This window comes from Pongo abelii, chromosome 7 (assembly GCF_028885655.2).
Source record: "Pongo abelii isolate AG06213 chromosome 7, NHGRI_mPonAbe1-v2.0_pri, whole genome shotgun sequence".
Taxonomy (NCBI): Eukaryota; Metazoa; Chordata; class Mammalia; order Primates; family Hominidae; genus Pongo; species Pongo abelii.
In genome coordinates, this window is record NC_071992.2 from 13156198 (window position 1) to 13228286 (window position 72089).

The 72089-nt window shown below is 43.1% G+C and overlaps 2 long non-coding RNA genes and 1 pseudogene across 2 annotated transcripts; all 3 read left to right on the forward strand.

Annotated features, from left to right (window-relative positions):
- The first annotated feature begins 6316 nt into the window (after positions 1-6316).
- LOC129060777 (uncharacterized) lies at positions 6317-42369 on the forward strand. Its single transcript, XR_008527680.2, has 4 exons — positions 6317-6444; positions 38354-38482; positions 41136-41166; positions 41986-42369. It is a non-coding gene; the product is annotated as an uncharacterized LOC129060777 (long non-coding RNA).
- Positions 42370-46937: 4568 nt separating this feature from the next.
- LOC134761839 (uncharacterized) lies at positions 46938-50705 on the forward strand. Its single transcript, XR_010140994.1, has 4 exons — positions 46938-47324; positions 47851-47903; positions 49150-49401; positions 50116-50705. It is a non-coding gene; the product is annotated as an uncharacterized LOC134761839 (long non-coding RNA).
- A 355-nt stretch (positions 50706-51060) lies between these two features.
- On the forward strand, positions 51061-51161 carry LOC112134752 (U6 spliceosomal RNA; annotated as a pseudogene).
- The last annotated feature ends 20928 nt before the right edge of the window (positions 51162-72089 follow it).

Here is a 72089-nt window from a genome sequence, read left to right on the forward strand (position 1 = left end):
GTTTGAAATGTCTTTATTCCACTCTCACTTGTTCCTTGGCTGTCCTCGAGCTTGTAATGGGTACAGTTTGTCAAACTGTAGGCTCCTTTGTAAGGTATCAAGGAGCACATGGGTTTTATTTTTGTTTTTCCATTGGTAGACTCTCAGTTTTCATTGTGCAGAGATCATTCCTCTGGAGCCGATTAGTTTCTCCAAAGAAGAATCTTTCATTCTCTTCCCTGGGGTGGCAGGGATGTGTCCGTGACTGCTGCCTTCCAGGAGCAGGGCCGAGGTGGAGGGCTGGGGGCCTCACAGTTCAGCAGCAGGCAGGCCTTGTAACACCCTGAATTGTGGCATGAGGCCTCCTCTGTCTCAGCTGAGCCCCTAATCTTCAGTTCAATTTCTCCAGAAAAGAAAACAAATATTTCCCATTGCTTATGGGAGAGTGAGCAGAGGGGTGGTTACCTGACTCTTCAGAGTGGGCTGGATCCTGCTGGTTCAGCAGCTCAGCATGGAGCCTTCCAAAGGACTCACCTGTTTATCATCACCCACCCCCAGGTGATCTCCTTTACAATCTACCTTTCCAGTCAGAGCTAAATCAATCCCTCACCTGCTTTCTGTAGCCTCATCCCACCCCTTTATATAAATATCTTAGCTTCTGTTTTTTTCACTTTTCCAGTGTCATTCTCTTTGCTCGCGGGTAAATACCTTTCAAAAAATTGGTTTACCCTTTATTTATTTTGAAATAGGATCTCCTTCTGTCACCCAGGCTGGAGTGCAATGGTATGATCACAACTCACTGCAGCCTTGACCTTTGGGGCTTAGGCGATCCTCCCACCTCAGCCTCCTGAGTAGCTGGGATTACAGGCGTGTGCAACCATGCCTAGCTGATGTTTTAAAAAATATTTTTGTCAAAACAGGGTCTTGCAGTGTCGCCAAGGCTGGTCTCAAACCACTGGGCTGAAGTGATCCTCCTGCCTCAGCTTCCCAAAGTGCTAGGATTACAGACGTGAGCCACTGCGCCTGACTGCTGTGTTTTAAATTGGCATTTTGGAACAAAAGAAAAGAAAAAAAGAAAATGTGTGATCATTTCTTTATGCATCACTGTAAGTACAGGTAATGATTTTCAATTTGTGAAACAACATAACACAAAAACTCAAACCAAAGAAAGCTGACCTATAACCACTCCAGATAGGGAGCAAAAACCTACTAATGTTGCCCAAGTGAGCCTGGCTCTTACAGCCTCTGTATTCTCCAAGACGGATCTTTATACCTTCCCTGAACAGGAAAGTTCCATCCCTTTTCCAGCACACAGCCTGCTCTCAAGCATCTGTAGCCAGTGCTGCGGATACAGACCTCCCAGCCAAGGAAAGCAGATGGCTTTCAGGCACTGATTAATTACCATTCTTCCTCCGCTTAGGTTTCCAGCTGTGGTTTACTTTCTGCTTCCTGGCGTGGAGGCATGTCTTCTGGTTTCTTTGCTTCCCAGCAAAATGTCAGGAGCACTTCTGTCTTTTACTAAGTCTCTTCTGGTCACCAGCTCCACATTGCTGGTGACCAGCATTGCTTTTTGGCTTATCTCAAAGCTACTATGTGGCAATAACTTTCATCTGTAATGGAATAAAACAAATCTGTCCTCGTCTGGTTCCTTGAGCTCTGATTGCATGATGGAGCAAACAGGAAGCAGAAAGTCAAATGAAAGGAAACCTCCGTGGGTCAAATAAATCTTTCTGTCTTCTGGAGCTGGACCCATGACAGAAATCACCTCTGGGGTTTAGCTCCCTGTTTAGCCTGATTTTAAAGTTACAGGGCACATCCCAAACCAAAATGGGGTTATGACTAATGAAGCATTGAATCTGGCATATGGCTGGCCACGTTTGTTAGCATGGAAGTACTCCATCTTGCCACATGATTTTGGGGATTTAGCAAGCTCTCGCAATCACCTGTTTTCTCTAAGCAGGGGTTCTGCAACAGAAATGCGTTGTACATAAGGATCACCCTGGAATCTTTGACATATGTCCAGACTCTACCCCGGGAGGTTATTCAAGGCAAGGCATTTGTGTTTTGAAAACAGCTCCTGGCCGGGCACGGTGGCTCATGCCTGTAATCCCAGCAATATTGGGAGGCCGAGGTGGGCGGATCATGAGGTCAGGAGATCGAGACCATCCTAGCTAACACGTTGAAACCCCGTCTCTACTAAAAATACAAAAAAAAAAAAAAAAATTAGCCGGGCGTGGTGGCAGGGGCCTTTAGTCCCAGCTACTTGGGAGGCTGAGGCAGGAGAATGGTGTGAACCCGGGAGGCGGAGCTTGCAGTGAGCCGAGATCGCACCACCACACTCCAGCCTAGGCAACAGAGTGAGACTCTGTCTCAAAAGAAAAGAAAAATGAAAAGAGCTCTCTTGGTGATTTTGGTTAAGAAGCATTGTTCTAAAGAAATACCTAGTGTGAAAGAGGCAACACAGTATAATGATTATCAAAAAATAAAAACTCTGGATGAATAGGTGTGGGCCCTGGGCCTGGCTAAGTTGTTTTCTGTCATTAGTCGGGAGACCATATAATATATCATCCACATTAGGACATATTTGAAAGGAAAAGAGGGAGCTATTAATAATTGTGTCAGGACAAGATGCATACATTGAGGCTGTGCGGACACACCAGTCACCCTACTCATTAGTCAAATGCAAGATTGAAGTAGAGAACTCTGAGGTCCCTTTCAGACTGATGATTCTGCAATTTATGACAACTGGGACAAGTGCATGCAGGACAGAGTCTCATTCTAAGTGCAAGCAGGACAGAGCTGTTGACGAGTCATCTACACTCAGGAGGGCTGAGATGGGCCGCATCCACACCTCAGAGGCTGAGACCCAATGGTGCGTGAGGCTGAGGGGCCAGGCAGATCAAGCTAACAGGAGGAAGAGACCTTTCTAGGGCAAAGGCCCCAAAAAACATGGGTCAGGAGGGGCAGATTCACAATCAGGGTTGATCAGAGGCAGCTGCTATTGCCATCAGAAACCCCGAGGTGTTATTTGAGGTCTATTGACTTTTACACGTGCTTCTGGGTCATATTCAGTGTGATACTCTTAGACATTTACTCACATTTCTGTATTATCTCCCATACGTGACACAAACAATCTGTACAGCCATCTCCTTGGTGCCTCTGCCATGTGGCACAATTAGGGAGAAGGGTATTTAGGTTAATCTAATGTTCTAGTTAATTATAAATTAGTATATAAATTATACCATACATGACTGGGTGCGGTGGCTCATGCCTGTAATCCCAGCACTTTGGGAGGCCAAGGCGGGCGGATCACCTGAGGTCAGCAGTTCGAGACCAGCCTGACCAACATGCAGAAGCCCCATCTCTACTAAAAATACAAACAATTAGCTGGGCGTGGTGGCACATGCCTGTAATCCCAGCTACTCTGGAGGCTAAGGCAGGTGAATTGCTTGAACCCAGGAGGAGGAGGTTGTAGTGAGCCGAGATCGCACCATTGCACTCACAAATTGTACCACACACAAATGACCAATTTTCTAAAAATCAAAGTGTAATAAAATACCCCAATCCCCACCAAAACCCTGATGGTTTTATCTGTCATGTTTTAGAAAGCACTGCAGTGTCACAATAAAGATCATTGCAGCTTGGAAAGGTCAGCTTAATCTAATCTGTGGTATCAACAAGTTTCGATGAACACAGAAGAGTTAAGTTGGGTGTAGTTTGGTTTTTAGGACTTTTTTTCTACTGTATTTCTTATGTTGGGGCTTATCAAGTGTGAATTAGTGGAAATCTTTAGGGTGGGATATCGGGACACAGTGAGAGGGCCTCAGCAGATAACTACTGTTTCAAAGCCAGTATTTTATCATTTCTGAGAAGTGGGCTGAACTGGCTTGTTTGTGCAGCTTTAGGCATCAGGGGAATGAGCAGAGATTTGAGGAGAGAGGCAAACAGAGACAGAGCAAGAGAAGACAAAGAGAAGGAAGGAAGACTGAGAGACAGAGGGAGAAAAGGAGTGAGGAAAAGAAGGGGGAAACAGAGGAGGAGGAGGGAAAAGAGAGACAGAGACAGAGAAAGCATGATAACATAAACAGAGAAGCAAACAGAAAGATGGGGACAGACACTGAGAAGGAGAGACATACATGAAGAGTTAGATGTACACACATGAGCATGCACACACATGAGCATGTCTTTGGGAAAAAGAAAGGTAAGTCCAAGGTTAGAATTTATAGTCAAAACCTTGGAAAGGCTTGTATTAGAACATAGGAAATGGAACGGCTCATACAGTTGCTGAAGCTGTTTTGATGAACACAATCCAGTTCGTTTCACGTAGATCTAAGCTCACGCTGTTTGGAAGGAAATTGCTCACTGCAGCTATGCTTTAGGGGTGTGATCAGAGGGGCTGGCATTGATGGAAAGCTTCTCCCCACCGCTCTGGGAGGAAGCCGGCAGATTGTGAACAGCTCTGTTCTCACAACTGTGGCAGTGTCGTCTGTTTGTCAGAATCGTGCCCTGAATGCAGCATTTGGGATGTGCACATGCTTAGCCTGGGATTAGAATTCTCCTGGCTGCAAAATCATTTTGCTTCTTACTGATTTCTTACCTTTGGCAGAGAATGGCAGCACAGCAAGGAGAAATTGCTATTGTCTGGCTAAGAGTTATTTTCAGAGAGTCTTGGAGAGGCTATCTGTCTCTGAGGGAATGCAGAAGGAGAAGGAAGCCAAGAGGTAATCATTTGGCTTGACAGGTGACATGGGGTGATGTGGCTGAAGGGCCAGCAGGAGGCTGGGGTCTCCAGGAAGAGCTTGGTAAACAGAAACTTGCTTTCACTTGAAAAATGCTGTGTGTACTTCTCCTCCCTGCATATCAAAAAGGACAAACTGAGCTGCAGAAGCCCTAGGGAGGGGCCAATGCAATAGTCAAGGGCATGGAGATCTGGGAAGACGGGAAGCATTAGGATCTTCAGTCCGGAGTGCCAGAGGATGAGGAGGGAGAGGACAGATCTCTGAAACAAAGGAACGGAAAGGATGGAGTGCATGGGCTTGGTCATGAGATTCCTGGATATCAAACCCTTGAAGGTTTAGAAAGGTCATTTTAGGAAAATAAATAAATAAATAAAGCATGGATTTTTATGGTGAACAGTAAACTTGGGAAAGTTTTAGACAAACTCAATGAACATGCTTAGAAATGACAAATGTTGAAAATATTAATACAGGCAGGAAGGGTGTAAACAAATCTCTCTACAGTGCACAAGGCTGGCTTCGTCTACTCACATCCCTTGCTAAGGGGATGGCCCTTTCCAGGCTTCTCCTGCCTAACTAGCTTGGCTTCAGTTTGCCTTTCCCGGGCCCCACGACCAACTGGACTAGGCGGGGGCACCTAACCCAAGGGCAGCCAACTCTAACCTATTGCTATTTCTTTTTTTTTTTCCCACTCAGTCCTGCATGGTGCTGACAGACTACTCTCCCTCAGATACCAGTTTTATCAAACCTTTTCCTGAAACAGCTATACCTCAGACAATCCCAAGACATAAACAAGAGCATCCTCAGTACCTGGGACAGGGCAAGGCTTAACCTGCCTAAGAGTTAACTCTTCATGACACCTACCGTATGCTGGGTACTCTGCTAAGTGCTTACCTTACATCACATAGTCACATTTAATTCTCATAGCTCAATAAGGCAGCAACTATTTTTAATTCCATCTCACAGAAGAGAAAGTCAAATTGAGAAAGATTAATGAACAGCTAGGATTGAAGCTCCAGTCAGTCCAACTCCTGAGCCCAGGCTTTAACTCTATACTTTAGCTCTATGCTGACTCCCAGCAACTCTGGCCTGTCTCCTCCTCTTGTTTTCCTTTTCTATTCATTCCCATTCTCTCCAATCATCCCTACCCTTTTCTATGTCATCAAACTTCTATGACTGGTTGTGAAGCTCCTAAGTGTCATTTAGGATGCTTTCACTAAAGTCCATAGAAAACAAACTAAAATAATTTAAACAATAAAGATGATGAGATTTTTTTTCCTTCACGTAACAGGAAGCTTAGAGGTAAAGAAAATCCAATGTTTTTCTAGCTAATGACTCAGCATCAACGACAAGGATCTTTCTATCTTTCTCTTCTACCATCCTTTGCTTGTTGGCTAGCTCCCCTCAGGCTCACAAGATGGCTACAGCAGCTCTGGACATCACATCCTTAAACCCTAGTTTCAGAGAAAACAAACATGGCTCCTTTCTTGTGTGTTTCCCTTAAATAATGAAGAAATATTTCTCAAAGTCCCTAGCAGATTTTCCCTCACATCTCATTGGTCAGGATTCAGTCACATGGCCATACTAAACCAATCACTGATAAGAAAGGTGGGATAACTGTTATTGTTTAGACCAACGGTAATATACATGACCGGACAAGGGGACAAGTGAACAGAAGAACAGAAATCAAAATTCTGACAACATAACAGAAGGCAGAAGTCCTTGTCAGGTAGGTGACAACAGTTATTTTCTTTTGTTCCCAGGGAACATCTTCTGCTTCAGTCAGTTAGCATCCTTGCACGTGACTCATTCATTCTTGCCTCATTAATTTCTCATACTGTCGTTTCCTTCCTAGATACTTTCTACCTGGTCAATCTCCCCAAGATCCAGCCTGGGTCTCTTCATAACTGTTTCTCTGACGTTTAATCCTTAGTAACTTCCTCTCTGAACTTTCTTATATTTACTGTGAGTGACTTTTTTTTTTTTTTTTTTTTTGAGACGGAGTCTTGCTTTGTTGCCCAGGCTGGAGTGCAATGGTGCGATCTCGGCTCACTGCAAGCTCCGCCTCCCGGGTTCACGCCATTCTCCTGCCTCAGCCTACTGAGTAGCTGGGACTACAGACGCCCGCCACCAAGCCTGGCTAATTTTTTGTATTTTTCGTAGAGACGGGGTTTCACTGTGTTAGCTAGGATGGTCTCGATCTCCTGACCTCGTGATCCACCCGCCTCGGCCTCCCTAAGTGCTGGGATTACAGGCGTGAGCCACCGCGCCCGGCCTACTGTGAGTGACTTATAATGTAGCTATTAGCTGTTATGAAATTGTTATCAGGATTTACTCCAGTTTCTCAAAAAATAACATATTTGAGAAACTTCATTGGGATAGAAATTAGGATAGATGACCTTTAAAGAGACTTTCAACTCTCATATTTTGTGACTCCACAAGTCTACAATGACTGGTCTCTCTCCTTTCAGACTGTTCACTCATTGAGGATAGGGTCCAAGCCTTTGTGTGTCTTTATGTGTTCAACAACATACAACATGGTGATTGATGCATTTTGGGAATTCCATAAATAAACATTGATTGACTGACTGGTCAATGGCTGCTCTAAACACCACTAATTCACTACTCAAGAGATTCTCACTGGCTTTGGGCATGAACTCTCCTAACTAGATTCAAGCAGGTAGTTGATAATATGTTTTTCTGTCATGGCTGGATCTTAATGTTGGTATCTGCCCTAGAATATAGGTGATTTGCCCAACGACATTTGGACACCTGGTGAAAGGTGGAACATAGACAAGTGAGCAGGTGTATAGAGCAGGAAAAAGAAGGTGTTCTGGAAGTGAGCTCAATAAACACCCACACAGAAACAGCCAGCATAGACCATGACAGAGAGTCACAGGTGACAGCACAGGGAAAGAGCCTTAGGTAATCCAGAATTCACCAGAGAGGGTGGAGCAGATCCCCCTTGAGTGTGACTCAGGGCCAGGAGGGTTAGGCATATTTAATATACTTCATGTAGGTAATGTTCCTAAAAACAGAAGATCAAAGGTGTTCAATCCACTTGACTGGTAAAGATATTCAGGAAATAAAGAAAGCATTGTAGTGAGCATGAGATTAAAATATGGGGAAACACCAGTCTGGCGTAGATGTCCCCTGCCTGTCTCCTGTAATTCCCAGCATGACCTATCCCAACACCTGGCACGCTTCATAGAAATGATCTGTTTATGTGTCTGACTTTGTCCATATTGTGAGATCTATGATGGCAGAAGCCTGCGTCGCTCATCAACATATCCCCTGTGTCTGTTGGATGAAGAGACCAAGTGTCCACTTGGCTCTAGACAGGATATGTGGTTGTCACTGTGACCTCCATATGCTTCATCTGCCCTTCCGGGGCACTTAGCACCCTCCCTGGGGCTCCTGTTCTCTTCTGTCCTCAGATACAGAAGCCACCCCATAGGGGATTCGATGTCCTTAGAGAATATGGAAGCCCCATTGCACAGATGAGGAAACCAAGGCTCAGATCAGGAAAATCAAGGGAAGCAGTGAATCCGCAGCACATCTCGATTCTCAGCTGAGACCACCTCTACATCCTGACTTTTGTTGCTAGGCAGCACTGCCTCAGATTTTCAAAGTTTGCTAAAATTCTAAATAGATCACTTAAATTGGTTTGCTCACTTTTAGCTTTATGGAGGGTGGAACTTAAAGGGGATGAGTTAATACTTCATCAATACTCTTACAGATAAGCTTTTATTTCCACCATGACATTGATGAAGAGACATGGATAGTAACATGAGTAGTACAGAGGTGAGGGGTAGGGGGAGGCTGACAGAAAAGAGGAGCCCAGTGGACCTGCTGAAGCCATTGTTCCCCTTCACTGCTCATTCAGTTCTGCTCCTTAGTTTGGTGTTTAATATCCTTCCTGATCTTTGCCTTACCTGCTTTGCTGGTCACGTTTTTCCTAAATAATAATAATAACACAATTAGAATTTTCACATAACTTTCGTATTCACTCTTAATTTGATCCTGCTGATGACTGTATGTATCAGGGAGCAGGAGTTGTCCAGGAGGAAAAATCTGGGGCATGGCAGCTTGTTAACCTTCTCGAGGTCAGTATGAAGCCCTGCCAGAAGCCACCTCTTCTAGGTCTTGTCTGGGGCTCTCCCCCAAAGCCCTGGTCTCCATACACACCTCATTCACTCACTCTGCATCATTGTCTCCACTCAGAATGCACAGCTGGGTAAATCCTTTCTTAACTCCTTTATTTTTAATTAGAGACAGGGCCCTACTCTGTCACCTAGGCTGGAGTGCAATGGCATGATCATGGCACACTGCAGCCTCAAACTCCTGGGCTCAAGTGATCCTCCCTTCTCAGTCTCCTAAGTAGCTGGGACTACAGGCACATGCCACCACACCCAGCTAATTTTTATTTTTTTATTTTTTGTAGAGATGGGATCTTGCTCTGTTGCCCAGGCTGGTCTCAAACTCCTGGCCTAAAGTGATCCTGATCCTCCTGCGTCGGCCTCCCAAAGAGCTGGGATTACAGGTGTGAGCCAGTGCACATGACCCTCTTTCCTCAACTCCAAATTCAAGTCCCACTTACTCCTTAAAACCTCCCCTGAACACTCTGGCCCTCTCTTAGTCCTCGCAACTTGAACCTGTCCCAGTGGCCCCACCTTACGATGGGCTGCCTTGGACTACTTGGTGACTATGGTGTGTTCATATCTGTCTCGGATACAACACGCCTTGATTTTTTTTACCCACAGAGCCATTGTCAGTGTTGGTGACTGACAGCTCCCCTAGGGTTGTGACAAGGAACGTGAGTCAAACTGGCATGCACCAAACATGAAGACTTGGTCTGCTTGGTGGAACCCAACTAGCCCCAAAGACCCTCTGCTGCCTAACGTCTGGCAAAATTACAGCGGAGACTGGGAACTTGAATTTCATTAATGTTTTCTATTAAAAGCACCATTTCCCATTAATATTTGGAGGGTAATTGATCTCTAGAAGTGCAGCTCAGGGCAGGGCTGAAGGTGTTATGGCAAGGGGGGAATGACTTCATAAGTCTCCCACTGAGCTGCCACAAAGCCAAATGAAAACAATATCTCCAGCTCCCTGGGGACCAGTAAGAATATTAGATTAGAGCTCAGGTGAACTATTTGATGAGTCACTCAGTCTTCAGAGGAAAAGCCACGCTTGTAATAACACTGGCTTGCCAAAGATAAAACAGAATTTAAAAACCAGGTAATTTTAAAAGCCCCAAATCAAAGGTTGAGATACTTTATAAACTTTGAACCGTGCCAAAAGAAATGCCTGATCGTTTATTACATCTGGAAAAGACTACGTTTACAATAAGTAAAGAGGAATTCATGAAATGTTCATATTTTATGACTGTCAACTCACTGAAGTAATTACACCCTCATTTACTTATTCTCTCAAAAATGGTATTTTTTAGGATTTTCTCTGTGCCAGGCACTACTCAAAGGTTTGCGATAAAATCTTATGGGACACTATGCTTACATACAAGTAACTCCTGTTCTAGTGGATTGTTCTTTTGTAATAAGCAAAAGGTATTATTTCCATTTAACAAAAGAAGAAACAAAATTTCAGAGGAACTTGGTGAATTTCCTATGTCACATCTCAAATAATTAAGACAGCCTTTGGCCGGGCGTGGTGGCTCACACCTGTAATCCCAGCACTTTGGGAGGTTGAGGCGAGTGGATCACGAGGTCAGGAGTTCGAGACCAACCTGGCCAAGATGGTGAAACCCTGTCTCTACTGAAAAAAAAAAAAAAAAAAAAAAATTAGGCATGGTGGTGGGCACCTGTAATCCCAGCTTGGGGGGCTGAGGCAGGAGAATCACTTGAACCCAGGAGGTAGAGGTTGCAGTGAGCCGAGATCGTGCCACTGCACTCCAGCCTGGGCGAAAGAGTGAGACTCCGTCTCAAAAAAAAAAAAAGCCTTTAAATAACTGTTGTGAGAATCTTCCCTCAAACCTTGACAACAGTCCCCAAAGATCTATATTTTATCACATAAGTCAGTAATTCTCAACTTGATACCTCTATTCTCTCTCCCTGAATCACAGTATATCTTGAAGTCCACAAAAAATGGAGGTCTTGAATTGAGGTCTGCATGTCTTCAGAATTCAGGATTATATGGCCAAACTCTATTACCTCCCCCAGTGGCGTGGGGTACAAGATGGTTAGCCTGAGAACCCGTGCATCCCAGATTTATGTGCACAAGTCATTTTTTATACAGACAAGAAACTCTTTCCTTGCACCAACAGAGCTAATCTTTCTTAGGGTCAGGAATATTCCTGAAGAATCTGGCAGAGACTCAACTCTGGGCCGCTGGGTAGCTCGTTTTAAGGTTGCATGAGACTAAATTTATTCCTCCCTCATGCTTAATTGGAGCATTCATTTCCCCCTTCTGGCTCCCTGATCTCAAAGAAACATCTATTACTGACATAGAGGAACAAAAGGACGTCTCCTCCAATTTGTTAATTATGTTCTGTTCTGTGAACAACAACAGGAGAATTAACCATTGAAAAGAGAAAAAAAAACCAAGTCCTGGCCCTTCCGTGAGGGGTGCGTCATCCGTATACAGGAAGAGATGGAGCCATCTCTTTAAACGACGAATACGTTGATTTTTGGTGGGCTTTGTCAGTTTCATTTCCGCACATTGGCTCTAAGGGGCACACACGTAGCAGCTTGATTTGGCTGGGTCCCAGCGACATTTTCATACTTGTAGGTGGAAGATGAGGAAGCCAAGTGGAGAGGAAGTGAGGGGCTCTGTATTCACAGACGATGACTTATTCCTGAAATGAATAATGTGATGGTTTCAAATGCTGTGTACCTGATTGATCTGTCCTTTTCTTGTCTTCAAGAATTCATGTATAAATGTTTTAGAAGATTGCTAATGTCATGCCAATGAATCTCTTCAAGTGCTCTTTTTTGGGGAATAAATAGCTATAGTCTCTTCTGCTTCGATGTTGCTCATCTTTTCTGATGGCATTGTGTGGAATCAACGGGCAACATTTCAACTTCCCGCATGCAGACACGAACCACACACACGCATACACACACACACACACAGACACACACTCTCACTCTCTGTTTAGAATTTTTTGCCCTCTAGCCTACTTTTTAAGGAGGCTCTTACCTAAGGATGGGCTTAAGTTTTTTTTTGTTTTTTTTTTTTTTTTTGAGACAGAGGCTCGCTCTGTTGCCCAGGCTGGAGTACGTGACAGGATCACTGAAGTCTCTGCCTCCTCAGGCTTAAGCAGATTCAGCCTCCTGGGTAGCTGGGACTACAGGTGCACACCACCACATCCGGCTAATTTTTAAAAATTTTTTAAAGACTGGGTCTTGCTATGTTGCCCAGGCTGGTCTCAAACTCCTGGGCTCAAGTGATCCTTCTGCCTCAGGCTACCAAAGTGCTGAGATTAAAGGCATAAGCCACCGCACTGGGCCAGGCTTTTAGTTTATTTATTTATTTATTTTGAGACCAAGTCTTGCTCTGTCACCAGGCTAGAGTGCAGTGGCCCGATCTCAGCTCACTGCAACCTCTGCCTCCCAGGTTCAAGTGATTCTCCTGCCTCAGCATCCCAAGTAGCTGGGATTACAGGCACGCGTCACCACGCCCAGCTAATTTCTGTGTTTTTAGTAGAGATGGGGTTTCACCATGTTGGCCGGGATGGTCTTGATCTCTTGACCTCATGATCTGTCTGCCTCGGCCTCCTAAAGTGCTGGGATTAGCCACTGCGCCTGGCCGGCTTTCACTTTTTTAAAGTCTTACCTGTCTATTAACTCTCCTCAAGTGCATTCTTTTTAGACAATGGCAAGGCTGGAAATACAAAGGCTTTTTTGTTTTAGCTCAATGCTGGGCATAAAACAGGCACTCAAACTATTAGTGAATGGAGGCCCCTGCCTGGGGAAACTCTTCCTAAGCTGTGAGCAATAGGAAGCCTTACTCTTGAAAGAGAGGAGCTACTATAGTGATTTGGGAAAGACTGTTGAGGATTAGAGCTCAATCAACAGACAGAAGGCAACTCCATGTTAAGCAGAAGGCAATACTAGTTTTATCTCTGAGGACCAACATTGTAACCTTGAATGAAGTTACATTAACCTTGCTTAAATTTTCTGAGCCTCCATGTCCTCATCTGTAAAATAGGGACAATATTACTGCTTAGCTTGGGGAGCTGTTGTGAGAATCAGATGATACAAGCATGTATAGCACATATAGCACAGTGCCAGGCATATGAAAAACACTCTATAATTAAGCTCTTATAATTAATATAATACTCTGATAATTATTACAGTAACCCAGAGGCCTTCTGGTGGGGTAGAAAGATCACTCACTTAGGAGCCAGAAACTGGGGAGCCTGTATTTAAAGTATCATTCAAAACATAGCTGTGCCTATCACTGATTTCACATATGATGTCCCATTCCCCAATGCAATTTAAATGGCAGTGGAGTTACACACATTCTCTCTCCCCACTGAGATGTGAGAAATAACAGGGAAAAGTCAAAATTTGACAAAGAGTGTTTCCATTAAATTTATGGAGTAGGCTACCTTTGTGGCCTTTTTTTTTTTTCTTAAAATGCTTGGGGCCAAGTTGGAGAAAAGCTAATAGGAACATTTTCTGAGGAAAAGTGTTCTACAAGCTTCACTGGGAGAAGATGGACCATCTTTCTCTTTTAAAAGGCGTTTTGTGAGGAGCTCCAGAAGAGCCACAAAACAGCAAGATCCATCATTTTGGCAGGATGGTTTTGCAAGGGCCCTCCAGCCCTAACCGTAGCCCTAAATGGCAATCTCTACTTATCTGAGACAATTTCATAGAAAAAGAGGAGAAGCAAAACCACTTTTCACAGAGTTTCAGTTTCTTATTAGATCTGTAGAGAGCTCCCAAACTTTAGAAAAAAGGATAATAGAACGTTTCAATGGTTTTTATGATGATTTCCTTCCGTTGCTTATTCCTTATTTTTACTCAGCATGTCTACACAGCATACGGCTATTTCCAACCTCATTCTTCTACTTAATGTTATGGTGTATATATGTTTTCACAAATTGGCAGAGCTTACATATTCATCAATTGTAATATTCCTCAGCTGTGAGATTTCCTACATGTCATAAAACTAGAATTATTGAATGATAAAGCTAGATAGATAGCTATATTATATCTCATAAAAGCCAACTTCTATGAAACCCTTACTATGTGTCAGGTGCTGTGATAAATGCTTTCCATATTCATTTCAAGTAACCATCCTAATAGTCCTATGAGGTAGGTCCTACCAAACTTTCCATTTCATAGATGAGGAAACCAAAGCTAAGGTGGCTAAATGGCTTGTTCAGAGTCACACAGCTAGCAGGGCTGAAATGCAAACCTACACTCAGCCACCAGGCTATCAGCTACTTACCATATGGTTTTTATGTGTCATAAGAGGATCCTTGGAGTCCCAAAGAGGTGTGTGGGTTTGCTCAGAGCCATCCAATTAGTTAGTGGTCATCAGGGCTGGAACCCAGTTTTCTGGACTCTGAGGTCCCTGATCTTTCCACTGTATACCTCATTCTGCCTCTCAGCATGAGATGTGGGGCTCCTGTATCTTTTTGGAACTCTCCTTTTCCTTCTCATGTTTGCAAAATTCACAGTGAATACTCTCATGTAATTGAAAATTAAATTTTTATGTAAATTACTTTTGACAATGGCACAGCTCCTGTTTTTTTCATTCCTTCTCCTCAAGTCATATTCTCTTGGGGCAGTCTACATTTTCCAAATTTTTAGGTTCAGAAAGTTCACTTGAAATCCATAAGAACTCTGCTGGAATCCTCAAATGACAGCTCTGAGGCACCAGATTCCCCTGGGACAAGAGAACTGTCCACTCCAGTTGATCAGTTGCTAGGGCTTTGTCTCTTTAGGAAGCAGAAGAAAACCCACATGTCCTCCCCATAATAGAACTTAAATGGAGAAAATGATCAGATAAGAAATGCACCCAGATTCAAATTAAGTTTAAACAAGCTAAACAATCTTGTTTTCAGCCTGTTCCTTCTAGATATAGTCCTGGCAGATCCTTAAACAAATGGTCTCAATGTGCATTACCCACAGCTGTCAAAATCGCATGTGATCCTAGCCAATCCAGATATCACTGTTTGCATCCCAGGAGAAGAGTGATGGATGAGACCTGTTCCTTGTGTGTGGCATTGTTTATTTACTTTCCAGATGAATTCAGATTACGAGAAGCCTCTGGAATGCTCGTTATCCCTGTAATCTAATTTACTGCTCTGGGCACCTGATATGTTCTATACCTTAGGTAATGTTAATTTTATTCTTTTGTGAGCTGAGCCTGGTGTTCACAAAAAGCCATAAGACGTAATTTATTTCTCCCCACTTGCCTTCTAAATATTAATTCTATTGGAAAATGGTTAAATGGATTATGTAAATCATGGTCATTGCAACCACTTTAAAGGTTAATCCTGCCATCATGTAGCCAGATAATTAATTTGAATTCGCTTCCAAGCACTAACTCTCAGGAAAGCCAAGGTGTAATGGGTTGGAGTACCCTATTATGGAGGTGACTGTGTGCCTGCCTGTGATTAAATTTGGAAGAAACAAATCTCAAAGTTTTGAGAACAAAAGTTCCTTCGGGCCATCGAAGAGCCCAGCACATCATGGGATTGGAACCACACTTTGTCCGGAATTTTAGGAGATAGGTTTTACTGATACATCTTCTGCTTCCTTGAGTTTTCTTAAGAGCTACTTCCTTTATTGGGAAGCCAGGCATGGTTTTGTTTCAAGGATTCTGGGGCAGTCTTGCTGCTACCAACAAAAAAACTTCACCCACTTTCCAAAAATTTCAGGCCAGAGGAGACCTTATCAGATGTTGTCATAGCTTCAACTGTCTGTTGCCACACCTTACGCCTGAGCACACCCACTGATCAGTCATCCATACAAGGGTGTCAGCCACCAGCCTGGGTTGATAGATGATCCCTCATTGCAAGCTGGCTTGGAGGATCTTCCCCATTGATTCGTCCTCCTTAGTCAGAGGTGGGGACGGGTGATATACACTTGAACCTTATTCAATTTTTCAGTCCTTCTTCAAGAAAAAGAGGGGCTGGGTGCGGTGGCTCACGCCTGTAATCCCAGCACTTTGGGAAGCCGAGGCAGGCGGATCACAAGGTCGGGAGATCAAGACCATCCTGGCTAACATGGTGAAACCCCGTCTCTACTAAAAATACAAAAAAATTAGCTGGGTATGGTGGCGGGTGCCTGTATTCCCAGCTACTTGGGAGGCTGAGGCAGGAGAATGGCGTAAGGGAGGCGGAGCTTGCAGTGAGCCGAGATCGCGCCACTGCACTCCAGCCTGGGTGACAGAGTGAGACTCCATCTCAAAAAAAAAAAAAAAAAAGAATAGAAAAATATAAATTTAAAATTAAATGCAAAATGAATATGTACTTAGAATGAGAAAATAAACCACAGTCATGAATTTTAAAATGCTAACACTGTAAATATCACTGAAGCCATAAAATGACACTATTTTATTTTTTAGTTTCCTGTCATGCCTTTATAATACATTTTTCCTAATTTTCTGACTGCCTACTCTTTGGTCACGTCTTTGTATGACAGCAATTTTGTAATACCATTTTCTATATAGAGAATAGGAAGATAATTTTATCTTTCCTCTACCACAGATCATCAGAATTTGTTTCTTATTATTGCTAGGTTGAATAAAAGATGCCAACTTTACACAGACATACTTGCTATTTTTAATACCGTTTCAGATTTAGGCCCTACAAAAAGAGGAACTCTGACCAATTCTATTTCATGTAATTTCCATCAAAAAAGAAAAAAATGTATATGTAAGGTGAGTTTATACTTGTATATGTTGCATTATCGAGTATCTCCCTGACAAGAGAGAACTTCAATTTTGACTAGGCATTGATGCGAACCAAGTCATTCTCTACTTCAATTTTACTCATGTGATGATTAGGACTTTCCTAGACTAGCTTGGCTCCAAACATCTCAAAGCTTATTTCTTCTCCACTACCCAGATACTTTCCTGCCAGTTGTGGTGAATTCATTTATATTCTGATGCAACTTCTGGCCTTGCATCTTAAGTTATGATGCTAAGTAAGTCAGCACAGTCAGTGTTAGGTATATTTCTGGAAGTATTCCTCCACTGAAATGACTACACATGGAAGTGATTAAAAGTCATATACAGGCTGGGTGTGGTGGCTCACGCCTGTAATCCCAGCACTTTGGGAAGCCAAGGTGGGCAGATCACTTGAGGTCAGGAGTTCGAGACCAACCTGGCCAACATGGTGAAACCCCATCTCTACTAAAAATACTAAAATAAGCTTGGCATGGTGGCAGGTGCCTGTAACACCAGCTACACGGGAGGCTGAGGTGAAAGGATCACTTGAACCTGGGAGGCAGAGGTTTCAGTGAGCCGAGATTAAGATACTGCACTCCAGCCTGGGCAACAGAGTGAGACTCTGTCTCAATTAAAAAGAAAAACAAAACAAAACAAAAAACTACATATATATATATATATATATATATATATATATATAAAATCTCCCCTTAAACCCAGACTAAATGTATCCCCAACTCAAATTCCCCTTATCCAGCCCACGACCATTGCAGAGCTACCTGCTAGATGGGGAAGCAGGACAGAAGGGAAGTTGTAATGAAAAGCCATTGATCTCCCCTCCAATTTTGCCCTTCCTATGATCATCTGGATGACATTGTTAGCACCTTTTATAAGCCCTGGAAAGGGGCCTTTGGGAATGACTTTCAAATTTCACCTTCACAGTCTCTCTGCCTCTATTTCTATTTCTCCATGGTGTCTAGTGGTTTCCCGTCTTCCTTCTCCTGCAGGCACCTAACCCTACTTGTCAAACTTTGAGCACCAAATTACATCTCTGCCTGCTTGAGCTCATTTCTTTTTGACTTTTCTCTTGGATTACTTCTCTTATCTTGTCTACAAACCTCCCATTCTCTCTGATTATCTAGAACATTCCAAAGTATCCCTCAAATTTTTCACCTTTTCCAGAAGCTGATATTTGTCACTGACATCCACAGCTTCTATGATTTGTGGATATCTCAGGTGGGTGACACATGGCAGAGACCCTGCCTGCTGGTCACCTGCATGTTCCTCCAGGGTTTCTCCCCTACCAGCCTAGCTCAAAAGCCCTCTCATTTGATCCCAAGAAATTGCTACAGCACATGCTGTTGGGGTGCCCGAGTATGTGTGGGGCTCCTAGAGGGCTCCTTTAAGCCTGCCTCTCCCTCTCTGGTAGTTGTAACTAGAAAGGGTATTCAGGAAAAAACACCAAATTTCTCTCTAGGTCTTCTCAGCCTCCTTACCAGGCAGCGAGAGCTGAGAGAACTTTGAGTAGAATATTCTAAACCTTGCTCCTGTATCTGCTTTCTTGCCTTAAGAGAAAAATCTTTTCCCCCAGATTCTGCTGTCTTTAGACTCATTCTCATCTTACTGATCTCTTTAAAATTTCAGTCATTCTCGGAGACCATAGGGCAGAACGCAAAGAACATAACATAGGAGTCAAACAGAGCTGAACACTTCAGTCTCTCATGTGGTGGCTGTGTGTCCTTGGGTAAGTTCTGTAGCTTCTCTGAGCCCCAGATTCCTTATAACATCATTGAAGTCCTAACAGCTGTGAGAATGACACATGATGCCTGCAAATTTCATAAAAGAGTGCTTGGTGGTTAGTAGTTGGTTTTGAAAAGGTTATGCTAAGATTCCAGGGTGATGCTTTTCTAGGTTGTCCCTTTTTCCAGGTAGCTTTCAGAGGTAAAACCTCAGACCCCAACGCTGCCGACCCCTGCTTTTTTTTTTTTTTTTTTTTGAGATGGAGTCTCGCTCTGTCACCCAGGCTGCAGTGCAGTGGCGTGATCTTGGCTCACTGCAAGCTCCGCCTCCCGGGTTCACGCCATGCTCCTGCCTCAGCCTCCCGAGTAGCTGGGACTACAGGCGCAGGACAACACGCCCGGCTAATTTTTTGTATTTTTTAGTAGAGACCGGGTTTCATCGTGTTAGCCAGGATGGTCTCGATCTTCTAACCTCGTGATCCGCCCGCCTCGGCCTCCCAAAGTGCTGGGATTACAGGCGTGAGCCACCGCGCCCGGCCTTTTTGTTTGTTTGTTTTTTGAGATGGAGTCTCGGTCTATTGCCCAGACTCTAGTGCAGTGGTGGTAAACCCCAGACCCCAACACTGCCCACCCCTGCTTTTTTTTTTTTTTTTTGAGGTGGAGTCTTGCTCTGTTGCCCAGACTCTAGTGCAGTGGCACGATCTCGGCTCACTGCAACCTCTGCCTCCCAGGTTCAAGCGATTCTCCTGCCTCAGCCTCCTGAGTAGCTGGGACTACAGGTGCCTGCCACCACGCCCAGCTAATTTTTGTATTTTTAGTAGAGACGAGGTTTCTCCATATTGGTCAGGCTGGTCTCAAACTCCTGACCTCAGGTGATCCACCCACCTTGACCTCCCAAAGTGTGGGATTACAGGCGTGAGCCACCGCGCCTGGCCTGCCTGGTTTTCTTTTTTGTGAAGAGTATAACATACTTCTCTGGCCCTGTATGTATTGATCATATCTATAGATGGGGCTCTAAAAAAGTTTTGGGGTCTGGTGAACACAGTTCTGTCGCTTCAGCCACGAAGTGCCACACAGCCTGACTACAGAGAATAAATATTCATTTCCCTTCCCTTAATTTTAAAAGAGGTTGATATTATTACGAACAAGCCCACTGGTGACAGCACAAACATCAGCATTGTCAGCTGGGTGAGACGGCGGCGGAATGTTCTGCACATCTCGTCTAGCAGGAAATGTTCCAAGCATTCAAATGCAAATGAGCACTGAGCCAGCCTGCACTGATTTGCATTCGCTCTCCGGCAACCTGGTTTTCCCTCTCAAATTCACGTTATGTGCAGATACGATACTGCACTGATGGGGCCAAAATAACGTTTTGCCTTTTCCACTCTGTCCTTTTTATCTGGTTTTGCAAATAATCCCCCTAAACCCCATTCTTTCACTATATTGTTTAATTTTGCCCTCATTTTGCCAAAATTCCCTTGGGCTGTGCTCCCGCCAGCCCAGCCATCCTCTCTGACTTCGTTCTGTGTCCCAGTTCACTCGGTGCTTCTCCTTCTCCTGTGGGATTTTGCAGCTGTTCTCTTGCGTCTTTTTCCCACCGTGACCTCGTGCCCAAGTTCTACAAAAAGCACGTGAGAGGCAGCCGATAGTGGACACACGTGGAGGACCAGGAAAGCTGGATATGCCTAGAATCAGATGCCAGACCTTCAGGAAATCAAGCCTCCGTTAAAGCAAATTTTATTGATGTCTCATATACATAGAGAAAAGTGCATAAACCGAGTCTGGATGAATTTTCGCAACGTGAGCTCACCTGTGTAACCAGCGCCCAGACCAAGAAATGAAACATTAGAGCCGGGCCTGGTGGCTCACGCCTGTAATCCCAGCACTTTGGGAGGCTGAGGCAGGCGAATCACCTGAGGTCAGGAGTTCAAGACCAGCCTGGCCAACATGGCCAAACCCGTCTCTACTAAAAATACAAAAAAAAATAGCCGGGCTTGGTGGCGCGCACCTGTAAACCCAGCTACTCGGGAGGCTGAGGCAGGAGAATCTCTTGAACCTGGAAGTCGGAGGCTGCAGTGAGCAGGGATCATGCCACTGCACTCCAGCCTGGGCGACAGTGAGGCTGTCTCAAATAAATAAATAAATAAATAAATAAATAAATAAATAAATAAATAAATAAATAAAATAAAAAGAAAAGAAAAAAGAAAAGAACAGTAGGACATTGCTAGAAAGTCATCACTTCCCTCTCCCAAGGGTGACCACTCTTCTGACTCTTAGACCGTAATTTTGCCTAACAGCGACCTTGACTTAATAGAATAATACAATATGTACTTTACCGTGCCGCTGCTTCTATTTTGTTTGTAAGGTTTATCCATGCTGCTGCTCCTCTCACCTCTGTGCTATCTTCTGTTGCGTGGGTATCCTGGAGTTCGTTTATCCATTCTGCCTGAAATGGATTTTCCGGTTGCTTTCTGTTTGGGGCTACGAACATTCTTTCGTGTGTCTTTTGGTGTGTACATGGACACAATTCTGTTGGAAATGTGCTTAAAAGTGATGCTGTTGCTTCGTAAGTAGACTTAACGGCTTTTCATGAGACTGTTTTGATGACAGGGGTATTTTGAGGAGGTCCGAAGAACTTTGGTAATTAAGTGACTTGTAAAATTACAGGTTTGTTTTGTGCTATGGACTGAATTGTGTCCCCCCAAATTCATATGTGGAAGCTCAAACCCCAATATGACTGTGTTTGGAGATAGGCCTTTTAGGAGGTAATTAAGGATAAGTGAAGTAAAAAGATGGGGTCTTAATGTGGTAGAATTGGTAGCCTTTTAAGAGGAGGAGGAGGAGAGGGTTTGCTTTCTCAACATGCACACACCAAGACAAAGCCCTGTGAGCACACAACAAGAAGGTGGCCTTCTGTAAGCCAGGAAGAGAGCCCTCACCAGAACCTGACCCAGCCAGACCTTGATCTGGAACTTCTAGTCCTCAGAACTGTGAGAAAATAAATTTCTGTTGTTTAAGTCACCTAGCCTGATATGGCAGCCTGAACAGACTGACATTTTGTTCTGTTTTGTTTTTTGAAGTTGGAAAAGTACCTTTTTTAAAAAAATTATGGGCTAGGCATAGTGGTTCACACCTGTAGTTCCAGCACTATGGGAGGCTGAGGCGAGAGGATTACTTGAGCCCAGGAGTTCAAGACCAGACCAGCCTGGGTGACAGAGCAAGACCCTGTCTCTCCAAAAAAAAAAAAAAAAAAAAAATTAGGTGTGGTGGTACATCGTGGGAATTACATGAAATAGAATTGATCAGAATTCCTCTGTTTGTAGGGCCTAAATCTGAAACTGTGTTAAAAATAGCAAGTATGTCTATGTAAAGTTGGTATCTTTTACTCAACCTGTCAATAATACTTAGGAGGCTGAGGTGGGAGGATCATTTGAGCCCAGCAGATCAAGGCTGCAGTGAGTTGTGACTGCAGCACTGCACTCCAACCTAGGCAATAGAGTGAGACCGTATTTAAATATTATTAAATTTTTTGTGGTAAAATACACACAACAAAATTTGCCATCTTAACCATTTTATTTTTTTATTTTTTATTTTATTGTATTTTAGACAGAGTCTTGCTCTGTTGCCAGACTGGAGTGCAGTGGCACGATCTCGGCTCACTGCAACCTCTGCCTCCCAGGTTCAAGCAATTCCCCTGCCTCAGCCTCTCGAGTAGCTGGGATTTACAGACACCCACCTCATGCCCGACTAATTCAACTTAACCATTTTTAAGTGTATAGTTTCATGGTATTAAATACACTCATAATGTTGTTCAACCATCACCTCCATTCATCTACATAACTCTTTTCACCTGGTAAAACAGAAACTCAATACCCATTAAATAGTAACTCCTCATTCCCCCTCCCTTCATTCTGACAACCACCGTTACACTGCCTGTCTGTATGATTTTGATTACTCTAATCACCTCATTTAGGTAGAATCATACCATATTTTATCCTTTTGTGTCTGGCTTATTGCACTTAGCATAATGTCCTCATAGTTCATCCATGTTGTAGAATATGTCAGAATTTCTTTCCTTTATGGGCTGAATAATATTCCATTGTATGTATAGACCACATTTTGCTTATTCATTCCTCTGTCAATAGACACTTGGGTTGCTTCCACATTTTAGTTATTGTAAATAATGCTGCCATAAACATAGGCATACAGCTATCCCTTTGAGACCCTCTTTTCAATTCTTTGGGAGTGCATACTCAGAAGTAGAATTGCTGCATCATATGCTGATTCTATTTTTAATTTTTTGAAGAACCTCCATACTATTTTCCACAGTGGCTGTAACCATTTTACATTCCCACCAACAGTGCACAAAGGTTCCAATTCCTCCACATCCTTGCCAACACTCATTTTCTTTTTTTTTTTTTTTGTTTTTGTTTTTGTTTTTAATAGTAATCATCTTAATGGTATGGAGTGGGCGGTGTCTTACTGTAGTTTTGATTTGTATTTTTCTCTTTTTCTTTTTTTTTTTTTTAGATGGAGCCAACTTGCTCTGTCACCCAGGCTGGAGTGCTATGGCCCGATCTCGGCTCACTGCAACCTCCATCTCCTGCATTCAAGCGATTCTCCTGCCTCAGCCTCCCAAGTAGCTGGGATTACAGGCACGCACAACCACGCCCAGCTAATTTTTTTTGTATTTTTAGTAGAGATGGGGTTTCACCACGTTGGCCAGCCTGGTCTCAAACTCCTGACCTCAGGTGATCCACCCGCCTCGGTCTCCCAAAGTGCTGGGATTACGGGGGTGAGCCACCGTGTCAGGGCTACTGATTTGTATTTCTTCTATCATGGGTGATGGAAAAGTATGATTTTAACATTGCTAGTAATTTTCTATTATTTATGGACCATTTTCTTCATTTGGGGTAAATCACCAATGGGCCCTTGGTCAGGCGGACGTGAAGCAATCACTGCCCCCTGTTTGAGGGAGCCCTGATGTCACCCTATTGGCTGCAATGCAGATGTTTCATATAAGATATGGGTTCAGTGCATGCTTAGCAGGACTGAATCTTTGCAGGCTTGAAAAATGATTGTCTGTCTTGCCTCTAATTTGAATTTAGAGTAGATTGGTTCTAAAAATTGTTTGCTTTGGGGAGATGGGTGATCCTCTTTGTGGAAGAGGGACTCAGAAAGGATCAGCCTCTACTGAGGGCTGCTCGGTGTCTTTACTCTTTGTCATGCACTGTGTTGAGCACTTTATAGGGACTATTTAATTTAATTGGCATAAAACCCATTTAAGGTGAGTATCATTATTATCCTCATTTTATAAATGAGCAAAATAAAGCCTAGTGAAATTAAGTAACTTATCCAAGATCATAGAACTAGTGAGTCACAGGGGTAAGATTCAAGATCAGTCTGATTTCAGAATCTTTAACGAGTGTGTCCTGCTCACACGTCCTCATACACATGTGTGCACATGGGCCAGGAGAGTGATGCAGATTTAGTCTTCCCTTTGCTGATCATGGAGGAAAGATTCTGGAAGTACCTAAGACTAAGTTCGGATGTTGCAATTTCATGGGTGTGCCAGAGGCTCCACTGGTGTGCAGGCTATTCTCTCTCTGCCCCACTCCCTTCCCCAATCCGTTCTCTGCCCGTCTGTACTCTGTTCTATGCCATGGGACACTGATCCCTGTAGCCTGCATCTCTACAGCCTCTTGCTGGCTGACTGCCAGGTCGATTTGATCCCGGGAGACAGTGGCAGGGCATCAGAGGGTGGAGGGAGAGGACAAATGGAAAACTCTTTTCATGGCTTCAGCATCTGCCAGGTGGCCTCGCCTTTGCCTTCCAGCTCTCACCCAGCTCTGGTAACTCTACTTGTTCCTTGTCTTTTGAATTTTGGGGTGCTAATAACTTCCAACATTGCTAATCTCTGCATATCTTTAATCTCTGATGTGTTTCCATAATCCTGCTCACACATCTGTAAATAGTTCTTCATAAAATCTCTCCATTTGAGGAATGAAGAGAGTCTTCATTCACCTGTGATGAATTCTGTGTACTCTCAGGACCCTGAAGGATACACATGGTTTTAGTTAAGTCAAATGAGCCAGACTTTGGCAAAAGCACTGTTAACAATTGTTTACTGTATTCCTTGGGCTTGGGAGCAAGGTCACTGTCAATCAGCTTGGTACTTCAGAGGATGGGAGTCTTGGATTTCTTCCTCTCTGGAGCCAGGGAAGTTTGAGGTCTGGACTCGAAGAAAGAGAGCCAAGGTCTCTTTGGTGGGCAGTCATCTGGCCCCCACAACATGGTGATAGGTGGAGGGAGATACTAAGGATAGACAAGGCCAGTAGGAAATTTCCCATGGAAAGTCATGGTCCATGGACTCAAATCAAATCAGGCTCAGATTAGTTAACCGTGGCTCAAAGATTGGGAAAAAATACACACTTTTCCTTTTCTTTTTTTTTTTTTTTGAGACGGAGTCTCGCTCTGGTACCCAGGCTGGAGTGCAATGGCATGATCTCGGCTCACTGCAACCTCCGTCTCTTGGGTTCAAGTGATTCTCCTGCTTCAACCTCCCAAGTAGTTGGGATTACGGATGCCCGTAATCTTTTGTGTTTTTAGTAGAGACAGGGTTTCACCATGTTGGCCAGGCTGGTCTTGAACTGCTGACCTCGGGAGATCCACCTGCTTGGCCTCCCAAAGTGCTGGGATTACAGGTGTTAGCCAGTGTGCCTGGCCTCATTTTTAACTAGTTCAGCAGGAACTTATGATTTTGGCACCCCACCCTGCCCCCCCCCCTAAAAAAATCTTACAAAACCAGAAAACAAAAATAATGAAAAAGATGACACTGCAAACTTGAGTTTCAGCCAAACATATATGTATATATTTAGTTGTCAGCTTTGGGGTTTGGGACATCAGTGCACTCTGCTACAACTTTTGCTCACGTCAGCATGTGATTGCAGAAGAACAGGAGGAATTCTGTCCTGATGTATCCTCTGCAGTAGACACGCTCCTTTTTCTGCCTGCTCTGCCTCTTTTCCTTTGGAACTCTCCTACACTTCATATGATTTGTGGGTCCTGTCAGTCAAGAGTTCTTACTTCCTCTGTCATGAGGGCAGGTTCACAACCCAGTCTGACTGACAGGATTGCTCTGGAACTGTGCATGGTCTAGGGACAGACCTGAGGCCAGACAGGATCCTGCATTGATGTAGATCTTGGGAAAGGAGCTTTAAGAGTCGAATAAACTGGAAGCTGCCCCAGCCATCTTGCCTCACAAAGAGAAAGTCTTTCAGATAATAAAGCCAAACAGAGTGAGAGATGAAATGAGAAGAGTGCCCTTGGCTGTTATTGGACCCCCTGAAACCAGTAATGCCTATAGCCCGACCCTGGGACATTCATTCATGTGAACCAACTATTTCCCCATTTAAAATTAAGTGGCCAAGTGCAGTGGCTCACACTCATAATCCCAGCACTTTGGGAGGCTGAGGCGGGAGGATTACTTGAGCTCAGGAGTTCAAGACCAGCCTGGGCAACGTAGCAAGACCCCATCTCTAAAAAAAAAATTTAGTCTGGCCAACATTGATGAAATCCTGTCTCTACAAAAAGTGTGTGTGTATATATATATATACACAAACACACATATATGTACATATATACACATATGTGTGTGTGTATATATATACATATATACATATATATATAAAATATCTGGGCATGGTGGCATGCTTGTAGTCCCAGCTACTCAGGAGCTTGAGGTGGAAAGATCACCTAAACCCAGGGAGGTCGAGGCTGCAGTGAGCCAAGATTCTGCCATTGCACTCCAGTCTTGGTGACAGAATGAGACCCTGTCTCAAACAATAAAATAAAATAAATAGAGCTAGTTGTGTTTCTATCATTGTAAAGTGAACAGGTCTCCACTAATCCTCCCACTCAAGAATAACTAATGTTAATATGAGAGGGTGTGTTGTCTTTCTCCATAGAGTTCTTGAAGCTCCTCCTTCTACAGATCTCCCTAAATTCCTCCTGTGGCAACATAACTACGATTCCTTTGTTCTTTTCTTCAGCCAATGTGCAAAATAGCTGGTTACCATCTTCCATAGAGTAATCTTTGAATCCTCCAGGGAAGACAACTGTCAACAGTTAATAGGTTACCCCAAAGCTGGTTTCCTCCAGGCCAAGAATTCTAGTATAATAACTTGAGTCCTTCTCAAAGATATTTTTTTAGTATGCTTCTCTCTGAATTGTAGACTTTTGAACCTTCTCTTTTGATCTGGAAAGGTAAAGGAAGCCCCCCAAAACTGGCATAGGTCTTTATTGAAAAAAACATAAAAATTCTATTACTGAAATGAAGTAAGACTAAGTAAATTCCATTTAAGTAAATAAGGCACAAAAAATTTCAGGCAGAAAAAATACAAATATGTGTATCTATAAACTTTTTTTTTGGTTCAGTTTGAAATAGTTTAAGAGCAGATGGCAGTTTTGTGGGGATGCAGTTAGTGGTTGGGTTTTGCCATCTTATCAATGTGTTGTTGTGTGAAGAAGGAGGTAAGGGAGCCTTTGATGTCTAGCAGGTGGGGGCTCTATGGGGCTCCTCACTGCTTGAATCTTCAAAGCTCATAAATAGAGGCTTGGTTCCTCCCAGGTTCTGTAGAAATAAGCATTTCAGGAATCAAGCCAAAATCTGGGCTTGGTGGCTCATGCCTGTAATCCCTGCACTTGAGGCCAGAAGTTCCAGACTAGATTGGGCAATATGGCGAGACCCTGTTTTGACATTTTTTTTTTTTTTTTTTTAATTAGCAGGCCCTTGGGGCACACCTGTAGTCCCTGCTACTTGGGAGGCTGAGATGGGAGGATCACTTGATCCTGGGAGATTGAGGCTGCAGTGAGCTATACTTTACTACTGCATTCCAGTCTGGGCCTCAGAATGAGACCCCATCGCAACCAAAAAAAAAAAAAAGAGAGAGAATCAAGCCAAAAAGAGTAGAATTCCTAAAAGCATGTCTCATACCAGGAAGCTTTAATTAAAGTGGGGGAGGTACCGATTTCCTTAAAGAAAGACCTCTGTTAAAGATCTATTTGTGACCTTAATGAATATGCTATTACTTCAAAAGCCTTTTGGACAAGACCCAAAATTTTACCATGAGGTCGTTTCTTCTGTCTTTAGCCTAGGAACATGATTCAAAATCCTTTAAATAGAAAACTTGTTAGGTTTAAAGAGAATTCTTCTCTCGGTAAAATAATGTTCAGAATAATTAACTTTCAATTTTCTTCAATTACTTTTAAACATGCATAAGTTCTCAAACACCAAAATAACACTGTGCTCCAGGGAATCCTGGGGGTCGGGTGGAGGCAGGGGGCTTGGTCCTCAGATGAGCTGTATTGCAGATAATCAGCAAATCTTGCATGCATGTTCCCCAATAAACCAGTTAACAAAAGTCAGCTCTTCCTTGTACTCCCCATTTCCCCTCTTACCTAGAGTCTAAATATAATTCAATCACAGTTTGAGTAACTTAATTAAATTACTATCACTATCTTCAAAAACGGTAGCTATTCCTGATTAGCTAAATTATTTTGAGGCAAATTGAACATGTAAAAGTGGCTTGCATCTCTGTTTGCACATTCACATTACCTGGGGAGCTTTAAAAAAAAAAAAAAAACCAATATCCTGGCTCCACTCCCAGAGGTTCTGTTTTAATAGGGATGGAAGGGAGGGCAGCAGCTATTAGTATTTTTTTTTTTTTAGAGATCTGCACAATTTTAAACTGCAGTCGAGGTTAAGAGTCACTGATTTAGAGACTGAAATAGATCAATCGCAGGTTTAAAAGCAACTTATCAGGAAGCAGTATGGTGTCACAGGAAGAGCATGAGAATCAGAGCTAGGTGTTTTAATCCTGTCTTTGTTCACTGGGCTCGATCAGTGCACACAGCCTCTTTGTGCATCATTTCCTCATTGGTAAAACTGGGATAATTATGCCTACCTTACAGGGTTAGTTTGAAGGAAAAAAGCACCTGGCACATGACGGAACCTTTACAGCAAGATCTGCTATTCATGTAGCATTAACTCTTCCTGGAAAAACCATGTTCTCCCCTATTCCTCTTAGTTGCCTCCTTGTGCCAACAGGAATCCAAATCCACACTGTTTCTGTAGACCGTGAATTCTCTGAATGTGGATGGATGGTACCCAAAGCTACACTAAGGTTGCAGTGTCTTAGGGTTTAAAAGACTTGTTACTTCCCGTGCTTTGCTGAGAACACCTGAAGTAGCCTGGCTCAGTGAAATAAGCCTGAAGGTCTGAGTTCAGCTTTCCTACAAACCTACTGTGTTACTATGTCTGTTACTATGGAAAAATTATTAATTAGCTCCCATCCCCTCTGTGTCTTAATTGGTAAAATAGGATTCGACTAGATGATCTCCCAATTTTCTTTTAATAATCAGAGTCTGTCATGCCTGTGGTCCCAGCACTTTGGGAGGCCGAGGCAGACAGATCACGAGGTCAGGAGATAGAGATCATCCTGGCTAACATGGTGAAACCCCATCTCTACTAAAAATACAAAAAAATTAGCCGGGCATGGTGGCTGGTGCCTGTAGTCCCAGCTACTCCGGAGGCTGAGACAGGAGAATGGCGTGAACCTGGGAGGCGGAGCTTGCAGTGAGCCAAGATCGTGCCACTGCACTCCAGCCTGGGCGACAGAGCGAGACTCCGTCTCAAAAAATAGTAATAATAATAATCAGAGTCTGTAAGCTTTAAAGAGACTGTACGATACAAGCCAGAAAAGCCTGCACATATTTTTACCTGCCTGTGGGAGAAAATAGTGCCCAAGCAGCTTCTGCAATGAGGAGGTTCCATGAAGGGAGTAGATTTTTCTTCTGAAGGCTGATTCTTTTGTAATCAATAGTGGAAGGCAGTTCTACCCTGACTTTTGGCTTGAGAACAGCATACATGAGTCTCCCAATCAGTCTTGTTGGAGAGTAAGGTCTCACGATTGATCTTAGGCTCAAAACAAGACCACATCAGAGCCTCCAGAGAGACTGAGCTTTCTGGTTGCCAGAAAGGGACTTCACTGAATCCACAGGACGTAGAGATTAAATTACCCATGCAAGATTTTGGACTAAAATTGTCAGTGCAGGTTGCACTTTAGAGGCTCTCTGGGTCCATTGTTTTCAAATTGAACATGCATCAGCATCACCTGGAGAGCTTGTTAAATCCCAGATTCCTGGACCCCACCCCCAGAGCTTCTGCCTGAGGTGGTCTGGGATGGAGCCTGAGGCTTTGCTTCTCTAACAGGTTGCCAGGTGATGCATGTGATACAGGTGGTACTGGTCCTAGGATCTCACTTTTAGAAGCACTGCTTTAGGTTTCACTCCACAAACTTCTGTGTTGCTGTGTTAGTCTATTTTTGCAATGCTATAAAGGAACCCCTGAGGCTAAGCAATTTATAAAGAAAAGAGGTTTATTTGGCTCATGGTTCTGCAGTCTGTACAAGCATGGCATCAGCATCTATCTGTCCAGCTTCTGGTGAGGTCTGAGGAAGCTTTTACTGATAGTGGAGGGTGAATGGGGAGCAAGGGTGTCACCTGGTGAGAGATGAAGCAAGAGTTAGAAGGGAGGAAGTGACAGGTCCTTTTAAACAGCCAGCTCTTATGTAAACTAATAGAGCAACAACTCACTCATTACCATGGGGAGGGCACCAAGCCGTTCATGAGGTATCCAAACACCTCCCACTAGGCTCAGCTCCACCACTGGAGTCACGTTTCAACCTGAGATTTGGAGGGGGTACTTATTCAAACTATATCAGTTGTTAAGAATCACCTGGAACATTTGTTAAAAACACCAATTCCCAGGTCCCTCCTGATTTAGTAGGGAGAGTCTGATTTAGTAGATTTACAGTGTGGCCCAGGCTGTTCTTATCATCAGGGGCCATGAGGAAACCCTGAGTTGATCAACTACCCATTAATTGCATTAGAGTCACTTGGGGAGATTTTAAAACTCTGAAATGCTGATCCCTGGGACCTAGTCCCAAGACTCTAATTCTGAAGAATGGAGCTGGGAGAGACTGCATTTTTAAAGCTTCTCAGATGACTCTGATGTGTAACTAAGTTCTCTCATTTTGTAGATGAGGACCCTAGGGAGGGTAAGGCATTGCTTGGAGCTACTGGCAGAAGCAGAGCTAGGACCCACATGGCCTAAATCCCTGTGCTCAGTCTACACTACCATATTCCTTCTTGTCTTGAAACTGTCCCCACAGGGTTGCTGAAAACTGCATGCCAGGTTCTAGACAGAAAGAGTTATAATAAATCATCATTCAAGCTTCACTCTGACCCACTTCCTTCTTGCTAAGTCATGCAGCACTAGATTAACCCATTTGCATCCCCATTGTTCCTATAGACAGGACCTCTGACATTAGACTCATGAGGCTTTTGTTTAAGGATTGCTTAAGATGTTTTTCAGATCCTGAATTCCAGCAACCAGTTTAAAGACCCCCACAGAGGAATGGGACCAACATGAGAGTACAGCTTCTTCATTTCCCTGTCCCAAGATTTCACTCTGCCCTCTTCAACTAAAGAGTGACCACACTTCAGCCCACTCCAAAACTCTCAAAAACCCTAACTTCAAAATCCTTGAGGAGATGGATTTAAGCCTCCCTCTCATTTCCTCATTCAGTGACCCTATGATTAAGCCTCTTTCTCTGCTACAACCCAGTGTCTTGGTGTATTGACTTGCTTTGTGCCCTGGGCGATGAATCTATTATGGTTACAGTCTGGCCAGTCAGAGACAGTGGCTGTTTCCTCTGCCGTTGACTTTCAAATGGAGAAGTCCAAGGAATTGGATACTACACTAAGATCCAACATTAGCTCTCTGACACCAAATGGAAGTCTCACAATTCAATTCTAACATTGACTACTCTGAGTTAGTGTCAGATCCCACAAGTTAAAGGGCAAAGTTTTCAGCAAGACCGCCCTTACCTCAGATGCCAGTCACAAATGTGGTCCCCAGGATACCCACACTTCTCTCTGATTTGACTACAAATTTGCATCTTCCCAGTATACAACCCCTCAAGTTTGATAACTTGTTAGAATGACACAGAACTCAGGAAAGCACTATACTTCAGATTACTGTTTTATTATAAAGGGCACAAATGAATAGCCAGATGAAGAGATACACAGGGGAAGGTCTGGAAGGGTCCCCAGCCTAGGAGCTTTGGTGTTCATGGAGCTGGGGTGCACCATCCTCCTGGTACATTGATACATTCACCAGCCAGGAAGCTCCCTTGCACTTCAGTGTCCAGAGTTTTTATATGGGTTTCATTGTGTTGTCATGATTGATTAAATTATTGGCCATGTAATTAAACTTAATTTCTGGTTGCTCTCTCCTCCACAGAGGTTGGGGGAAAGGCTGGAAGTTCCAACGCTCCAATCACATGCTTGGTCTTTCTGTTAATAGCACGACCAGCCCCTCCCTTTCAACTCTCTAAGGGCCCACCACCAGTCACATTAACGTAAGTTCAAATGTAGTCAGAAGGGTCTTGTTGTGAATAACAAAAGACACTACTGTTGGGAAATTCCAAGTATTTTCGAAGCTCTGTCCAGGAACTGGTGACAAAGACCAGACATATTTTTTATGATATCACATGCATGTACAACCTCCCAATCTCAGCCTCCCTTGGAACACAGCTTCTTAGATTCTCATCTTCCTGTCCCTCACCATTTACAGGGAGTAGAGCAATTAGGCAGATTCAAATGCAGACTGAACAGCTGCTCAGCTCAAAAAAAAAATTCTCTTTGCCTTCACAGAAACAGCCTCTGGGTTCCAGTTCTGCTTAGCCCCTTGAGCAGCATTTTCTCTCTAGATGTGCATAAGGGATTTGGCTTCTGGCCAGCCAGGTCCCAGCTGTAACTTGCTCATTCCAAGTAACACAGTTCAGACAGCTCTGCATCTTGGTTAATAATACTAACTTTGGCTGGGGGGGTGGCTCACGCCTGTAATCCCAGCACTTTGGGAGGCTGAGGCAGGTGGATCACGAGGTCAGAAGATGAAGACCATCCTGGCTAACATGGTGAAACCCTGTCTCTACTAAAAATACAAAAAAAATTAGCCAGGTGTGGTGGTGGGCACCTGTAGTCCCACCTACTTGGGAGGCTGAGGCAAGAGAATGGCATGAACCCAGGAGTTGGAGCTTGAAGTGAACCAGCCTGGGGGACAGGGCAAGACTCCATCTCAAAAAAAAAAAAAAAAAAGTAATAATAATACCTAACTTTTGTTTATTGCATTACTACTTCCAAAATACTTTACATTTCTAAGTGAGGCTCCACAATGAACAACCCTGTGAGACAGGCAGGAAAATGTAATAATAATTTCCTCATTTTTTATTCAACAAACAACAAGTACTTACTGTGGATGTGCTCAGCACAATTCTAGCTACCGAGAGACAAACACGAACAAAATGTGGTCCTTGCTGTCATCAGATTGGGAAACCATAGTTCAGATAAATAGAGTGACACCTGCTCAAAGCCAAGCAGACCTTCTGACTCTTTTCCTAGTGCTTTTCCTGCTTCAGGGTGCTAGGAGCAGGAGCCTTTCATTAGAAAATCTCAGGGTTAGGCTGACAAAGTGTGAGGTGTGCCAAGGGAACCTGTGCAGGACATAGTGAGTGCTTCTCTAGGGTGCACAGACCCCAGGTGGCTTTCCCCTTGTTTTAGCTTCCTGTGGCTATTGTTAAAAAAACAAAACAAAACAAAACAAAAAAAACCCCACAAACTTGACAGTTTAAAACAACAAAAATTTGATCTTTCCCAGCTCTGGAGGCCAGAAGTCTGAAATCAGTATCACTGGGCTCAAATCAAGGTTTCAGCAGAAACCTTCAGCAGGGTTGCATTTCCCCCGGAGGCTCTCAGAGAGAATCTGTCCTCTGCCTCTACTGGCTTCTGGTGGCTGCTGGCATTCCTTGGGTTGTGGCCACATGGCTCCAATCTTTCAAGCCAACATTGTAGAAACTTTTCCTCTTCCATCTTCACATCACCATGTGTGTGTGTAAAATTTCCCTCTGCTCTCTCTTATAAAGATACTTCTGATGGTATGTAGGGCCCACCTGGATAATCAAAAGCTCTTTTTCCAAATAAGATAACATTTACAAGTGAAAGGGATAATTTGTGACTATTATTAAGCTTACCAAACTCCTGCAAACCAAAGCACACTTTGAGAGGCGGTCATAAATGTTTATCTTTTCATCGCCAAAGGTGCTCCAGGCAGAGGCCAGAACACGGGCTCTAGAAAAGAGCATGAAAAATCCAGTCCAACACAAGCCCAGAGAGGGAAGGTCCTTTCACAGGTTACTTGTGCCAAGTTAATGGTCACAGAAGGATCTGGCCTCCTGCTTTCCAGTTTTCCAGTCTTGTGCTGTTTTGCAAAGAAGTTGAGACAGGCCAGGGAACCCTCTTGGGGGCCTGCTGGGCACCCCCCAAGCATGGAAATAAAGAGAAATTTTGAGTTCCTTCAAAGGAAACTCCAGGCTCAAAGCCAGCTTTGAAAAGTAAAGGAGCAACTGATAAGCAAGAAGGCAATAATAGCCTAAAACAATAGCCAAAGAAGTTACAGCCACAGAACGTTGGTTCCTTTATAGAAACTGAAGATAATATCTTTTTTTTTTTTTTTTTTTTTTGACTGAATCTCACTCTGCTGCCCAGGCTGGAGTGCAGTGGCGCCATCTCAACTCACTGCAACCTCCACCTCCCGGGTTCAAGCGATTCTCCTGGCTCAGCCTCCCGAGTAGCTGGGATTACAGGTGCCTGCCTCCACGCCCGGTTAATTTTTTTTTTTTAGTAGAGGCAGGGTTTCACCACGTTAGTCAGGCTGGTTTTGAACTCCTGACCTCAGGTGATCTGCCTGCCTTGGCCTCCCAAAGTGCTAGGATTACAGGCGTGAGCCACCGTGCCCAGCCAATAACATCTTAATATATGTCCCTGAGTTGTTTCTTAGAAACAACTTAGAAACCCAGACCTCTACCAAATGGACCCACCGGTGCACAGACCTCGGATGAGGCGGAACGAAGGACTGAAGTCTGACTGTGATTCTTTATTCTAAATTTCTTCCTGAGGGGCCTGGAGGGAGTCACACCCACAGGTCAGAATTTAACGTTCCTTTCTGCTAACCCCAAGTTTTTAGACAAAGCTTCCCTTACTTAATCAACTGCAAATCAGAGAATCTCTGAATCCACCATCCACCTGTGGCCTCACTTTGAGATGTCCCACCTTTATAAGTCAAACCACTGTGTAGGCTTCATGTATTGATTTATGACTTTGCCTGTTACTTCTGCCTCCCCACCTTTAATGGAAGCCATTGAGGATTTCGGGTCGTAAGCAGTAGCTGCCTGATTCTCCTTGCTTAGTGACCTGCAATAAATGCCTCACCTTTTCTCACTGCAAATCCTGATGTCAATGTTTGGCCTTGCTGCACCAGGTGGGCAGACCCAAGTTTGGTTCAATAACAAAGTTTTCCACTGAGATCAGGAATATGCACTCTTTACATATATGAGCCCCTCCCCTCTGCACTCACTCGCCTCCTGGGACTCTCTCCAAAGGCCACTACTAGGGTGCTGATGTGAGGGCAGAGGGGATGGAGGGAGGGCAGAGGAGGTGAGCAGGAGGTCACAGCCTGCTTGGGGACTGAAAGAGGGCAGAGAGTGGACACTGTCCCTCTGGCATAGGGAAGATCCTTGGTCTGGTCCAAGGATGGTCCAGAGACCACTGCCAACTATTCCTTCCCCCTCCATCTCTAAGCAGTTCTGCAACAGACCTTCCCAAGGGAGCTGGTTCACAGCCTCCCCACAGAATCCCAGGCTGCCAAGGCTGATAAGAGCCCAGAGTAAAGGCATTGCCAGTCTCATTAGAGCCAAGCTGCAAGGTAAGGGCTCTGGGAATGCAGAGGTCAGGAAGCCTTTGAAGTGCAAATTCAGAACTGCTGAAGGGCCTTGGTTCTTTAAAGGGAGATTCCTTTTAGTGACTGGTTAGATGAAAACTCTGAAGTTTCATGTCATATAGCATAAAAGCCAAATACTAGCAAGGAGCTTGCCTGAAAGGACAAATACATCTGGAAGAAGGCCATCCTCTTTCTTAAACTAGCCCCCACTGCCTGCACGGCTGCTAGCAGCCTAGCGATTCTCTGCCCTGCAGGCTGAGCCTCCATTCTCAATGGAGGACAATGAGTTCTCCATCATTCCTGATAGCCAACCAGTTGGCAAATCTTAGAGACTCACTCTCTGCAATTCAATTCACATCAGTCCTTTCCTTGTACCACTGCCCTGTTTATGGTCCTCATTTACTACTCCTCATCTTTATTTTAATTACAAAAATAGCACATGCTTGTTTCAGAAGGGGCCAAGAGCCAAGGGACGCAGGGAGTGAAGTTCTAGAAGCTGGAAAAGACACGAAAGCAAGTTCTCCCCTGGAGCCATCTTGACTTTGGACCAGTGAGACTGGTTTTGGACTTCTTACCCTAGAACTGTAGGAGAATAAATGTATGCTGTCTTAAGTCACCACCTTTGTGGTAATTTGTTACAGCAGCCACAGAAACTAATACAAGTTGTTTCCAACTTTTCAGAATTATAAATGTTTTATTATCCTCTAAATCTTGATGGGAACCCATGACTCCAATCTCCCATGGCTTCAGTCTGTCCTAAGCAGCCACTCCTCCGCTCCAGGGCCTGTAATGATTCCCCTACTGCTGGAAAGTGAAATCCAAACTCTTTAGCTCGAAGACCCTCCGCGACCAGCTCCAATCCACTTTTCTAGCCTTAAAATCAGCTATTTGTGGCCGGGCGCAGGGGCTCACGCCTGTAATCCCAGCACTTTGGGAGGCTGAGGTGGGTGGATCACGAGGTCAGGAGATCGAGACCATCCTGGCTAACATGGTGAAACCCTGCCTCTACTAAAAATACAACAAAAATTAGCCAGATGTGGTGGCGGGCATCTGTAGTCCCAGCTACTGGGGAGGCTGGGGAAGGAGAACGGTGTGAACCCGGGAGGCGGAGCTTGCAGTGAGCTGAGATCGCGCCACTGCACTCCAGCCTGGGCGACAGAGCAAGACTCTGTCTCAAAAAAAAAAATAAATAAATCAGCTATTTGTTCTATGACCACTCCACTCTCAACATGCACTTTGTACATTCATTGCTGTCTCACAAGATTTTCTATCTATGAAATGGCTTCCTTAGCCCTTTGCCCTTCTCTGCAGATGGCTTGAAGCTCCAGCTCAAATGAGATCTCTTCCTATTAACGTCCCTCTTTGTCCTCCACCCACACCCAACAGGACGTTATTTTTGCCTTCACTGAACATGCATAACACTTTGCATTTCTTTCCTGGCAAATACCAATTCTATCTTGTGTTTGAGTTATACATTTACATATTATGTGCCTAGCACTTAAACAATTTGCTGAATTATTTGTTCATTAAATATTTGCTGAATTGAATTGAAATGTGAACTATGCTATGTAGAGAAGAAGGCCTACTTCCTCCTTGTGTTCTAGTTTGATATGGTAAGATGGAATCACCATTGATTTAACAATTTATTTTTATTTTTTTTTTGAGACAGAGTCTCGCTCTATCACCTAAGCTGGAGTACAGTGGCGTGATCACGGCTCACTGCAAGCTCCGCTTCCTGGGTTCATGCCATTCTCCTGCCTCAGCCTCCCGAGTAGCTGGAATTACAAGCACCTGCCACCACGCCTGGCTCATTTTTTGTACTTTTAGTAGAGATGGGGTTTCACCGTGTTAGCCAGGATGGTCTCGATCTCCTGACCTCGTAATCTGCCCACCTCGGCCTCCCAAAGTGCTGGGATTACAGGTGTGAGCCACCGCACCCGGCCCAACAATTTTTTTTTTTATTTTAATTATTCTGAGTGTATAATAGTTGTATAAACATAATTGATTTTAACAACAAAAGATGGTCATTAGAAATGGCCAAGTAAAGTAGGCTTAAATTATGCTTCTAGTTTTTCAAACCTAATCCTTCATTTATTGTGCCTTTATTGATGCAAGAATAAATGTGATGGCAATTCATGAGAAAAGAACTGGAGAATATGAGCTGACTGCAAAGTCAATAGTGATTTCCCACTGTGATTCTGTTTTTGAAAACGCTAATACCATCTCAGGCTGCATTTACAAGAGTGCAAGTCCAGAACAAAGAGGACATTGTCTCATGGTTCTTTCAGATACATCTTCTGTGGGAGATCTGATCAATGTGGTCACTGTGTTTTTTAGACCTGGTAGAGCCTCAGAATAACCTGTGAAGCTGTTAAAAAAAAAAATACAGACTTCTGGCTGGGCACAGTGGCTCATGCCTGTAATCCCAGCACTTTGGGAGGCCGAGACGGGTGGATCACCTGAGGTCGGGAGTTCGAGACCAGCCTGACCAACATGGAGAAACCCCATCTCTACTAAAAATATAAAATTAGCCGGGCATGGTGGTGCATGCCTGTAATCCCAGCTACTTGGAAGGCTGAGGCAGGAGAATCACTTGAACCCGGGAGGCGGAGGTTGTGGTGAGCTGAGATTGCGCCACTGCACTCCAGCCTGGGCAACAAGAGCAAAACTCCGTCTCAAAAAAAAAAAAAAAAAAAAAAAAAAACAGACTTCTGCATTTCACCTCCAAGAAATTCTGAATTCGTAGGTTGGGAGAAAGCCTAGGAATTTGTATTTTAACCAGCACAAATTATTGGAGGCTCACTGGTCTAAACAAAAACTCAGGTTGTTTTCAATGATGGAACTCTATTATTCAGAATATTGTGTCCAGTTTCTGGTTCCAGAGTCTCAAGCTCCCTGATTATTGCCTCTGCTGGGTCTCATCATAATCAATCCCAAGTGTTGGTCTTTGATTCTATTGGGAAACAAACGGAGCAACAAATCAATTGGCTAGCAGGGAAGGTCTGGGGTTTCAACTACCTGGTTATTTTTTGGTTAGTCACTGTCTTAGTTCATTTGTGTTGCTATAAAGGAATACCAGAGACTGGGTAATTTATAAAGAAAAGAGGTTTCTGTGGCTCACTGTTCTGCAGGCTGTACAAGAAGCATGGTATCAGCATCTGCTTCTGGTGATGCCTCAGGCTGCTTCCACTCACGTTGGAAGGAAAAAGGGAGCCTGCATGTGCAGAGATCACACGGAGAAAGAGGAAGCAAGAGAGAACGTGAGTGGAGACGCCAGGCTCTTTTTAACAATCAGCTCTACAGGGGACTAGTTGGGCAAGAACTTACTCCCCTCTACCCCTGTCTCCTCAGGGGCATTAATCCATTCATGAGGGACCCACCCCTGTGACTGTAACACCTCCCATTAGGCCCCACCTCTAACACTGAGGATCGTATTTCAACACGAGGTTTGGGAGACACACATCCAAACTATAGCAGTCACTTAATGCACTAAGCCTCAATTCCTCCATCAGGAATGTGGGCTGTAATTCACAAGCTCCAGCCACGTGATTGATTTCACAGAGATGAATGAAACAGGCCTAGACTATTATCACAGCAGAGGAGCCACCAAAGACAAAAATAACTCAGTGTTACCAGTGGTCCTGTGTGTGTGGTGGTGATAAGATCCTCAAGTGACCGTGGCGCGGGTAGAACTGGTACCTTGTCTGAGTTGATCCTATATTCTAGAAGGAGATCTGAATGATTCAAGGAAATTATATTGCCCATAACCCTTCCTTCACCCCAGAGGCAGAGCCATTCCCACTGCCTGGGGTGGAAGCAGTGGAAGTGGTGGGGAGAGCCAAGGCCATGGGTCACAAGGCTCTGCCCCTCTCACACTGTCCATCTTAATTTCAGAGATTTACCGCTGCCACCTACATTAATAAAGCCATTGGAAGAGCCCAGTCCAGACAGATGACCAAGAGGAAGGAATCATTTCTCAGCCTTAACGCTGTTTGTTTATCTTGTGCCCACTGCCATTAACCTCTGAGAGTGAAAGCAGGCTGCTCCATTTCATTTTCTAATCACCCAGTTTATGGCATCGTTAAAATTAATAGAGCACTCATCTCAGCACATAACGAGAGACCATGTTGAGGAGGCAGTGTTCCTGGAAAAATACTGGCAGAGGCCCCGAGTGTATGTTCACTGTCAGCGTGGTACAGCCTGGGCCCAGGTCCCACGCAGGTGCTGAGAACAGCTGGGAACCTTAGCTAAGACAATTGTACTGTTAAAATGGGCACTATGAGTTCTCAGCCCCATTGTTCCTTGGTAGAAGGCACTGCTGAGCTGAAGCAGTACTTGGAGTCAGAGAGGAGAAAGTAAGACAATTTGCACATTGATTTCTTTTGGGTTACAGAGGAAGTGGAGGGTTTCTGTTTGGGATGATGGAAAAGTTCTGGAAATGGATGGTGGTGACGGTTGCCCAACATTGTTCAATATACTTAACACCACTAAACTGTATACTTAAAAAAGCTTAAAAGTTTTCTGGGTATGTTTTATGTTATATGTGTTTTATCACAATTTTTTTCAAAAAAGAAAGTGGGTCAGCTCATTCATAGACAAGTCCAGCCATAAGGTTGAAGGTAGCTAAACACTTGCCGCTATGTTCCTTCTTGATTTTAAATGTCACACTGAACACATAACCCTCTGTCCTCTTGGTAGAGTTGACTTATCTTGGGAACAGTGACAAAAGCTGCCTCTTGTTGTAGGGACCATACATGTGCTTTTGCTGATTCTAATTATTGGGCATTTGAGAGCAAAGGGGGCTTCTCCAAACACTTCAGTAATTTTCAGAAAGGTTTGAATCCTGGCTGGGTGCGGTGGCTCATGCCTGTAATCCCAAAACTTTGGGAGGCTGAGGTAGGCGGATCATCTGAGGTCAGGAGTTTGAGACCAGCCTGGCCAACATGGTGAAACCCCATCTCTAATAAAAATACAAAAATTAGCCAGGTGTGATGGTGTGCGTCTGTAATCCCAGGTACTCGGGAGGCTGAGGCATGAGAATTGCTTGAACCTGGGAGGCAGAGGTTGCAGTGGGCCGAGATGGTGCCACTGCACTCCAGCCTGAGCGACAGAGACAGACTCTACCTTAAATGAGAGAGACAGAGAGAGACAGAAAGGCTTTAACCCTTTTTAAGACAGGAGTAATACAGCATAGTTGCAGGACAATAGAAAATTCCAGGCAACAGTTTTACATGACTAGCAAAAGGAAACTATAAAATAGCTGCAGAAGCTAGGAACGGCTAAGACCCTGAAAAACCAGGGTGTGCGCCAAGCTGGCTAAGACTGACTGGACTAAACATTGTGCTGGACTTGAGCCAGGTTTCACCTAGGACCTCACTGTCTGCTCATTAACATCCTAAATCACACATTCACCAGTGCCATAACAGTTTCAGGAACAACCATGTTTGGTGTAAAAATGGGCAGCACCACAGTTCCGAGAAATCTCCACCTTTTTCTAGGAATTTTCATGAATCTTCTACCCCATGGTTAAAGAAACCTATGAAGGCAACAGCCCCAAACCCCCTTGATGGATCTCTCTCTTGAGTACACCTGCATTCCCTTTTTATGAGTGTGTGCTTTTCTGTTTGCAATAAATCTCTGTACTTTCACTAATATTACCCAATTCATCTTTGAATTCATTCTTACAATGGTGTCAAGATCCTGGACCCTGGTTGGGGTTGAGGTTCCACCAGCATTTGGGGACCTCCTCCAGCCTACTAGTGTCACTTTTATCCTCTGAAAGATAGATAAAAAGCATTTATCCCTGGCGTAGACCATCCTATTTTTCCTATGGAAATAATAAACAATTCATCCTAGTTAGTGTAGATAATATATTGTTTGTACGCCAACTCGCCATTTGTCTTTGTCTTCCAGAACTGGATACTTCAATAGAGTGCTGGACTAGGTAAGGACTTTCGAATTTCTGGCCCAGATTCACATTCCTCTGTTAAATTAAGTTTAGCCTAAAGCTGCCTCCTTACATATTTTAACTTCAGCCTAAAGGTTTCTCCATACATTGTGAACTATTACCTAACTGGACGTGTGAATAGACTGTAACCTACTCTTTTGCCAGTCACCAAGTTTTGGCTAATCAAAGATAGCCAGCTATTCAAACCATGTTCAAATAAGGCAAACGCTGAGCTCTAACCAATCCAGCTGTTTCTGTACCTCACTTCCATCTTCTGCACATCACTTTCCTTTTTCTCTCCAGGCATCCTCTGCAACCACAGCACAGAGTCTCTCTGAACCTATTGAGGTTCAGGGGACTGCCCAATTCATGCATTGATTTGCCCAACTAAAACTCTGTTAAATGTAATTTGTCTAAAGTTTTTCTTTTATCACCTCTGCCATATTTAGACCTCTGAATGTCTTCACCATCCAGAGACAAACACAATGTCAAGACTGAAAGAGGCCTGAAGTGTCCACTTCTCTGAAACCTCATGCAATGCCTATCAAATGGTCACAGTCTTTGGTCAGACACCTCTGGCCTGGCTTTCTCTTTGAAAAACGTCACACCCTGTAACTATTACTCATCTTATATCCTCAGAGAGCCTGCCGACATAAGTAAGAACTCAGACATAAGTTAGGTTTCAGACACCAGTAGATTTTTTAAGTATCTTCCACCAATCTCTATATATTGGCTTTAGATTGGGTTATTTTAATCTTCCAGGAAGACGTTTGTAGGTTCAGAAATTTCAGATCAATTCACATTTTCTACTTGCAGTTTCTAGCTGGAAATCACGTATGGAAGCTGAGTCACCTCCGTTTCTCCTGGAGCCTGAGCTGGCTGTCACCGAGACCTTGCTCATTATGCAGACTCATTCACATGCATACCCAAAGCAGCACTTGATGATCGTGGAAGATTTCCATCCTCACAGGCCATGAAATGCGTCTGCACTGGAATACTTGTTGTTTATCACCTACGCTAAGGATTTACAAAGGCCTAAGTGTTGTATTTCTAGTGACTGTATTCGGAATCAAAAACTCCTGCCCTGAAGCAAGGACAACTTCTTTATTCACATGGAGAATGATAGCAGGTAAAGGGCAAAAATTTAACAACAACAACAAAAAATCCCTCTTTTTCTATGTGCAGAATAAAAATCTTATTAAAATAAGACCTTTCAAGTGCTTCCTTTCACTGTTCATTTGGGAAGGTATTTCACAGATGGTATGAACACCCTGAAATGTTGCGCGGTCTGAAATCTTTTATCTGCAGCTTTAGAAGAACAAAGGGTAAAACATATGGAAAGGAGAAACCAGCAGTAGACAGCACAGCTAAGGACAGGGACAGGAATGCAAATTATGATTCCTGTCTCAAAATATTTCTGGTTGGTTTCTACCCACCGAGGGCCATCTCTGGGTGCAGGGTAGAGATTGCATATGGGGTGATTAAGGGCACTGTGATTTCTTGACACCAGCACAGAACTGCGAGCTTTGCAAGTCCTTGCCCTTTATCAAAGGCACACTTTCTTTCTTTCTGAGACACAGTCTCGCTCTGTCGCCCAGGCTGGAGCGCAGTGTCGTGATCTCAGCTCACTGCAAGCTTCGCCTCCCGGGTTCACGCCATTCTCCTGCCTCAGCCTCCCGAGTAGCTGGGACTACAGGCGCCCACCACCATGCCTGGCTAATTTTCTTTTGTATTTTTAGTAGAGACGGGGTTTCACCGTGTTAGCCAGGATGGTCTCAATCTCCTGACCTCGTGATCCACCCGCCTTGGCCTCCCAAAGTGCTGGGATTACAGGTGTGAGCCACCGCGCCTGGCCCAAAGACGCACTTTTAAAAGAAATTAGAAAGGTGGATTTTCATTTTTGCAAAGTCATCGTTGGGATAGGTAGAATTGTGTTTCCCCAAAATTTGAATGTTAAATTCCTAACCTCTAGTACTTCACAATGCAACCTTATTTGGAAAAAGGTCATTGTAAATGTAATTGATAGATAATACTGGAATAGGGTAGGCCCATAATCCAGTATCACTGGTGCCCTTATAAAAAAAGGGGAATTTGGATACAGAGGCAGAGAGAGGACCATGTGAAGACACAGGAAGATGCCATCTACAAGGAACACCAAAGATTCCCAGAAAGCCACCAGAAGTAAGGAGAGAGGCATGAAACTGATCTTCCCTCACAGCCCTTGGAAGGAACCAGGGCTGACACCTTGATCTTGGACTTCTACCCTCTTGAACTGTGAGAAAATACATTTCTGTTGTATAAACTACCCAGCTTGTGGTTTTTTGTAATGGTAGCCCTAGAAAACTAACACAGTGGTCAAACTGAAAGCATTTATTTCAGGGTATTGTTTTTGCAAAGTCATAGAGGCTGCAATACCTAAAATTACCATTTTATTTTCAAAGCATTATGACTAGAAATATTTCTTACTATCTTGATTTCTATTCTATTGCTCATACACACTCCTCATGCACACATGTAGATTCGTATATAATTCATAGAGTCTTTCTCTATTCCTGATTCCTTATGTTTGGAATTCCTATTCTTGGCGCTTAAAAACATTTCCAAAGACTTCCTTTCTTAGATTCCTTCCTTCCTTCCTTCCTTCCTTGCTTCCTTCCTTCTGCCTTCCTGCCTGCCTTCCTTCTTTTCTTTCTACTTTCTTTTTCTTTCTTGACTTTATTGCTTATTGCAGCTGAAAATGTTCTCTCACAAAGATGCACAGAACCAGATGGAACAAGAACTTCTTTAGATGCTCATTTTCATTCCACTCCATCGATTGTGTAAAGGTTTTTGTTTAAATTATGCTGGTAATTTTTATTTTCTCTGATGTCAAGAAGTTTCTCCTCCTAACTGATCACAAGGTGCAGTAGCTCTCCCTTATCCATGGGAGATACTTTCCAAGACCTCCAGTGGTTGCCTGAAACCTCGGATAGTACCGAACCCTATATAGACTATGTTTTTTCCTGTACATATATATCTATGATAAAATCTATCAGTTATGCACAGTAAGAGAATAACAATAATTAATAATAGAACATTTATAACAATATGGTATACTAAAAGTTATATGAATGTGATCCTCTTTTTCTCAAAACGTCTTACTGTACTGTACTGTACTGTGGGTAACTACAACCAGAGGAAGTAAAACCACAGATGGTGGGGGGACTACTGTATTTCATTTTGGTATTTTTAACAAATAGGTTAAAAACTCATTAAAACTTTTTTTGGAAGAATTTTTAACAGATTTTTTTTTGAGACAGAGTCTTGCTCTGTCCGCCCAGGCTGGAGTGCAGTAGTGCGATCTCGGCTCACTGCAAGCTCCGCCTTCCGGGTTCACGCCATTCTCCTGCCTCAGCCTCCCAAGTCGCTGGGACTACAGGTGCCCGCCACGCCCGGCTAAATTTTGTATTTTTAGTAGAGACAGGGTTTCACCATGTTAGCCAGGATGGGCTCGATCTCCTGACCTCGCGATCCACCTGCCTCGGCCTCCCAAAGTGCTGGGATAACAGGTGTGAGCCACCGTGCCCGGCCCGTTAACAGATTTTTGATAGTTTCTTTAAGTGTAATAATATGAGAGTTTTTACATGTGACACACAGAATTTTTAAAGTAAAAAAAAAAGTCACATAAACTTGAAAATGTTTCCAAATATTCACTTTCAAATTATTCTTTTCATAGCATGCATTTCTTCAAAAAGCATCTTCTCACAGATTGGCCATCTTCTTTTAAAATTTGATAGATCATCTCTGATTTTTAAAATAACTCATGATGTGGGCAGATACACAGCCCACTTGGCAAGTAGAATAAATGTCAGGTCTTCCTTTTTCTTGATGTTCTCTTGTGCTTGCATTATTATTACCTTCAATGGACTACTCAGGTTGTTTGGACATTTTCTGGGTCAGAGTTTTCTGCAGTGATGACACAGGCAATTCCTTGAAGAAATTGTTTTAAGCCACTTGTTCGTTTTGTGAGGATTAGTTTAATCTAGATGACAAAACCTGTAAGTGCATTTAACCGGGAGCATGTCCAGTGCAATATTGTTCAATAACCTGATAGCCTGATAGCTCATGGCTAAGTAAGGGGCTGCCATCATTATTCTCTCTCTGTTTTTTTGTGTTTTTTTTTTTGAGACAGGGTCTTGCTCTGTCACTCAGGCTGAAGTGCAGTGGCACAATCTTGGCTCACTGCAACCTCTGCTTCCCAGGCTCAAGTGAGCCTCTCACTTCAGCTTCCCTAGGAGCTGGGACTACAGGCACATGCCACCACACCCAGCTAATTTCTGTGTTTTTGTAGAGATGGTGTTTTGCCACGTTGCGCAGGTCTTGAACTCCTGGGCTAGAGCGATCCGCCTGTCTAGTCCTCCCAAAGCTCTAGAATCACAAGTGTGAGCCACTGTGCCCAGCCCGTTAACATTCTTGATCAAATAATCTCCACTCTTCTCTTAAGATGCTGGGAACACTACATGGGTCCCATGATGATGTTTGGGACCTATAGACTAAATGAGACTGCCAATTTAATACATCTATTAATATTAGTCAAGTTAAACGTCTTATTTTTTGATAAAACTAAATGTAAGTGGAAGTTTTAGCGTTTTCTCCAGCACTCCAACGGAGCAGCGCTGGACATTCTGTTTGGGAGACCACTGATCTAGATCAAGGGCAGTTGGAAGAGCTGTGAAATTCTTTAATACTTGAAAAATTATTTAATTTAAAAAATTGACAGATAACATGATGTTGTGAAATATGTCTACATTGTGGAATGCATAATTAACATATGCATTACTTCACATAAATCCTTTGATACTTTTTATTAGATTCTGCCATATTGCTTACTATAGCTTTGGGAAACACAGGGGCGATATGGATGGATCACCATTGTACAGTCAAAGAAACTCACAGTAAGGCACCCTGGTCACTTCCAAGATTGTGGATTACTGGGGCCATCTCTGTTTTATTACCTCTAATCACTAAGTGAGTCTTCACCCCATTTTCTTAAGGCTGTGTTGTTCTTTTAGACTGGCTCCAGTGAGGCTTCCAAAGATAAGCCAGAATATCCAACAGCAAACAAGCTGCCAAGTTGGCCAGAGTGATTTGTTAGGATTTCTTTTTTGGCCAATTAAAAAATAGCTGTCAAAAGCACTACTTTGCAGGACTCATTAAGGTAATGTTCAAATGGTCTCTAATGGTTCTTTGACCATGATTAAGCAAAACAAATAACACAAAACAAAAATCTTCCTATTTTCCAGAGTCCTGGGTTTATCACAAATGCTATTAAGGTTATAACGAGTTTTGTTCTCTGATAAAAGAAGAACCACGTTTGGAAATTATCATTACCCTTTATTTTTCAACACACACACACACACACACTCCTACATTGGTTTGTTTCTGAGTGATGTGTAAGGGAATTAAAAAAATCATTTGGTAAATACATGTGCTAGTATAAATGGGTAGAAGTTATTAGTTTTAAACACTTCATATAATATAGAGTGCAAGTAACAAGGCTCCCAGCTGAAATGATTAAAAAGTGATATTGTAGAAGAAGGTGTGGTCCCAGGCTCTTCCAGTACCAGTGTTACGTGCTGAGATTGTTCTAAATCTGCCTATTCTCAGGTTCCTCCTCCAGGACACTGATATAGCAATAAAATGGATTTTTCAGATGATTCTTACGAACACTGGAGTTTGAGCACCATTGGCCTAGGCTGTGTGTCAATAGAGATAAAGGTATCAACTCAAGCGTGTACACATTGCAGTCTGCCGTACTGGAAATGACTTATTTATTCTAGGTTCATTCACAGCTTCTGTTTATGGCATAATATCTTCTGAGAGTAGGCCAGTATGACAACAATGCCTCTGTTTCCTCCAGATTCTTGGCTGTCACTATCCTGACCTACCACCTGTGTCACATCCCATTAGGTTCTGTGGATGAGGCATGGTGCTTGGCACAGACTGACACATGTTGGGGCAAACTTGGCAGAGCAGCCTGAGCCAAAGCAAAAAACAGAAATGAACCAAGATGCACCCTCTGTGGAAAACCCTATTGAAAAAAAGCAACTCTGTGGAGTGTCCTCTCAGCTGCAAATTGAGACAGAATTGTGGGGCAAGCTTGGCCACTGATGCAGGTGATGGGCCCGGGGCTGGGATGAACAATGGGGACAGTGATTGTTGGTTCAAAACCAGTTTCTTTGACATGCATTTCCCAGCGTGTGTTCTATAGAACACCAATCTTACCCGATGTTTCAGGACTAAAGGGTTTCATGGTTAAAACCCTTTCTTGGATATTCTCAAGTCTTTTTTTTTTAACTTTCTATTTTGAAATAATTATAGACTCAAAGGAAGTTGCAAAATAGTCTTGTGTATCCTTTGTCCAGCTTCCCCCAGAGGGACATTTTATGTAGCTGTTGTACAGTGTCAACCAGGAAACTGATATGATACAGTGTCATTAACTACAGGCCTTATTCCTTTTTCAACATTTTTTACATGCATTCAGGTGTGTGTATATGTGTATAGTTTGCTGCACTTTTATGCTGTGTGTAGACTTGTGTAACCACATCATCACAAAATGGCTCCCTTGTACTATCCCTTTGTATTCATCCGCTCTTTCCATCCCTGTCCCCTGGCAACTCTAATCTGCTCTAATCTTTACAGTTTTGTCATTTCAAGAACATTGTATATATGGACTTATATATGGACTCACACAGGTATGTAAAATTCTGAGATGGGCTTTTTCTACTAAGCACAATGCCCTTTAAGATGGGTCCAGGTTGTTGAATGCATCAATAGTTTGTTCCTTTATGTTGCTGAGTAGTGTTCCCTGGAGTGACTCTACCATGGTTAGTTTAATCATTCATCATTGAAGGACACTGGGATTGTTCCCAGTTTGGGGTGATTATAAGTAAAGATATAAACATTCAGGTACAAGTTTTTATATGGACCTACGTTTTCGTTTTTCCAGAATAAATGTCCAAGAATATAATTGCTTGGTTGAATGGTAGTTGCACATTTAGCTTAATAAGAAACAGCCAATGCACTGTTTCAAATTCCCACCAGGGACACATGAGAAATTCGGTTTCTCTTCTTCTTCTCCAGCATTGTTGCTGTTTTGTAGTTGTTCTAACAGGTGTGTCGGGATATCTCATTGTAATTGTAGTTTGCATTTTCCTAATAGTTAATGACTATAAATATCTTTGCATATTCTTATTTCATCTGTATCTCCCCTTTGGTGAAATGTCTGCTCATGTTTTTGCCCATTTTATAACTGGATTTGGGGGTTCTTTTAATTGTTGAGTTTTGAAGGTTATTTATAGATTCTAGATTCTAGTCCTTTTTCAGTTTCATGTATATCCTCCCAGGGGGTAGGTTGTCTTTTATTTGCTTAACCACGTTTTCCACAGCACAAAAGTTTTTCATTTTGATGAACTCTAATTTACTTTATTTTTATGGACTGCATTTTGGTGTCATGTCTAATAATCCTTCACCTACCCCTTGGTCCTGAAGATTTTCTCTTATGATTTCTTCTAAAAGTTTTATAGTTTTACATTTAAATCTGTTTAAATGCAATATATAGTCCCAGTTTTACATTTAAATCCATGATCCATCTTAGATCACTTTGAGTTAATTTCTACATAAGCTATGAGACTTAGGTCAAGATTTATTCTCAATGCTTTTTCATATATTAAGGGCTGATTAACATTCCAAAGTCAAAGAAATGTATTTTTAAGTTTAACCCATTTCTGAAACTTGGCCACCTATTCATGCAGCCAGTATTTATAGGGTAATTTCTGTATACAAGGCACAGGGTTGGATATTGAGAAAACGGGCAGAACCTCTGTTCTCTATGAACTGGTTTATTTTTATTCATTTCCATACATATACTATTTGTTTACACAACACCCTTGGAACTGTGTTTTGTGGAAATGTTACTGAAATACCAAGGATTTGGTCTAGATTCTGTAGCTTGCTACACAGAAAGCCAGAGACTGACAGCCAATGACTGAGACTATGAGTATTGCCAAGGAAGAAGGCTTTAATCGGGTGCTGCAGCTGAGGAGATAAGAGCTCAGTCTCAAATCCATCTCCCTGACCAACTAAAGCTAAGGATTTATATAGCAGGGAAGAAAACAGGAACTAGGAAGGGGCAAGGAAGCGATCGTGATGAATGAGGGGTCAGGCATCTCATTGTCTGGATGTGGCGATCTGGTGAGTTTCAGTTCTTTGATACTTTTTTGGGGGAGGTTGAAGGTCATTTCCTGAGGAAGGAACTCAGATAAAACAAATGTAGTTTCAAGCTTTAAGATCAGAAAGGTCAATCTCTATGTTTATCCAAAAAACTACCTATGGGAGGATTGAGTTGGTTTCAGAAATTCTTTAGGAAATTCTGCTCAAGGCAGCAGACACACAGAGAGACTGTCAGGTATCAGTGGAAGCAAAGAGAGATGCAAAATCAGAATGGTACACAGGCAAGAGTTAGGATCTGTTAGAAATCTGGAGTCAAAAGCCAGGAAGGCAGACAGAGGAAGAGGGGTTGGGAGCTGGAGGGAGAGTGCCAGGGATCAGACATGTCTGATGGGCTTTGATGGTCAGTGCCCAGTCCAGTTTTTAAAGATCTGAGGGCCTTTTTCTTTCCTTTTTATTTGGTGGGCAATGCAATGTTAGTGTCTGGCAGGAACCAGCTAGGTTTATATACACACATACATGTTAAAAAAATATTTTTTAATGCAAGGAGGCTTCCTTGTCCATACTAGTTTGGAAGCAAAAACATACAGTCACAGCAATACTCACAATACATGTCTCTGGCATTTCCAGCTGCCCCACAACCTGTGAAATGATGATGCAGGTGCCTATGTGTTGCCTGTGCTCCATGCCTCTTCCCAATGACCTGAGGAATGACCTCTTTACTCTTTCCTATTCCAGCTCACAGTGGCCACACCCAGGACTTCCAACGTGAATGCTTTTGTCACGGATGCTGCTGCTGTTTCTGGTTCTTACTCTGCTTACACCAAGGAGACTGATGTCCCTGCCATAACCCCACTTCCGATGCAGACAGCATTTCCAATGCATTGCAGCTTTCAGGATTTTCTCACTGTGTTTTTGCCTCTCCTTTTCTTTAAGACACGAGCATTTGTCTATGGGGATGGCCTGAAGTGCAGTCTCCATTACCCAGAGTCATCTCACTCTCTAACCTTGACTCGTGATCTGAGAACAAGTGCTCCCCTGCTTGTCTTCCTGAGGGGCATCTGTCCCTCTTGCAAACCGATTTCCTTTGGGCTCTGTCATTTAGAAATGCCCTTATTTATCTGAATCATAGTTCCAGTTCAGAACATTTACAAAGGAACAGATTGTTCCCAATTTAAAAGCAGGTAAATTCTAAAAGTTGGCAAGCCAGTCATTTAGAATTTGAGCGTCATATTCCATAGGTATGAAATTATACATAATGAAAAAGTTCCCAGGGCAGCCCACAAAAAGCCTACTTATCCAAAATAAAGCTAACCTGAGGTAATACAGCTGTATGGCCTAGCCACATTCAGCAATGTGTTTCCATTAGAATGCATGTCTTATATCAACTGGGAAGCCAAGAAGGCAGTTCAGAATTGAACTGAAATCTATCCTGTTGTTGGGATTTTATAGCCAGATATCAGTAAACCAGGCCCCAACGAGTGGAGAAATCTTGGATTTAGATTCTCATGAAATTGTTTATCAAATCCTGGGATCTTCCAAAAGACTGCATAAAATTATAATTTAATTCTGCAGAAGTAGAACCTCAATTGGATATCATCCACCAAAGCACTGCAATGTCTATCTTTTTGGGATCATGTCAAAGATCCTAAATCCATGCTTACTTTGGCAGAAAGTATTAGTATTTAGTTCATTAGTAATTAGCCCATTGGAATGATACGGAGAAGATTAGCATGGCCCTGCACAACGATGCCATGCAAATTTGTGAAGCTTTCCGTATTTTTATTGCATTTACTCAATCATATGTGGGAGCTAAAAGAAGGTGATCTTATGGAGGTAGAGAGTAGAATGTTTACTAGCAGTTAAGAAGGACATGAAGCTGGGGGAATGAAGAAAGGTTGGTTAGGGGTACAAACATATAGTTAGAAAAAATAAGTTCTAATGTTAGATGGTAGAATAGGGCGACTGCATTACACATTTTGAAAATAGCTAGAAGATAGGGCTTGAAATGTTCCCAGCACCTGGAAATAAATACTCAAGCTGGATACCCTGATACCCTGTCTTGATCATAACACATTCCATGCATGTAACAAAACATCACATATACACCATGAATACGTGAAAATATTATGTATCAATTAGAAAAAGATACTAAATCAAGAAGGAATGCAGGCACCGCTGTTGCAGGTGGCCCTGGCATCTGGTGATGAGTAGTGGACAGAGAGATGCAGGTGGGACATAAGAGAGGCAGCAAACTGTAGGTACCTGATTCAGGAAGCCGTTTTGATCCATTGTGAATGTAATTAAGTTGTGTTTTCTGTTCCTAAAGGATAGCTGTCTCTTTGCCATTTGTCTACTCCCCATTTTTCTGTACTAAGGTTTCCTTATCTTACACTGAACAGGCGAACAGGCTATTAAATAATACAAGGAAGAAAACATGAAAGATTGTCTTTAAAAGTGATCAAACGGCAAAGAGGATTCGTGACCAAAGGGAAAGAGGAATGGAGTGACACCTGCTATGTGCCAGTCACTGTGCTGTGTCTTTTTTTTTTTTTTTTTTTTTTTTTTGAGACGGAGTCTCGCTCTGTCGCCCAGGCTGGAGTGCGGTGGCGTGATCTCAAGCTCCGCCTCCCGGGTTCACGCCATTCTCCTGCCTCAGCCTCCCGAGTAGCTGGGACTACAGGTGCCCGCCACCACGCCCAGCTAATTTTATGTATTTTTAGTAGAGATGGGGTTTCACCCTGTTAGCCAGGATGATCTCGATCTCCTGACCTCGTGATCCGCCCGCCTCGACCTCCCAAAGTGCTGGGATTACAGGCGTGATCCACCGTGCCCGGACTGTGCTGTGTCTTTTCAACTGCCTTTCTTTATCCATTCTCATTAAACACACACACACACACACACACACACACACACACGAAATGGATATTGTTATCCCTACTTGACAGAAATGGAAGCCCGGTGGGTTACAGTAGACTGAGAGCCTTTAGTCAGTAAGTAAGGGCCATTGCAGGGATTGAAACACAACTTCTGACTTCAGAGCGACAGTTTTCCCGCTGCTCCGCAGCACCTTCTACCACTGAAATAGAACATTTCCATGTCACCCCCTCTAGAAACAAACACATTTTACTCAATTGTTTTTCAACCAGGAAATAAAAATATTCAAAAAGCAAAGATGACCCCATTTCCTCAACTATATTTAATACAGGCAAAGTGATAAGAGAACACAGTAGATTTGGCATTAGCTAGACGAGGCTGGTCATACTGAATGAGAAGGGCACAGTTTGTTGACAGCCCCGATAGACAGCGGGTTCTGTGAAATGGACCCCAAGCCAGTTAACACTGATGGGGAAGAAGCCCACCTGCTCGTGAGACTTCGCGTGGGGCCCGGCTCAGTGCCTTAAAGAAGGGATCATTATGTATACAATTTGATAGTAGAAAGAAAGAAAAAAGCCCTGTGCTGTAGAAAAAGTGTTTAAGCTTTTTAGATTACAAAACGGGAGCTATAACATCCACTGTGGTGGCACAAAAATTAAATCTAGCCACCAAATCATATCAAAGCCAAAATACAGAATAGAGGTGTGCTTCTCGTGAGAAGATCCACACGCACAAAATCTAATCGCGTTCCAGCTCAGCCTCACCAATACCAGCTCCAGCGATCCTGTTTCTGGTGCTGCATGACAGGCTCCCCCTAGTGGGAAGCAGGGACATTTCAGCATCCATGCTCAGCTGATTCAGAACAATAGAAATGTCTCAGGGTTTCCATTTTTTTAAATGCTGCTTTAGTTGGACAGTGAGCAAAAACTGGAGCCAAAACCAGTGGATTTTCATGGCATGCAGGTAACAGTGGGACTTTTCACCCTCCCCTCGTGTTTATGCTCAGGAAATCCTAATAGGACACACCCTGTAAGTGCAGGGATGTCTGAACAATCCCGTTCCTGCCTATGCACACATCAGTCTCTCTCAATCCCTTACCTCCAATGGGAACCAACAACAAAATGTATCCTAGGTTGTCGCAAACACCGTATGTGGTGCGCATAATCGGAAGGGCCCTTTCTTTTTTTTAATTTTTATTTATTTATTTAATTTTTTTGAGACGGAGTCTTGCTCTGTCGCCCAGGCTGGAGTGCAGTGGCGCGATCTCGGCTCACTGCCAGCTCTGCCTCCCGGGTTCACTCCATTCTCCTGCCTCAGCCTCCCGAGTAGCTGGGACTACAGGCGCCCGCCACCACGCCCGGCTAATTTTTGTATTTTTAGTAGAGACGGGGTTTCACCATTTTAGCCAGGATGGTCTCGATCTCCTGACCTCGTTATCTGCCCGCCCCGGCCTCCCAAAATGCTGGGATTACAGGCGTGAGCCACTGCGCCCGGCCTTGGAAGGGCCCTTCTAATGCTGCTGACACCTGACTTAGGTAGAACCCTGGGGTTCGCATCTACTTTGCTTTCTGCTTTACTGATAGCCTTTGTGTGCACTCAAAGGGCTGCTGACAAGATCTGTGCAGTGACATTTTTATGTGCCCTTTAATCTTATTTTACTAACAAGTCAACAACCTTAACCAAGAGTAAGAAAGCCACTTGCTCCAAATCACAGTAGAAGGTTGAGCATATGACTATTACCAAGAGGAAGTGGAGACACAAATGACGCCATCTTGGAGGCTAATTTGCTGTTTTCACTTCTGATTAGCCCTTGTCTCGGGATTGCCTTCTGATTATTACTTAATTTACTATCCCTAGTGTAAGAACATGTCAACCTTGATTTGTTGCACAAATTATAGGCTTCGATGCATGCAGCATTCTTGCCTCTTCTGGAGGGTAGTCCTTCATTGTCTTGCACAGGGCACACATACCCTTTCCCTATGCTATATAAGCCCTGGTTCTGGGGGTAACAGGTGCAGAGATCTACCTGTATTGCTGCCGCTAAAGACCATGCTTCCATCTGTAAGTTCCCCCAGTAAAACATCCTTTATCAATAAACTGGAGTTGTCTGCCTTGTTCTTTGGTTTCTTGGCTCTTTTGGCCTTTGGGGGCTACTTTGCATATATGATCCTTTCACGGAGTGGGCATGTTCCCGTGATATCCAGCTGGCTGCCGCCACTGCCATAGAGCAACTCTCAGAGAGAACTCGGCCACCTCTCCCTTCAAGTGCTGAAAAGAGCAAGAAGTACAGGCTACTCCATAGGCCCAGTGCCCAGGGCCCTGCTGGAGCTATCCAATTCTCACTGTTAGCCTGGGCACCCTCCAGGACACCAAACATTCTGTACTTAGGCAGCCCTCAAGAAGAGGCAGTAGAAGAATTAAGCACACTTTCCAGGTTAAAAACTCCTTGTGTTGCAGATCTCAGGACAGGCTGAAGCTCTTCTGGGGAGCATTTATCCCCATTAATGCAATGTCATCAGGGTGGGAGGTGTAACCTACAAACAAAGTCATCACACAGTGATACAACACAGTATCCAGCTGCCAGAGAAAGAAAATTGATTGTGTTGCATGGATTTGTGCAATGTAAATATTTCTTGAAAGAAATAATGAATGATGACATCACTAGTTTTTAGGCACTGATTTTTGAGAATTTGTATATGTAGAAGTTGAGTGTCCTGAAATTAGTACATTATGGATGGGGAAGGAGTCAACTCGCTTAAGGAAACATAATAGCTGCAGGGAGCTGGAGACAGAGTAGGATGAGGCAAGAAGAAAGGCCTGGGGTAGGGCCAGGACTGTGAGACCCACACTTGGTGCTTTTTTTTTTTTTTGAGATGGGGTCTTGCTCTGTTGCCAGGCTGGAGTGCAGTGCCGTGATCTCGGCTCACTGCAACCTCAGCCTCCTCAGTAGCTAGGACTACAGGCATGCGCCACTACGCCCAGCTAATTTTTCTGTTTTTAGTAGAGATGGGATTTCACCATGTTAGCCAGGATGGTCTCTATCTTGCCCACCTCAGCCTCCCAAAGTGCTGGGATTACAGGCGTGAGCCACCACGCCCGGCCCACTTGGTCCTTTTAACAGGGACCTCCTAGGGCCTAGGGGATGGGATTAGCCCCAGACGCCACCGTATCCAAATGTCTCTCCAGTGTTAGGGAGAGAAGAGAGGAAGGCAGAGAAGGCCTGACCAAGCCTAGCTGGGGAGGGCTCCCAGGGTCCTTGTGGTAGAGAGGACTCTATCACACTTGGGAGACTGATGTGTCAGGAAAGCATGCAGAGGTAAGTGAAACGCTAGGTCAAGGAATCAGAAAAGAGAGTCGGAAGGGATCTAGGAGTTGATATGGAGAGCCATGGTGTCAAACCAGAGATTAGAGCCTGGGCTCAGAGGGTCTGGAGGGTGAGAGGGCAGTGCTGGCCAACCACACAGACCAGGCATTGGAGCCAGTGATGGCCTAGGTGTGCTGGCTGCAGCCCAGCTCAGGGCTCAGGGGTAGCTGGCTGCATTTAAAGGACTGAGGCACTGCAAAATGTTACACCCCTAAACTGCGGAGGTATTGACCAAAGCTCCTTTCAGGAGTGGCGACAGCTGTGCGTCTGAACCAGTCCTAGTACTGGCTCTGATCCTGATAACGTGTTCACGTGTGCTCTTGAGTTAAACCAATCTACAGAGGTCATCCGGAGTGTTGGCTTCATTCCCTCCTTACCCCACACAATCCCCCTAATGCTTTGCAGAATAGAGAACTCTCAAATACTGTAAGAAAAGGTATGTGAATTTGGGTTAGCCCAGTTGGTTTTGTGGTTTCTGTTTGGTTGGGCTGTCAAGAATTTGTTCTGATGGGTGTGGTTAGGTGACAGAGTTATTGGTTAATCAGACCTGAGAAGAGGAGGGAGCCTAGTACTAGGGAGGAGTACTAGTACAACCTGCCTAGTACTAGTAGTTGGCATCAAACCCTAGAGAGGTTCCCATTTCTCTCAAGTGGAGTCTTATCAGGTACATCTCTCCATCCCCCCTACTCCACCTCATTGAATAAAGAATAAAGGTACACATTTATAGGCTCCCAGAAGGCAGGAACCATGTGATGTAATCCTTTATATCCAATGTTAGACACTGTCTAATATGGTAGCCTCTAACCCCTGCGGAAAGGGCTACCCTAAATTGAGATGTGCTGAATTTTGAAGACTTAATATGGAAAAAATAATGTAAAACATCCTGTTAGTATGTTCTTACATTAATTATGTTGGAATAATAATATTTTTGTTAAGGGAAATATATTATTAAAAGTAATTTCTTCGGTTTCCATTTACTTTTTTAATGTGGCTACTCAAAAATTTAAAACTCCATATGAGGCATGAATCTTCTGATAGGTAGCACTGTTTAATACCTTCTCTGGTGGCAAATCCAAAACACAGATCTTATATAATTTGGATAATAAACCCCCTTCAGTCACCAGTGAGCCCACACTGATAAAAGAAAGAAACTGATCGCAGAGCCGCCGAGATCCCAACCCAATTAAACACTGATCTTTCTTCCTTCTTTTCACAGCCAGTTAGGAAAGAAATTACTCAGAGGAAAATCTTAACAATTTCTATCAGCTGAAAGTCTCGTCTCAGACCCAGACTGGCTTTCATTCAATCCATTCTCTGAAATTTGAGCATCTAACTGCAGCCTGCCGGGGCTGGTCTAGCTGAGACAGGGATCCTTCTGGAAACAATAGACACAGTCTCTGGGTGCTTCTAGCTTCTGGCCCTGTTCCTTCAAAAGGTTAGTTTCAATCTCAGACCACAGTCATGTGCTAGAACGCCTTCTCCCTGTGTTCCCCCAGGGCCCTGGTCAGCCCAGCAGAGCCTGAGTTATAGGTCACAGTTCCAGCCGTCATTCGTTCTTAGCTCTGTCGAAGCCGTACTTAATATTGATCCTGAAGACTTTCTTTTTCTACATCACTTTGTGCTTGACTGGGATTAAATGCAAGACTTATACCATCAGCAAATTGGCTTTCCACACCTCACAAACCAACTCACACGCTTACTTCCAGTCCTCGTGAATACCGGGTCTAATTCTCCAAGTCGGCCGGGATTTCAGGCAAGGATCCGCCTGAGCCTCCATCCACGGCCTAGTGAGAACAGCCTGTTTGCCTAAGAGGATTAAGTGGAGGGCAGCCAGCTAAGCTTCCACAGAGACGTTTTAATGACTTCAGCACTAATCGCTTCCTAGGCCTCATCAGCCACCACCAGTCATGACTGGGCTTTTTTAAGACGGATGTCACTAATCTGTTCCACTCCAGGGATGCCAGAGCCCCTCTCTTTGTTGTCTCTTTTACTCCGCCTTCGCAGGCTCCACTTTTATTCTTCTGAATAACGTAACCCCCCGCCCCCCACTCCTCATACCTCTCAACCTGCCTTGCTCATCTCACCAGTTTGGCCTTCTCCAAGAATTCTGGACAGGAAGTAGAACCTCATTCACAGGCTCACATCATCATTTTGGAATAACTTACCTAAATGGAACATTCACTGTCACAAAAGGAAACTTACATTTCAGGGCCTGGTGCTATAACTCACCCCTGTAATCCCAGGACTTTGGGAGGCCCAGGTGGGAAGATTGTTTGAAACCAGGAGTTCAAGGCCAGCCTGGGCAACACAGCAGGACCCTGTCCCTACAAAAAATTTAAAAATTAGCCAGATGTGGTGACGAGCACCTGGAACAGATTAGTTCCAGCTACTTGGGAGGCTGAGGCAGGAGAATCACTTGAGCCCAGGAGTTTGAGGCTGTAGTGAGCTATGATTGTACCACTGCACTCCAGCCTGGATGACAGAGTGAGGCCCTGTCTCTAAATAAAAATAAAAGCTTAAAAAAAAAAAAAAAAGAAACCTGCATTTGATTGGAGGAAGCAGAGAAAATATTTATGAGCAATTTCTGGCCCGAGTTGTCTATGACTTGGAAAACCTGTTTACCTGCAGTTCACCTCTTGATGCTGATTTAACTTCTTTTACCCAGTGGTTCTAACATTCAGCTAGATCGAAAGACCATGATCAACACTCAGTTTTCTCATGGTGCCCTTTTGTATTTTTGAAATCTTTAAATTATTTTTCTTTTATAATAGAGCTACCTTTAATCTCTGGTCAAGGAGCTGTTAGAGTGTGTGTCAGTTGTAAAAAGAAAAAAAAAATTGTAATTACAGTGTCAATATTTTAAAAAATATTTTGGCACTAGGCTTATTCCTAAAACTCGTCTACTGTTTTGTGAGTCCTGTGTGTGCACTGTCCAGTTCTGGTATTAGTGTTATGTTGGCTTTATAAAGAACATTAGACATGTTGATTTTCTTTAGAAAAGTTTTTAAAGTACTAGAATAATCTCTTTCTTAAAATTTTTAAATTTAAAACTTCATTTGTGAAATGACCTGTGTCTGGCATTTGGATAAATTATTCATTTCATGTATATTCATTCCTTAGGTTTTCTAATTTATTTGCATAGTTAAAAAGTGTTTTCTCTGTCTTTGTGTTATTTCCCACCCTTCTTTCTAATTTTATGTATTTTTATTTTGCCCCTCATTTTTTTAGGATATTAATGGTTTATCTGTTTTATTTAAAAGCACCAGGACTTGGATTCATTTATTTTTCTCCCAAATATCCATTTTTTAATTTATTCACTTCAACTCTCAATTTTTATTTCTTCATTTTGTTTTTTCATAATTATGTTCTTTTTCAAACTTAAGTTGAATCACTAATGCATTATTTTGATTCTTTGTATTTGTTAATGCTAAGTGCTTACGCCTAATAATTTTCCTCAAAACATTGCTTTAATCATGTCCTTAGGTTACGAAGTACAGCTGGCAAATTTATTCACAATTATTACTGTCTAGTAGTTTTTTTTTTTTTTCTGAGACGGCGTTTCGCTCTTGTTGCCCGGGCTGGAGTGCAATGGCGTGATCTCGGCTCACTGCAACCTCCACCTCCCGAGTTCAAGCTACTCTGCTGCCTCAGCCTTCCGAGTAGCTGGGATTACAGGTGCCCACCACCACGCCCAGCTAATTTTTTGTATTTTTGGTAGAGATGAGGTTTCACTATGTTGGCCAGGCTGGTCTCAAACTCCTGACCTCAGGCAATCCACCCGCCTCAGCCTCCCAAAGTGCTGGGATTACAGGCATGAGCCACTGCGCCTGGCCTATTGTCTAGATTTTCTGCATAAATGTGCTGTGCTCTTTGCCCTGAAGACCCACCTACTTTCGTTTTTTGACTTTCCCCTCTTTTGTGGTGAGCAGGGCTGGTAGAGGGGTTGTCTCTGAACACACAGATGGGCTGTCCAAGGGTTCTTCTTATGACATCCACATACCCTAACATTCTGAAATGACAAACTGTATTAGTCTGTTCTCATACTGCTAATAAAGACATACCCAAGACTGGGTAACTTATAAAGGAAAAAGGTTTAATTGACTCACGGTTCTGCAGAACTGAGGAGGCCTCAGGAAATTTACAATCATGGCAGAAGGGGAAGCAAACATGTCCTTCTTCACATGGCGGCAGGAAGGAGAAGTGCAGAGCAAAAGGGGGAAAGCTTCTCATAAAACCATCAAATCTCATGAGAACTCACTTACTATCACAAGAACAGCATGGAGGTAACCGCCCCCATGATTCAATTACCTCCCACTGGGTTCCTCCCATGACAAGTGGGAATTATGGGAACTACAATTCAAGATGAGATTTGGGTGGGGACACAGCCAAACCATATCACAAACTTAAGAATACCACGATAGCAATGTTTTGTTTTTGTTGTTGCTGCTGTTTCCCCCTCCTGTTTCTTCTCTGGGAATATAAACCTAATTGTTCCAAGCATAGCACTTTGGGCTGGATTTCATAGAATCCTTTCACCTACTTTCAGAGCTGTTAACATCCTGCAGTAGATGTGGTGAGCACGTTTCATTCATTCATTCATTCATTCATTCACTCACCAACAGTTACTGAGTGTCAAGCGCTGGTCTGACTAGGTATTTCTTGCTCTTGTTAATTCTCGCTCAGTCAGACCCAAATATTCCTCAGGATGGTTTGCAGAGCTATAGATACGATTTTCTGTCTGTTTCAGAAAAGGAAAGTGACAGATAGCATTTTATCCCACCATCTGTTATTGGACGTGTCAGTAGTTAATTTTTTGAAGAGTATTTGAAAAGTGTTTAGACACATGGAGCTCATGTGAAACTGAAGCTTGGTTTCCAAGTGACCATCTTCATCAACAGAGAAAGAATTCTCTTGGCTTAACCATTTACCTAAGCCTTAACTGATCTTTCATCTCCTAAATGCTATTCAGCCTTTATGCCTTTTACCTTCCATCAAGCAGGTAGAGTTTATTGGTCAGAATTACTCTGTTGAAAACATGGGCATGGACAGGCTGGAAACAAAGACAAGGGGCAGCCTTCTGCTCTCATCTAAGGAGAATGCCCAGACTCTCAGCCCTTTGCAGACCTGACTCTGAATCTGAAAATGTGCTCAGCTTCTTTTATTCTTGCCTAAGGCTGTCTAAGGGAAGCTGGCAACAACAGCTGATGTGGAAGGTTAATAAGTGTGTCAATAAACCCCCGCCTGGACTCTTTTATTTTTCCCACCTGCAAAATTGCTTTGGTCAGCAGAGACCCCGACTGAGAGGGGTCCTCTGTCTTTGGGTCATGCAGTTTCTGTTCTCGCCCCTGGACAAGACTAACTCCAAAGAAAGAGAATCAAAACCTAATCATAAGTCACACTGGAGATTTTACATAAAACTGGAAAATAATCAGAAGGAGTTGAGCATCTCTCAGTCAGACATTTGCTTGGGGCCCACTAACATATCAATGTGATAGCCTCTTTCCCCCTGTGCTGGATGCTGCAGGCTTCCAGAGAGCAGCTTGGGGACTGAGGCCAACTCTGCATTCAGGGAGGTCGAAGGCAGTGCCAGGTGAGTTTGGACACAATTTCCAGTCACCTGCCTCATGTTACGATCCTGCGAAATGCTTCCAAGCCAGAGATCCACTTCATTGGCTGGCTCAGGCTTTTGAAATAAAACACCCGCCTGAAACAAGCATTGGCAGGTTTTATTTCAGGGATGTGGCAGAGGCAGGGACCCTGGCCTTGTCTCCATACAGCTTTAGGTGATGAAGGGTTTTTGAATTTGGCCTCTATTTCAAGCACTTTCTGAAAAAGAAGAGCATAACCAGGATAGTTCCAAGGCAGATGGTGCTTCTGTTTATTTTTTCATGGGAGTGTGTGAGAAATGGAGACAGAGTGATTGGAGAGATGAGGATGGGGGATCCGTGGTCTCTGAAGCCCCCAGTGCTTGTGTGAGGGTGGGAGCTCAGGTGCGGGACAGCCTGGGCATGGGGAAGGGCTTTCCTCTACATAAATTACTGGGGGATCTAGAAATGACTTCCACAAAATGCTTCCCTTTTGGACCTCACTCTGTTGAAAGGAAAGATTGGTCTAGTTAATCAGGAAGGTAGCTGATAAAGATATCAATAAAAGCAACATTAAAGTTTTTCCCAGGGTACACCAGCCTGGCCCTTCCTGACAACTGACAGAGGCTCTGGATTAAAAAGTACCTCTCCTTTTAGAACTATCTTTGAAACACTAAATCTGATTTTCATCCTGAGGGCATTTGCTAAACTCCAGTGGCCAGGCCACAGGAGAAAAAGCTTAAGAACTTCACAAAGTATAGAATCTAATAGAAGACCACACAGAAAACTAGGCCCCAGGGGTTTATATCTTTAGTATGACCACAAATTAGATAGAAGCTGTCCTACCTGACACTGACCCCTACAAAGTCTGCGTCTGCCATTTAATAAATAAAACGTTTCTTCTTCAGTGCTCTTCTCCAAAAAAAAATTTTAAAAATTTTTTAAAAATTAGATAGAAGCTTATCCTCCCCCACAACTACTACTACTATCCCCAACCACTGCTCTTACCCTGGACATCAAGGAGAAATGCCTTTCTCCAGACTTAGTACTTGGGTAAGAGAACAAAATATCTGCCTTGATTATTCATAAACACAAGGCCATTGTACAATTTTCCAGCTTCAATTCATACTACCTGGTTAGTCCCAAAAAACTCATGCTGAGAATTAGTGTCGAATGCTGCTGACTTGGAAGTAGCTTTAGGCTCATAAGAAAAGCAAATCCTTTCCGATTTGTTCAAAGAATTCTCATTGATAGAACTTTCAAAACATATGAGCTCACCAGCACAGATCACAAAACTCACAAAAATACCACGCTCTAGAAGCACCATACACCTGAAAAAACAAACAGCAGATTTAGCTTCCAAAAGGTTTCACATATTAGATTATCAGACAAAGAATATGAAACAAGTATTTTATTTCTTTTTTTTTTTTGAGATGGAGTCTCATTCTGTTGCCCAGGCTGGAGTGCAGTGGCACGATCTCGGCTCATTCCAAGTTCTGCCTCCCAGGTTCACGCCATTCTCCTGCCCCAGCCTCCCGAGTAGCTGGGACTATAGGCACCCACCACCACACCCGGCTAATTTTTTGTATTTTTAGTAGACACGGGTTTCTCCGTGTTAGCCTGGATGGTCTTGATCTCCTGACCTCGTGATCCGCCCGCCTCGGCCTCCCAAAGTGCTGGGATTAAGGCGTGAGCCACTGTGCCCGGCAAAACAAGTATTTTAAATTATGTTTCAAGAAAAAAAATAGAGAGGTCTGTATTAGTTTGCTAGGATTGCCATAATAAAGTACCACAGACTGGGTGGCTGAAACAACAGAGATTCACTTCCCACAGTTCTGGAGACTGGAAGTCTGAGCTCAAGCTGTCGGCAGCGTTAATTTCTTCTGAGACCTCTCCCCTTGGCTTGCAGATGGACGCCTTCACCATCTTCATACGCTCTTTCCTCTCTGTGTTTTGTGTCCTACTCTCCCTTTCTTACAGGAAGACCAGTCATATTGGACTAGAACCCACCCTAATAACCCCATTGAAACTTAATGACCTCTTTGAAGGCCCTATCTCCACATAAAGTCATATTCTAAGGTACTAGGAATTAGAACTTCAGTGTATGAATTTTGGGAGTAAACACAATTTATAATAGAAAATATAAATAAAGAAAAAAAGATTTTTATTTTGTTTTGTTATTTTTTTGAGACGGAGTCTAGTTCTGTCGCCCAGGCTGGAGTGCAGTGGCACGATCTCGGCTCACTGCAACCTCTACCTCCTGGGTTTAAGCGATTCTCCTGCCTCAGCCCCCCGAGTAACTGGGATTACAGGTACCTGCCACCATGCCCAGCTATTTTTTGTATTTTTAGTAGAGACGGAGTTTCACTGCGTTGTCCAGGCTGGTCTCAAACTCCTGATCTCGTGATCCACCCGCCTTGGCCTCCCAAACTGCTGGGATCACAGGCATGAGCCACTGCACCCGGCCAAAATTAAAGGCTTTTAAGGAGATTCAAGAAAAAATTCAACTAGAACTTCTAGAAATGAAAAATATTCTAACAAAGTTTTTATAAACCTCAATGGGTGGTTTGAGAGAAGATTAGCATGGGTGAAGAAAGAATTAGAGAACCAAAAGACAGACCAGTACACTATCCAGAGAGAAAAAGGGATACAGAGAAATGCTAAGAATTAATGGACTCCAATCCTCAGATTCAGAAATCCCAAGGAACACAAGCAAGGTTTTTTACAAAGAAAGAAATGTACAGCTGGATACAGCCTAATGACACTTCAAGATAGACAGATTGCTTACAAAGGAATGACAATGAAATTGACTTCTTGATAGCATCCATAGAAGCTATAGGTAATGGTTGGAACAATATTTTGTTGTTGTTGTTGTCACTGTTTAATTTTTTTTAACTTTTATTTTAGGTTTGGTGTTCATGTGAAGGATTGTTTCATAGATAAACTCATGTCATGGGGGTTTGTTATATAGATTACTTCATCACCTGTAAATTAAACCCAGTACCCAATCATTATCTTTTCCGCTCTTCTCTCTCTACCCACCCTCCACACTCAAGTCTGTTGTTTTCTTCTTTGTGAAACAATATTTTAAATATGCTGAGAGAAAATAACCATCAACCTAAAACTGTATATGCAGTAAAGATAGTTTTCAAAAATAAGAGTGAAGTTAAAAAATTTGAAGTAAGGAAAAACAGACAGTGACTAAAGGAAATTCTGAGGGCTTGTCTTAAGCAGAGGGAAGACAATTCAAGTTAGGGATATTGAGATGAAAACATGATGAGCCAAGAAAGTGGCAAATACATAGGCAAATCTTAAAAAAATTGACTGCATAAAACAATGGCAATAAACTTTTGTAAGTAGAGGGATAGACATGAAATACAAAGCAACAATGGCATACAAATTGGGAGATGTAAGAGGACTAAAGTGTTCTAAGTTCATGTAATATAAAGAAGGAGAGTAAACCTATTAATTAAATTTAGAATATGAGAAGTTAAATATGCTTGCTAACATTCTAGGATGAGTTCTAAAAGAAGGGAATTAGATATAACTGTATTAGTCAGAGTTCTCCAGAGGGACAAAACCAATAGGATGTAGGTGCATATAAAGGGGAGTTTATTAGCGAGAATTGGCTCACAGGATTACAAGTTGAAGTCCCACGATGGGCCATCTGCAAGCTGGGGAAAGAGAGAAGATGGAAGTGGCTCAAGTCCAAGTCCAAATGCCTGAAAACTAGGGAAGACCACAGTGCATCCCTCAGTCTATGGCTGAAAGAGATGGAGTCTGATGTCCAAGGGCAGGAGGAACAGAAGCAAACGTCTCTCATGGGAAGAAGAAAAAGAGCCAGAAGACTCAGCAAGCAAACTTATCCCACCTTCTTCCATCTGCTTTGTTCCAGCTGCACTGGCTGCCGATTGGATGGTGCCCACCCACATTGAAGATGGGTCTTCCTCTCCAGTCCACCACTCACACATGTCAATCTTCTCTGGCAACACCTTCACAGACACACCCAGAAACAATACTTCACCAACCATCTAGGCATCCCTCAATCCAATAAAGCTGACACCTAATATTAACCATCACAATAACTTTCCAAGTAGTAGAGAGAAACAAAAAATAATCAGTTCAAAGGAAGGCAAAAAGAAAGGGCAGGGAAAGGAGAAAAGAAGAGATATATAATATACATATACATATGTATATATATGATTTTATATATAGATATATAGATATAGTATAGATCTATAGTAAATGCAGGATAGTTTTGAAAGAAAAAATAAGATATGGAAATAGGCCAGGCACAATGGCTCACACCTGTAATCTCAGCACCTTGGGAGGCCAATGCAGGTGGATCACTTGAGGCCAGGAGTTGAAGACCAGCCTGGTCAACATGGTCAAACCCCATCTCTACTAAAAACACAAAATTTAGCTGGGAGTGGTAGTGCACGCCTGTAATCCCAGCTATTCAGGAGGCTGAGACGTGAGAATCGCTTGCACCCTGGACACAGAGGTTGCAGTGACCCGAGATTGTGCCACTGTACTCCAACCTGGGCAACACAGCAAGACTCTGTCTTATTAAAAAAGAAAATTTTTTAAAACTCCAGAAATAAAATATTTCAGTGATTACATTCAAATGAACATAGATTAAATGTCTCAGTTAAAAATCAAAGCTTGTCAGACTGAATTTAAATGCGCTTTTATGAGAGATCACATCTAAAACACAAAGATCAAAAGGCTGAAAGTACACAACAGACAAATCTAAATGAAAGAAAACAGTGTCACTCTGTTTTTAGACTTTAGGGCAAAAATGTTTCTAGAGATCAAGAGGCTCCCAATGTACTGGTAGAAGTTTTAGTTCAACAGAAAAATACAAGCCTAAACTAACTGGTACCTAAAAACATAGTCTCAAAATACATAAAGCAAAATTAAAGAGAACGGATAAGGAGAAATAGACACTATAGTAAGAGACTCAAATAATTCTTATAATGACTGGACAAATACATTTTTTAAATCAAGGAAAATATACCACTCTGGAATAATGCATCAGACAAGCCATGCAGAAATAGGTTCCAAAGCCGGGCACGGCGGCTCACACCTGTAATCCCAGCACTTTGGGAGGCCGAGGCGGGCGGATCACGAGGTGAGGAGATTGAGACCATCCTGGCTAACACGGTGAAACCCTGTCTCTACTAAAAATACAAAAAATTAGCTGGGCGTGGTGGCGGGCGCCTGTAGTCCCAGCTACTCAAGAGGCTGAGGCAGGAGAATGGCGTGAACCCGGCAGGCGGAGCTTGCAGTGAGCCGAGATCGCACCACTGCACTCCAGCCTGAGCGACAGCGAGATTCCGTCTCAAAAAAAAAAAAAAAAAAAGAAAGAAAAGGAAAAAAAAAAAAGAAATAGGTTCTAAAAATTTGTACTGGAGTCCTTGCAGGTCTATGGCTGAGGGTTATGCTGTATATACAATGGGCAGCAACACCTGAGCGTCGCCAAGTAGCAGCTGCTATAGGGTTGAGGGAGAAACAATGGGATGAGATCAAGCAAGCCGTGCTGTGGACATTAGAGTTCCGACCCTGGCAGAGAGCAGAGACACCACCTCATGAACACCCCTGAAATCCAGGTCAAACACAGAAAGCTTGTGCCTTACGGGTGCAGACGACGTTCTAGAGCAAATATTTTCTCTAAAGAGTCAGACGCTAAATGTTTTAGCCTTTGGATTCTATACAGTCTCTGTTGCAAATACCCAACTCTGCCATCGAGGTATGAAAGCAGGCATAGGTTAAGACATCAATAAATGAGTAAACCTGCTTTCCTGTAAAACTTTTTCTGCAAAAAAAAAAAAAGTGTTAAATGTGGTGATGTTGGCACAACTGTGTGACTATACTGAAAACCACTGAGCTATATGGGCAAATTATATGATATGTGACTTATATCTCAATAAAGCTATTAAAAAATAAGCAAAATAGAGAGTGGACCAAATTTGGTTCATAAGTCATAGTTTGCTGACCTTTGTTCTAAAAAATACGACGTGTAGGCCAAATTCAGCTGTTGCTTGTTTTTGTAATAAAGTTTTATTAGAACACAGCCATGCAGACCGGGCGCGGTGGCTCACGCCTGTAATCCCAGCACTTTGGAAGGCCGAGGCAGGTGGATCACGAGGTCAGGACATCGAGACCATCCTGGCTAACATGGTGAAACCCCATCTCCACTAAAAAATATTAAAAAATTAGCCGGGCGTGGTGGCGGGTGCCTGTAGTCCCAGCTACTCGGGAGGCTGAGGCAGGAGAATGGCGTGAACCCTGGAGGTGGAGCTTGCAGTGAGCCGAGATCGCGCCACTGCACTCCAGCCCAGCCATGCTCATCTGTGTACTTACTGTCTGTGGCCACTTGCATGCTACAATGCAGAGATGAGTAGACATGACAGGATCGTATGGACCTAAAATTTAAAATATTACTTTGCCTTTTACAGAAAAAGCTGCTGCTCTCTGACATAGAACAGTGCCTATCAATAGAATTTTCTGTAACAGAAATGTTCTGTAGTTGCACGATTTTAATCTGGTAGTCATTGACCCATATGACTACGAAACACTTGAAATGTGACTATGGCAACTGAATAAGTACATGTTTAAATTTAAATTAAATTTATTTATTTATGTATTTATTTGAGGCAGGGTCTCACTCTGTCACCCAGGCTGGAGTGCAGCGGCGTGATCATCGCTCACTGCAGCCTTGACCTTACAGGATCAGGTGATCCTCCCACCTCAGCCTCCTGAGTAGCTGGGACTACAGGTACACGCCACCATGCCTGGCTAATTTTTGCATCTTTTGCCACGTTGCCCAGGCTGGTCTTGAACTCCTGGGCTCAAGAGATCCACTTGCCTTGGCATCCCATCCCAAAGTGCTGGGATGACAGGCATGAGCTACTGTGCCTGGCCTAATTCACTTAAATTTGAAGTCACTGTAGTACAACATACACCATATCCACTCTTAAAAAGCCTAATCCTGAGCCCTAATGGGATCATCACGAGAGACAGTTTGGAGAATGAGTCTTCTAAGTTAGCACTTAGGAAACACTTCTGACTTTTTGCTTATTTATAATATGAGAGCATAAAACCAAGATGGACATTCCAAGGTGATCAGATAATAATCAAACTGCTTGCTAAAATGAGAATCAACATTTTTCTGAGGAAGATAGTAGAATCCAAGTCTCTACAATATATTATCTACAATGTCCAGTATTCAGTTAAAAAATCACTAGGCTTTCAAAGAAACAGGAAAACATAATTGATAATCAAAGCAAAAAGTACTCAAAAGAAACTGAGATGGCCCAAGTATTAGACTTGGCAGCAAAAGACTTTAAGTGAGTTATTAAAACTATTGTCAAAGGCTGGGGCATGGCGGCTCACACCTGTAATCCCAGCACTTTGGGATGCCGAGGCAAGTGGATCTCTTGAGTCCAGGAGTTCGAGACCAGCCTGGCCAACACTTCTAGAGTAGTAGAAACTCCACCTCTACTAAAAATATAAAAATTAGCCAGGCATAGTGGTGGGTGCCTGTAATCCCAGCTACTTGGGAGGCTGAGGCAGGAGGATCGCTTGAACCTGGGAGGCGGAGGTTGCAGTGAGCTGAGATCGCCCCACTGCACTCCAGCCTGGGCGACAGATCGAGACTCCATCACACACACACAAACACACACACGCTGTCAAATAGTTAATGGACGATGTTCAAAGAATTAAAGAAAAATATGGATTTAATGAATTAGTGACTATGAAATCTCACTTGGAAAATGGAAACTATTTTTTTAAACCCTATGGAAACTCTAAAACTCAAGTGTGTAACACCTGAAATGAAAAATTCCCTGAATGGGCTTATTAGGGATGACAGAAGAAAAACTCGGTAAACTTGAAGACAGATCAATAAAATTAAATCAATCTGATAAATAGAAAATTAATTGAAAAAATGATCAAAGCCTCAGGGATCGATAGGACAGTATTAAATGGCTGAATTCACCTGCAATGCGGATTCTGAAGGAGAAGAGAATGAGGATGGAGGAAAAAGACATTTGAAAGAATAATGGCCCCAGACTTCCCAAAAGTTGTTGAAAAACACCAACTTTTAGGTTTAAGAAACTCAGTGAACCCCAAGCAGGATACACATAAAGAAAACCACATCTAGGCACACCATAGTCAAACTGCTAAAAACCAAAAATGATAGAAAATACGGAAATCAGCCCGGCGCGGTGGCTCATGCCTGTAATCCCAGCACTTTGAGAGGCCGAGGCGGGTGGATCACTTGAGGTCAGGAGTTCAAGACCAGCCTGGCCAACATGGTGAAACCCCATGTCTACTGAAAATACAAAAATTAGCAGGGTGTGGTGGCACATGCCTGTAATCCCACCTACTCGGGAGGCTGAGGCACGAGAATCGCTTGAACCCAGGAGGTGGAGGTTGCAGTGAGCTGAGACTGCACACCACTGCACTCCAGCCTGGCAACAGAGCGAGACTGTCTAAAAAAAAAAAAAAGGAAACCAAAAACCAAAAAAACAGAAAATACGGAAATCATCCAAAAAACAAAAGACACATTATATACAGGAAAACAAAAATAATTTCTGATTTCTTATTAGAGATAATGGAGGCCAAAAGACCAGGGAATAACACCTTTAAAATGCTGAAAAAAATCTCACCAGTCTAGAATTCTATATAGAGTGAAAATAAACTTAAAATAATGGTAAAATTAAGACACTTTGAGATAAACAAAAGCTGATAGAATTTGTTACAGGCAGAACTGCAGGAAATTCCTCAGAGTATTCTTCAGACTGAAGGGAAACAGTAGAAGATGCAAACTTGAATCTACGGTAAGAAAATGATGATTACTAGAAACCACGCTGCAAAGTATCTGACATGAGAGAGTAAGGAGAAGACAAACATTTTTGTGTTCTTGATTTTAGCTTAATTTCTAGATGTGGTGAGAGAAGATTCTATAGTTGATTACAAGCATTTAAGATTGGGATCTTAGGCCGGGGGTGGTGGCTCACTCCTGTAATCCCAGCACTTTGGGAGGCCGAGGTGGGCGGATCACGAGGTCAGGAGATCGAGACCATCTTGGCTAACACGGTGAAATCCCGTCTGTACTAAAAATACAAAAAAAAATTAGCCGGGCACGGTGGCGGGTGCCTGTAATCCCAGCTACTCCGGAGGCTGAGGCAGGAGAATGGTGTGAACCCAGGAGGCGGAGCTTACAGTGAGCCGAGATAGTGCCACTGCACTCCAGCCTGGGAGAAAGAGCGAGACTCCGTCTCTTAAAAAAAAAAAAAAGATTGGGGTCTTAAAAGAGTGACACAAAAAGCTCTAGAACGTGAATGTTTCATATAACACATAGACAATTTTTGTTGAAATTGTCCTATTGCCATGTTTTCCTCTTGAATTAGGTTTGCTTTTTCCAGTGAAGCTTTCTACCAGAAAAAGGCGAAGAAGATGGTTTTTCTGATAAAGTCCCATGAGAATGCTCTGAAGACACTGGAAAAGCTTTCTTTCATTCATCCACCCACTGTTGACTTGGAAAATAGCCTCTTCACCTTCAAACGAGAGAATAATGCTGAATTTTTCTGAATTTCTAAGATGGGAAGTGATGTATCACTAAAACGGTGAGCTCTCACTGAAACAGGAAATCTTCTACCGGTGTGGGTCTGAGTTGATCTCTCCCTCCCTCCCTCCCTCCAACCATCCAACAAATATTTCATTTTTAAAAATTTAAAAATTTGTTTTTCCTCGAGTGCTTGTCAAAACACAAAATGAATACTTTGTTGTTTACTTTTTATTCATTTGATTTATTTATTTAGAGACCAGGTCTGGCTGGAGTCCAGTAGCCCAATCATGGCTCACTGCAGCCTTGAACTCCTGGGCTCCAGCTATCCTCCCACCCATGAATATTTCTATAGAAACAATTATTCATCATGCATAGTATTAGGTGCTGCAGGGAAGGGAATAAAAATAATCTTTGGCCTTAAGGATTTCATGAGCAAATAAGGAGATACATGCACAGAGCTAACTATAATGCAACTTAGATCGAGTGCTAGTGTTTATTTATCATCTATATATGAAGCGTCGAGGAGGAGATATTATAAGAACATAAGTTATTTCCCCTGCCTTTAAGTGGCTGATCATCTCACTTGAGGTACAGAATGTAAACCTGCTAAACGAATCCCGGCAAAATTCCCATGAGTGACCTTGGATTCAGAGCTCAAGGAGCACAAACTAAAAGAAAAACTCATCCTGGCCCATAGCTGTGCTTTCTCCCTGTCCTCTGGAGCAACAGTGGTATGTCTCTGAAAACGTACATCATCTCTGTGTGTGGGCAGGTCTGCTGGCAAATACTTTTACAAGCTGTTTTCATCAGCCCTTCGCCTGCTCAACTGAAATTCCCAGGGCTCAAGAGACCCATTGCTTAACCAGGGTAGAGCTGTATTTCCATGTACGATTGACAAGCCTGGCATTTAAAGCACTAACAACAGCAGTGTGGATGCCCTAGCAGTCCCAGGAGCCCATTTTCTAGACCAGCTCTGTTCAGTGGAACTTTCTGCAGTGATGGAAAGGCACACATACTGTAGCCACCAGCTAATGCAGCTAGTGAGCACTTGAGACGTGGATAGTGAGACGGAAGAAAGGAATTCTTAATTGTATTTAATTTGAATGCATTTAATTCAAATTCAAACACCTTAATTTTAATGAATTCAGTCTTAAACCATGGCTACTATATTAGACAGCAGAGTTCTAGATCCTGAAGCTGAAGGACAGGGTGAAATAAAGAGTCCTCCTTGAGCGAATAGGTGGGTGCCCTGGTAATTCACAGAATTATGTAGCTACCAAAGTGGGTAAAACCAGACCTTGACCTTCAA